At 36.2% G+C, this 72,089-nt stretch overlaps 5 protein-coding genes and 1 long non-coding RNA gene across 7 annotated transcripts; all 6 read left to right on the forward strand.

Moving 5' to 3' along the window:
* Positions 1 to 10,511: 10,511 nt before the first annotated feature.
* On the forward strand, positions 10,512 to 11,957 carry LOC147493859 (uncharacterized). The gene is made up of 4 exons (XM_086567962.1): positions 10,512 to 10,580; positions 11,266 to 11,618; positions 11,711 to 11,829; positions 11,941 to 11,957. Exons 1-4 carry the CDS (start codon positions 10,512 to 10,514, stop codon positions 11,955 to 11,957), a joined length of 558 nt encoding a protein of 185 aa, XP_086424088.1.
* A 4,664-nt stretch (positions 11,958 to 16,621) lies between these two features.
* LOC147493860 (uncharacterized) lies at positions 16,622 to 19,560 on the forward strand. The gene is made up of 4 exons (XM_086567964.1): positions 16,622 to 16,702; positions 16,814 to 16,969; positions 18,565 to 19,222; positions 19,436 to 19,560. The coding sequence occupies exons 1-4, from the start codon at positions 16,622 to 16,624 to the stop codon at positions 19,558 to 19,560; spliced, it is 1,020 nt and encodes a 339-aa protein (XP_086424090.1).
* Positions 19,561 to 30,760: 11,200 nt separating this feature from the next.
* Positions 30,761 to 31,105, forward strand: LOC147493861 (uncharacterized). Its single transcript, XR_015198142.1, has 3 exons — positions 30,761 to 30,778; positions 30,864 to 30,969; positions 31,067 to 31,105. It is a non-coding gene; the product is annotated as an uncharacterized LOC147493861 (long non-coding RNA).
* Positions 31,106 to 37,108: 6,003 nt separating this feature from the next.
* Positions 37,109 to 42,311, forward strand: LOC147493862 (uncharacterized). Its single transcript, XM_086565563.1, has 6 exons — positions 37,109 to 37,266; positions 37,348 to 37,484; positions 37,762 to 38,114; positions 39,479 to 39,575; positions 39,661 to 39,948; positions 41,179 to 42,311. The coding sequence occupies exons 1-6, from the start codon at positions 37,143 to 37,145 to the stop codon at positions 42,163 to 42,165; spliced, it is 1,986 nt and encodes a 661-aa protein (XP_086421689.1). The 5' UTR covers positions 37,109 to 37,142; the 3' UTR covers positions 42,166 to 42,311.
* Positions 42,312 to 42,327: 16 nt separating this feature from the next.
* PUX1 (plant UBX domain-containing protein 1) lies at positions 42,328 to 46,387 on the forward strand. The gene is made up of 7 exons (XM_086565564.1): positions 42,328 to 42,635; positions 43,435 to 43,531; positions 43,709 to 43,777; positions 44,564 to 44,631; positions 44,996 to 45,125; positions 45,425 to 45,529; positions 45,871 to 46,387. The coding sequence occupies exons 1-7, from the start codon at positions 42,567 to 42,569 to the stop codon at positions 46,065 to 46,067; spliced, it is 735 nt and encodes a 244-aa protein (XP_086421690.1). The 5' UTR covers positions 42,328 to 42,566; the 3' UTR covers positions 46,068 to 46,387.
* Positions 46,388 to 48,231: 1,844 nt separating this feature from the next.
* Positions 48,232 to 52,573, forward strand: LOC147493864 (F-box protein SKIP14-like). 2 transcript variants are annotated; one of them, XM_086566067.1, is made up of 4 exons: positions 48,232 to 48,447; positions 48,572 to 49,597; positions 50,206 to 50,695; positions 50,798 to 52,573. In XM_086566067.1, exons 2-4 carry the CDS (start codon positions 48,659 to 48,661, stop codon positions 50,857 to 50,859), a joined length of 1,491 nt encoding a protein of 496 aa, XP_086422193.1. In that variant the 5' UTR covers positions 48,232 to 48,447; positions 48,572 to 48,658; the 3' UTR covers positions 50,860 to 52,573. The 2 variants fall into 2 exon arrangements, with proteins under 2 accessions (XP_086422193.1, XP_086422192.1); XM_086566066.1 differs by having other exon boundaries at positions 48,234 to 48,447; positions 50,206 to 52,573.
* Positions 52,574 to 72,089: the final 19,516 nt, after the last annotated feature.

Genomic DNA, 72,089 nt, shown 5'->3' on the forward strand with positions numbered 1-72,089 from the left:
ATCCAAGCAACGCCACCAATGCGTACGTAATAGCAATGAAAATGCTAAAAAAATGTTAGTTTTTCTAACTGTGCCCCAACAACACTTTCGGAACCTGATAAAGTACAGTGGACAACACTTGATCCAAGGTAAAAAGCTTTTTTGGGGGTGGGAGATGAGAAGATAGTAATTAGGTTGGGTTGGTTTTTCATTTCTAATTTGTTGTTTTCTTGACTGAATATGAAATTAGAATTAAACTATCCGGAGTATTTGTTGAAGCGCTTAATTGAAGTATTTATATTCTTATCATTAATATATATGTTTGTTCTTAACTCAGGTCCAATGACAAATTTACAGTTGAGTCCAGTAATCAAAACTCGACTTCGACTTGGAAAGGGTATAAACAGCTAAATCATATAAACCAAGACGCGCTACTCTAATCATGTTTTCTCTGTTTTTCTAGAGCTTTGACAGGTTAGATTCATTCAATTTGTTTAAGGAGGTTTAAAGATTATACAAAACTCCACCATTTTTTCTCTTATTGCAAAATATCAAGGTCCGACTTTAATATATACGGATATGACCCTGGGGAATGTGGTGTGTGTGTTCCTTTTTTTTTTCTTTAATGTTTCTAACCATATAGTATGCACGGCTCCATAAACATTTGTGAAAATGCATCGAAAAAGAGTGTACAAGCGTTTAGTGCTAGAATGGTTAGGAGCATGTGGCGTGTTAGTTATGCATGTTACATTGTTACTTTAAGAATAATGTTTTGTTAGAATATGTTTGTGTTCTCTTGCATAACTTCCTGATTGCTATATATATGGGCTTCATTTTCAGCTCCTGATTGTGTTCAGTTTTTGTTATGACTTTGTGTCTTTTTAGCTCTTGGGCTAATAGTATTCATAAGTGCATTGGAGCATGATGATCTTAGATTGGGGTGTGGCATTTTGTTATGATATATAGGGGTTCAGGGTTTAGCCCTAAACTCTATATATATTTTCCTTAAATCAATGTTAAATTATATTTTCAACTGTTACCCCTTGAAAAAGATATAATGCAATTTAGTTTTAGGAAGAGTCTTGAGAATGTATCACTAGAACTCTGCGTCATGGTTCACTTTTATCCCATTAAAAACTATTTGTTGTTCATCTTTGTACCATGCAAGAGTGTGCCGAAAACATCATTTGCTTTGTTGTTCATTCTCATAATGAACTCAAAAGGAACTTGAAGGGCTATTTCATAACACTTGTGTAAAAGGCGCTTTGATTGAAATTTGTTTTTGGTTTTTATTTATGTATTACATTGAACAAGTACAAGAAATTTCTTTTTTGATCAAATGTATTATTTATATGTAACTAGGTGAAACACACAAACAAAGAACATTAGTAACCTTCTGTTTCCAGCGATCATTTTTCCTAAAAAGTATATGCATTTACCTTGGCCGTGTGTATGCTATCATTTTCCATTTAGGTCACATAAAATTAATATGTCAGGAAGAAATAAACGCATGTAAGAAACTTCTAGAATCAAGTTTGAGGGGTGAATCAAGTTCTTTATCAAAAAGGTTTTTATAATTTGACACTTTAACCTATTGTTCTTGAATGGTGAAAGCTTATTCAAGGATTGGTTTCTGTAGTACTGCTACAATTTGGACAAACAACGTCCATATCATCCTATAGATTGTAGATTTGCAAACCTTAACTTTCGGTTTACGACATCAGTAAAACGTTGATGCCCATTTGCTATTTTAGTTGTCTGTTTCACCGCTTATGTTACCCTGACTATGTGCACTCTATGTGCACAAGTAACTTTATTTTGTGATCATTAATAATTCTGTGCTAGGCATCCTATTATGTTATAGCTAATATTTATGAGCACTACATATGTTCTTGATCTCATTTAATTTTTCAGGTTGGTTTTTAGCAAGCATATAACAAGTAGACCAAAAGACCATCGAAAATTTTGTCAAGAGCAATGAAATTGACTAACGAGTGCCGATGGATCCATTGCGTGTGCTCGGGGTAGAAGTTTTGTATAAATGTATCCTCATGTTATTAAATATTTTGATTTAAGTTCTTTTCTTTCCCTCAAAATGTATTAGCTTGATCAACAAGGTTAAGGTGTTGTATTTCAGTAGTTTCTTTTACTGAGATTTTTTTTTATGTAATGGAACTTCAAATTGTTGCATTGGTTGGAGGTATAAAGTAAAGCCATAGTCAAATAGTACGTTTGCTGCCTATATACCATACCCAGACGATCTATCTTACTAGGTTTAATTAAAAAGAATGGACTGAGTTCTTCAATGTCTTCATTTGTTGGAAACTTTTTTCTTATTTTGTTTATTAAGAACCTCTTCATTTTGCACCAATATACATGCTTCTTGATTCCTACCATGACATTCAAGTTCTACTTTAAGCCAATTGACAAGGGACTCAACAAACATCATGCACATCAAGCATAAGGGAGAGAAGAAGAACATTGAAGAAATGATGAAGTCATGCAAAAAAAGAAAAAACTTTGTTGGAGAAAGATGCACTAGGTGAAACATCTAAAGTGTAGGTCACACAGTGCTCAGTTTTATATCTCATCAAAAACTACGATGTTAATGTAACTTTTATAATTGAGAAGTTGTTTCGTAGTTGATCGCCGGTGTTTCTAATCATCTTTTGTTTTTAACTTATGAGGTTGTATTCTACTGATTATTGATTGAAGGTGACAACACTTTTGATGAAACCAATCCTTGTGCGTTTGCTTCTCGTATACCGTTGCATGAGAAACATGTTTTCTCACTGCATAGGTCACCTGATATTTGTGAACCACAACATCTTTCAGGTGGTTGAATGGATTCAGCAGTTTCACTTGACAATTTGTGCGAATTAGTCGCAAAAGGTTGGTAAAGTATTAGTTGTCCGCCTGAAATCACTGCGTGGAGCAATATCATGAAATGGTTGTTGTGCTTTGATGAATTTGTCATCACGCAAAACGAATGAACCACAATCATTTATGGCCAAATAACAAAGAACTGTTTTATTATTTAAGTAAGTTTGACATACCACATGGTTTATTATGCAAGTGACTAACATGAAAACTGTTTTATTGGATCTAATGGTATTGCCTCCTTATAGTCAAGAAGATAAGAACAAACTTCACCAGGAACTCTTTTATCCATCTGTAAACCAGAAACCTAAACCAATTAAAAGTTTTTCATATAGATCATGCAAGTTTTACCCTCAAATTGACTAGTGGATAGAAATAACTGACCCCTTTCAGAAGAGGGTGCGAGCCTGGAAGTTCATAGCTACATCCAGCAAAAGATAGTGTAAGTTATTACTAGGAGTACAAGCTTCTCTCTACCAACTCTGATATTACTATTTTCTCAACTTCTCAATTGTAAATCGCGTGCATGTAGGAAGACGGTGCAACCAATAAACTACTTACACTTGAAGCTCAGTTCTAAGTTGGCTCACATTCTTCAGCTTCACTGTAAGGATAGAAGCAGCTTCTGGAGTTAAAGCTACTAAAGCCTTTGACACGTCACCATCTTGGAGTTCCATGTTCTTTTGCATATAATTCTGTAAGTTCGATGCAAAGTCTTCTATGTTGAGTTTGATGGTTGGAATTTCATCAGGATCCTCATAAAAGGCATATATAAGTAGCAGATACTAAATTTCTTCATATTAAAATGCTAACTTACAGAACAGAGACAAATATTTTAATAAGTAGCTATTACCATATATCAAATAAACATAATAAACAAGCTAGGATTCAGAGTTGATCCCCCAACTCTTCTGTTACAAAAGAAAAACAATAAAACAAAACACCTCCACTCCCCCAACTCTATTACAAACTAAAAAGATCAGTTACTCTTCTTTCTTATTCTTGTGAGCATAGTCATTAAGACGATGCATATCCAACTCCTTCTTAGTATGAAACAGAGATCCGCACGCCCGTTTTGTTCCGTCATCCCAATTCTTAAGTCTTGTGCAAGCATACATCATAGTATTATGCATTGATTTACTGTGGGCTTGTAGCCCTTTGTAGCTACCCACCGCCTTATTATTTTGGCACACATTGCAGATAATCCTATGATGTATGCTTGCACAAGACTTAATGTTTTTTTTTAATTTTTTTTACCCAATTTGCCATTTCTCTAAACTAAGCAAAGCGTCGAACTTCACTCTATCAAAAACCTGTGAGACACCATTCCATTTTATAGGGACCAAAACCGATATATATCGCTATCTTTCCGATATGTAATTTCTCTAAACTCAATCCGATTTTTCCAATATATATCGGTTTTGGGTATATTGCTATCTTTCCAATATCTAAACTCAACCCCAAAGAAAACGTACCCAAATCAACATTGCATGCTCATAAGTTGTAACTTGCAAAGTTGCAAGTAGTGATGCCTATATGCCTAAATGGCTTGAAGATACTAAGATCCCCTCGTGTTCTTAGATTGTTGATGTCAGAAAACATAACTTGACTATAATATTTAAGGATGCATAATATATACTTTTCAAGTAACTCATAAGAGATTACGGGGACCATATAGCTTGAATGCTTTCTTCCATTAAAAATAAATAATTAAATAATAATTAAAATTGGTGATCCCCATTTAGTTGTTATATACTCATAATCATGTCGAGATCAATAAAAGGCTAAAACCTCCCATGGCCCCGCCCATGAAGTTCACATTACCAATAAAAAGGCCTCTAACTTAAGTCTTAAACATACTCTACATAATGCTTCATCTTTAGTCCCAAACCTAAACTCCATCTGGTTGTGCACGCACTTGGACAAACAAATGGAAAAACCAGAAAAAAACTGGAAGAAAAAAAACTGTAAAATCATAGACCTAAGTAGCTGAAAGTCTGAAATTAATACTTTTCATTGTTAATTAGAAACTTAAAACTTTTACATATCATGGCACTTAGCAATTTAGAACTATTACATAATACATATCATGGCACATGTCCTTGCTACTAATTGAGACTAGGGTGCATAAGAGCGCTGAAGCTTCAGCAGTCAGCCTTCAAGGGCACTTAGGCCTATTTCCATGGGTAGTCATTTCAGTATAGCACTTCCCACACATCTCCTTGTTGCCAAATGTACCAGGTGGAACACATTTGCATCGCTGACAGCATGTAACACAAACTCTTGTGCAGTGCCTAATTCTGGAATGCAGTTTGCACCTTCCTCCACAAAGTGTTGGACACGCCGCAGCCAACCATGAAAAATATCATCAACATCCTACAAAGTTAATTGACACATTTCGATGATTTCTAGCCATCATTGGCATTGGCTTTGGCTTTTAAACAAAATTTTCAGTCACAATACAAAAGTAGCAAAGTGAAACCTGATCCATGATCACCTCTTTAAAATGGTCCAATTAAGAGCTGTGAAGTAATACTTAGGTCCAGCGTGGACTTGGGAATTCGGATCACATGATCTTAATTAAATGAGACGAATTAAGGCATTTTATTTCACCTGTTATGCTCACTGGAGGCAACAATTTTATGGATGGAGCAGGTGCCTTGACTAGAGCTGGGCTTGGAGCCTTAACAGGGGCCTTGGCAGGAGGCTTCACAGGGAGTGTAGGAGCCTTGACAGGAGCTTTCGCGTAAAATGTCTAATAAAGTACAAAGATCAAGCAGTAAACTCATTATAGTTAAATAAACACAACATTTCTTAGTTATGGAAACAATTCAGCGTACAAATCTGAAAAAGAGATTTGTTTTAATTTCAGAGTGGGATAGAGGACATCTACATTATGATTCCTCACCAGATATACCTACAAACAATGATTCCTCCCAGATACCTACAAACAAGAAGCAATCAGTACAAATCTGAAAAAGAGGGATAGAGAAATTTCTTACTTTCTCATGAATTTAAAACCCATTGTAAAAGAGAAGCTAAAAAAGGAACGAGGAGCTGTCAAGTGATATGATAATACAAGCAAGAGTGTACGTGGTATTTATAGAGGGAGTGAGAGGAAACAGTATTCATTGGAAGCCGAGGAACAGTGTACTGTATTGTCAGCTTCCCACATGGTTCCATAATGTATTGTTGTTTTCACTCTATTTGGTGCAGCTTTTTTCCTTGCTATCTCTTGGCTCAATGACATTGTCTAATTAAGTAAAATATATCTATGCCTTGATTGCCTTCGCAACTCACAAGATGCGGATTTCGTGTATCGGGACTGTTTTTTCATTTTTGTTAATGGTGACAAGTTGTTATTTCCCCTCAAAGTCACCTATATTGAGAATGCTATGACACCTTCCATCAGTTAAGTAGATTGTATTTCCAAAACTACCCTTACCATTTGTTTCTAGCAGTTTCATGCGTAGTATTCAATTCAATAGTCCAGCGTGGCTACTTACCCACATCAAAATAAAGTCCGTCGTCAATTTTAGGTAAATCATCAATATTATATATTAATTAAAACTTTATTCAATAAAGTTAGAATCGACACACTGCATTGATGATCTTGTGCAAAGAATCACCGAGTTCTCAAAACCAATTCCAAAATCATTAATGGATTTAGAATCAAATAACAAATTAAACGATATGATCATTGATGGAAAATTTTCCACAAAAATCTAACAACTAACATAAAAATTAACACAAAAATCAAAAACAATTTCACCCCTTTTTCTTGCTATAAGAAAATTCCATTATAGCTTCTATATCAAAACCCATTCACATGAACTCCATTGAAATTAGAAGTTCCCAATACCCCATTGAAATTAGCAGTTACGAACACTACCAACCCATTTTCATGAAAGCTTCATTCCCAATTCATAACATAGCAAAAATCATGCTCAATGGGGTAGTAAGCAGGTTTCATAGATAAAACAACAATGACTTTGATGTTTGAACCTGCATGGGCTTTAAGAAAGGGCAATTTTATATTTCCATGAGACTACAAAGAGCAATTGGGTTCTAATGGATCGAATGGGATGAAGACAGCCACATGTTCTTTTGATTAACGGTCATGATTGAATCAAGTTGTTAACACACATGGACAAGTAAATCCACGTAGAAAACTGCTCCAAGAAGGACTAAGGGTATTTGGGGAAGTTCAAATAACCTAACTGATCGAACTGACCGAAAGTGTTCGTTGGCAACATCATTTGTGTGCCAATTTTGCATTGGCTTGTACTAAAATCAGAATAAAGTCTTTGCAACTATAGTCTAGCGTTCCCACCTTTCAAGCTCTCAAAGAAATGGCAGGAGTTAATTTCACAACGACTAATTTCACATCCTCATAAAAATACCTATCCTCAACGACTAATTTCACAGATACTATAACTCCTCTCTCTCATTTGGCCTTCCCAAATAACCAATACTAACTGCTATTAAAACAGCAATGATTTTTCCCTTACGTTGCTCCTCTACTCTCAGTATAAAACCTGGATCGATCGCTCTCTCACAATTCGCTAAACTCTCGCTCCAGATTCGGCATTGTTCAAAGAGGTGCTTTTCTATTACTAATGTCTATTTCTTTACATCACCATCCATCTTTTCTAATTGTTCATTTAACAATTCATGTTCTCTGTTTGTTTCTTGCTCTAGATTTTCGGCCTCGGCTTACCGAACTCTTATTGCCAGGATTCCAACAGGTTCTTTACATGATTAAATTTGCTAAATCCCTTCAATTAGTTTTCGATTTCAGAACCTTACGTAATTTACTATTGCGTGCTATATTTCTTTACTGAAATTGGTATACGTTACTGTAGCCATAGTGATATGATGCATGTGACATTTACGGCATTTTATGTTGATTGCCCATATATGTTCTAAATTCCAATTGAGGTAACTAAATATGTAGCAAAACATTATGACAATTTAGTCGTTTATGCGTGGCTCAGTTTGGGTTAAGGTGTTTGTGAGATATGTTAAGCGCTGCTGCCGATATCTATAATGGTAACCAATACCATTTGTAAATGCTAACACACATTGAGGTTTTCATGGTAGTTTTCATATCTTGCGGTATGTTTAATGTTGCGATACGTTTAGGTTTTCATGGTACTTTAATATATTTTTGAGTTGTACCACAAGACGTCGAAATAAAACTGAAGAACCAAAATGCATCCATCAGAAAGGGAACACAAGACGTCAAAATAAAACTGAAGAACCAAAATGCATCCATCAGAAATGGAAAGAAGTAAAAGTAATACAAAAATCAGATGTTGGCGTCTTTATTATACAATTTGTAGAGGGTGTACAGTGTATAGTTCTCCAAAATAAAACTGTAGAACCAAAATGCAGCCATCAAAAAGGGAAAGAAGTAAAAGTAATACAAAAATAAGATGTTGGCGTCTTTATTATACAGTTTGTGGGTGTACAGTGTACAGTTTTGTTAACGACGACTTTGATTTCGCACTCGGGTTTACTTGCTTTATGCGGAAAATGGTTGCCTGTTTTTTAGAATGTTTAAACTTGCCTCAATTACTCTGTTTCGATCAGCTGGTCAGCTGGTCTTGTGTAATTCAGTTGGTTCAGTTAAAGAATTCACGGCTTGATTAGTTTAGCCCTGTTTTTTAAAATGTTTAAACTTGCCACAATTACTCTGTTTCGATCAATTTGGTCATTTTGGTCTTGGGTAATTCAGTTGGTTCAGTTAAAGAATTCAGGGCTCGATTAGTTTAGCCCTGTCTCGAGTCTTGAACAGCAGCTAGCACTAAATTTCACCATTGCTTTTTTTTTTTGTATTCTAAAATGTTTTCCTCTTCTAATCTTAGCGTCATAATATTAATATATTTCCAATCTTGGGTATTTGGGATTCGAGATTGGTCATTGGTTAAGGGAAAGAAGTAAAAGTAATACAAAAAATCAGATGTTGGCGTCTTTATTATACAGTTTGTAGAGGGTGTGCAGTGTATAGTTCTCCAAAATAAAACTGAAGAACCAAAATGCAGCCATTAGAAAGGGAAAGAAGTAAAGGTAATACAAAAAATCAAATGTTGGCGTCTTTATTATGCAGTTTGTAGAGGGTGTAATGCGATTAATGATTCGTGAGGATACATCATTTGAGGTTTTGAACGTTGGAAAAATCTTTTCGTTAATGGCGACTTCAATTTCGCACTCGGGTTTACTTGCTTTCTGCGGAAAATGGTTGCCTATTTTTTAGAATGTTTAAACTTGCCATAATTACTCTGTTTCGATCCGCTGTTCAGTTGGTCTTGGGTAATTCAGTTGGTTCAGTTAAAGAATTCACGGCTCGATTAGTTTAGCCCTGTCTCGAGTCTTGAACAGCAGCTAGCACTAAATTTCACCATTTTTTTTTATTCTAAAATGTTTTCCTCTTCTAATCTTAGCGTTACAGTATTAATATATTTCTAATCTTGGGTATTTGGGATTCGAGATTGGTCATTGGACATTTTTGCATGTGTTATTTGTTTTCTTCACTACGTTACCAAAAATATTCTGCACCTTAGTAAAAAGAGTCGTGGTTTTTTGTTTGAATGTGGCAACCTAAACTTTTTTAATGCGGGTAGTCGAATCTTGAAATGCTAGATTCTTAATTCCAAATGAGGTAATTAAATATGTAGCAAAACATTTTGACATTTTAGGAGTTTATGCGTGGCTCAATTTGGGTTAAGGTGTTTGTGAGATATCTTAAGCGCTGCTGCCGATAGCTATAATGGTAACCAATACCATTTGTAAATGCTAACACACAGTGAGGTTTTCATGGTAGTTTTCATATCTTGAGGTATGTTTAGTGCTGCGATATGTTGAGGTTTTCATGGTAGTTTCATATATTTTTGAGTTGTATCACCAGGCGTCAAAATAAAACTGAAGAACTGAAATGCAGCCATCAGACAGAGAAAGAAGTATAAGTAATGCAAAAATCAGCTGCTGGCTTCTTTATTATACAGTTTGTAAAGGGTGTATAGTGTATAGTTCAGAGGATATACACCATTTGAGGTTTTGAACGTTGGAAAAACCAGTTACTACTATCTAATATTAAATTGTTAAGTAAGTGTGTTTTGCACATGCTTCCCTGATCTAAAACGTATGCACACTTAGTGATATTGGAATATTGGTGTTGCACCTGCTGCCCTGGTCTTTCTATGTGTCTCAGCCATTACGGTCTTTTTAGTGTTTCTTTCAATTTGCACAAGAGTGAATTAGGAGATACTCCTGGAGCATGGTCTAAAAACTAAATTGATCCAACACGTACTGAGCATGTTGTAAGACATAGCTGCTTAATTAATGTTTGGTATTTACGTTGTGACTCTTGACCAGGTTTACGTCGTATGTATTTCATTTATGCTTGGTCAATTTGCCAAATAGTTACGAGTTTTTTATTGTACATTGTGCTAATCATTTATGAAGCCGAGACGGGTCTTTTTTTCCTATTGTCTTTAAGGCATTTTGACATGTTTACCATTTTCCTGGTTTAACATATTTAATTTTCCAAATGATAGCTTTTGGAGAAAATGTCGAATTAGCAATTCACCGATCTCGACAAACTTCACACTCGAACGGACCGATGGAAGATTAGGGTTCGAGTCACCCGGATGTGGAAACCTATTAATTCGAAGAAGAATTGCGCTATTAGCATTGAATTTGTAATGCTCGATTCTAAGGTAATGATTATCCGTTAGATTTGGGTGGAAAAAAAAAAGATTGTCAACCTACACGAGTCGTTGTACAAAACGTTTTATCAAATAAAATATATGTATAGTTTTGTCATATAGACTTAGTGGGATAGTGTAAGATATGATGTAATAGTCCAAAAACCACTATATCATATCCTCCATAATTGCCATAGTATGCTTTTTTCCAATGTTAAATGGTATGTCCTTTAATGAGCATGTTGTATATACATTTGCCTAAATTGCTTTTTTTTTTCTTCTCATTATAACTATTTGAATGATGCCTATTATTTCAACTGATTGTTCTTATTATGTACCGGCCTTTGGTGTTTATTTTTCCATATCAATCCTACCCTATTGGATCGCTATGATTTTTTAAATTTTATCCGTGTCCATTAGAATCATTTGTTCTATTTTTTTTGGATTTTTTTTTTTTTTTTTACTTTATCTTATTCCTTTCTATGCCGTCATCGATTGCACTAATTAACATGGGAGGCTGTCGCCGATTGGTTTAGGCGTGCTTGACACATATATGATTTGTGCGGGATTTGGGTTGTTGTCGAATAGAGTATTCAATGTGTTGTTAAATATATTAGTATATCCATTTTGTTATTCATGCTGGTTACATGTCGTAATGGGGAGATTGCACCTTGATTAATTTTCATCTTGCGGTCAGGATTATCAAATCCATGCCGTTTTGTTCGAAAAGGATTTTCAGTATTTCGATTGCGTTGTCAAGGAAGACTTCGTCCAGGAGGGCATCATCTACACCTTGGAGAAGTTTGACGTTGTGTCCGTCGAGAATGCTTACAAGATCCATTTCAAAGAGGGGACATTGGTCAAGATCGCAACTGAAGAAGCCAATGACATCTCAAAGCACATGTTCAAGTTCATCGAATTTGACAATATTCCCACTAAAGCAAGCCAGCTAACTTTTCTCACAGACGTGATTGGTGTATTGACAAAGGTTGGCAAAGCTAGAAAAGCTGCTGGGAAACTTTTAAAAGAAGTCATTATCATGAATAAAAGGTAATGATCCCATTTTTTTTACCCCGTCGGCTTTATTTGTTCCCTCTCCTTGTATCATGTTAGCCTCTGGTGATGATTTTTCTATTTTTCAGTGGGCTGGAGCTGCCAATTACTTTGTGGGAATGTATGACAACAATAATTCCTGAAGACACGATGAAACAACCCAACGTAGTGATCATTGCGACGTCCCTAAAGGCAGGCTACTACCGAGGTGATTTTGCTTTGGCATTTTCGTTATTTATTTCGTTTTGTTTTGTTTACCTACCTATGTTGTTATTTAAAATGAATGTCTGAATTTGAATTGAATAATTTTGTGTTATAGGCAAGCTTGGGCTGTGAACTCTTAGTGGCACCAAGATTTATATAAACATGGATATCTAGGATGTGAAGGGCTTTAAACAGAGGTAAAGAAATTGTGTATCTCATCCAAGTAATGTAACTTTCCTTTTGTTTGTACCTAGCATTTACCTTAGCCAACTTATATAGATAAGTAAAGAGAAGGACCAGTAAATTAGAAACTGAACAGAAATACATGTACAACTATATACCCCCACCAAACGTAAGTTACCACAAAGCAGTTGGTTCTTCCCCTCAATCTTTGGATCAGACCAATTTCCTATATCTCTTGCATTGTGTGAGTCACTACCATCTCAGCCACATCCAGCCCAAACTCCTCAGCTTTAAATACCTCCTTAAAAGTTCAATTGATATCTTCTCTGGAAAGCCTCCTTTGCTTTAATAGCTGCTTAAACCTTAAACTTCTCTGGAAAGCCCCTTGAGTTTTAATGCTCACAGAAAGTATAGAAGCCTTATAAGACATCGAGTTCTCAGATCGTTGTCCAGTAAATTAGAAACTGAACAGAAATACATGTACAACTATATACCCCCACCAAACGTAAGTTACCACAAAGCAGTTGGCTCTTCCCCTCAATCTTTGGATTAGACCAATTTCCTCTATCTCTTCCATTGTGTGAGTCACTACCATCTCAGCCACATTCAGCCCAAACTCCTCAGCTTTAAATACCCCCTTAAAAGTTCAATTGATATCTTCTCTAGAAAGCCTCCTTTGCTTTAATAGCTGCTTAAACCTTAAACTTCTCTGGAAAGCCCCCTGAGTTTTAATGCTCACAGTAAGTATAGAAGCCTTATAAGACATCGAGTTCTCAGATCGTTGTTCATTCCTCCAATTTTCTCTACAACTGAGTATACTTATGGTCTATGAAAAATCAAGTTTATATCATCGCATGAAGGAAAATTACTCTTACAGAATACTACAGACAAGAAGATAGTGTATGATAGCACAAAACTACATTATAAGGAGTCATGCAAGAACTTACAAGCATGTATGGTTACCATCTACACATCTTCTCTTTGTATCAAAGATGGAGCAGGCGGTGTTAAAATGTTGTTGTTACCTCTCACAGAAGACTCTTCCATCACTATGGGTAATTGCCTGTCAGGACTGTCATAGCCTTTTGAAAACCGGCTAGGACTGGGAGAGTTTATCATGCCTGGCTTCGATGGGATAGAACCTGAGCAAGCGAACACCAACAACAAAAAAGCCACTGTGCACAATCAGTCACGGCCAGGCTACCACAGCAAAGGTTATTCGGAGGTAAATTGTATCTCTTTCTCATCTAGATCCTCCAGAAGCCCCCATAGAGTAAACCAAAGACGCATAGCACTACTCCTATCAATCCGAGAGCCTCCCTGACAACCTCATTGTCGATATTGACAGCAGCCAAGTTGAAGATCCAGAAAGGAGCCAAACAAAACAGAAGAAAAGTCGCAATGTGAACGTACATATTCCCAAAACCAAGTCTTTCCATATTCCAACCAACAACACATAAACTACAAAAAAGCGATAGATATGACATACAAATATCATCCCATATATCAAACAACCCCCCCTTCCATCCGGGTCTCTCCTCAATGACTTTTTGATCATTTCGTAATGAAAATGAGAATCTCTTCTTTAGGGACATCAGCTCCCTCTCTCAGCCATGTTTGTGTGATAGTGAAACCATAACTGTTTGTTTGCTTTTCTTTTTCCTTGCCATTTAATTGATTCCTAGGGAATACTCTATTTTTTTTTTTGTCCTGCTAGTTGCGTCCCATCCTTAAGGGTGGAACAATCCTCAATGCAGTCCACTGCTCATTACAATAAGTTTAAAGCATGGTTCACAACGGCGAAGCCAGGAATCACTGTCATGTAAGGAGCCAAAGAAAAAATCAGATTGAAAGCACAAATAAAATTATAGTAATCAAGAAAACCTTGCAATATATGGTTCATTCAATGCAAAGAGAATTATGAGAGTTCAATCTCAAAAGCAACAGTCTTGTAGGAGTATCAATTTCAAAAGAAAACAGAACTTGACTAAAAGCTCCATGCTAGAAATAATGCATTACAACATTTGCATTTTTTTTTCTTATGTATTTCTAAAGTCCAATATAAAGTGAGATGCTCATAAGGACCATAGTAGGGTTCTAGCTACAACTGATCCCTGACTTTAAGGGAATTTGCCAATAAGAGGTGGAGTCAAGTAGTCGTTACCCCCTGAATGCTTCTCTAAGCTGAGGCCAGTCGATTGAATTCAAAACTACTTGCAAATCATCAGTTCCTATGATGGGGTAGGTCATAGGAACTCCAAAGAACTCCAAGTCATATGAATATCATCAAGCTGGGAACTGTTTTTAATTGTATGAATGCAGAGCATAAGTTAAGGCGTGACATATTACCTTTCCATTATAATCTCTAACCTATAAACCACACAAGGCATGACATGATGCTGTAACGGACATTATACTTATTACAATTAAGTGTTCTCTTGAAACTGAACTTCTTTGATTTTTGCCATAGTATAACTACACATTTACTATCCAGATTCGCCCATGCTTTCACCAGGTATGACCCCTTCAACTACTTAATCACTTTTTAGTTTTCCATTTTACCTCCATTTCAAAAGCTAACTTGAACCCTTCCTTTCATTGCATCAGGTGTTGGATGCTTATAATTACCTCCTTCTCTATTACGTTCTTGCGGAATCATACCTTAATGCAAGCTCAATAAAATCAAGGTTAGTTCATTTCTATCGTTAGAAGGGATTATAGTCTTTTTAAGCATTCGGTAATCCAATTCTATTTCCAACTAATATTGTACTTTAAACGGTTAGTTTGAGATGTTTTCTCATAATTTTGCTTTTCATGAAGCTTATCATCACATTGTATCTGCGCCAACATTAATATTTCTTAAAAAAAAAAGGGAGTAAGGCAGTAGAATAGATGTTGCAATTTAGGCTTTGGAGTTCTGGGAGGAACTCACAATGATACACCATATCACAGTTACACCAAATCATAGTGGAGGAGCTAATTGAAAATTATATCGCATATCGGCATCAAAAAGATTAAGGAAATCAAAGGGGTATCTATGGAGTATTGAAAGCAAATAATATGTTCTACTTATGAAAAGCAACTAAACAGAAATAGAAAAAGTCTTTCAGGACACAAAATGCACTCTAACAAATAAGTTAATAGTGAGTCCTAATATCTGAATCATAAGATATCAAGATCTATACAGTTAGGTAAGTACAGATCAATTTCATTTCAAACCACAGTGAAGACCATGATATGAAAAGTATCAACGTATCATCCCATATTACATAACTAGCAATACATATGAGAAGAGGTAAAGTACTCCTAAGGACCATGATTATCTTTGTTACTTAGCTGTTTCACCATATAGATAAAAGGAATGCTAGCAGGTAACTCAAGTTGGGAGTGGCATAGAAGGTGTGAAGTATATGTTAATATTGAAACATTAAAGACACAGAGTAAGACATAATCAAACCAAACTGATAAATAACTTGGATAAATAATTAACTAGACTGATATATATATGTCATTTATGGACTCCATTAAAGAAAGTCATAGCGGGATGAGGTTGGTCATAGGAACTCCAAAGAACTCCAAGTCATAGGAATATCATCACGCTAGGAACTGATTTTAATGATAACATATTTTGTCGTTATTGATTTCCCTAATGTACAATCTTTCTCAGAGGCACAAATTTTCATATTCTTACATCCAGCCCCCCCCCCCCTTTTCCTTTTTCTTTCTCCATAAATACAGTTCGTAAGTACGTTACGTATGGACAAGCCATTGAAATGGGCTAAACTGCTCAAGTTAAAGGGAAGAACATACCAGAATATCCAAGTGTGGAAGTGTTTTTTCTTTGTTAAATCTAAACGACATTATCTAAAGTTGGTATTCACCTTTTTGTTTAATTCTACTTCATCAACATACAAAATTCTATCAGATGAAGGTGAAGAATAAAGGAGGATGGGGTGATAGAACCTCATTGAGTGGAATTACAAGGAAACTGCATGCATCTCATAACATCTCATAAAGCGTGACATGTATAAAAGCGTTGAGTGAAACTTACCTGACTGTTATAATCTCTAACCTATAAATCACATAAGGCGTGACATGATGCTGTAACTGACATTATACTTATTACAATTAAGTGTGCTCTTGAAACTGAACTTCTTTGCTTTTTGCCATAGTATAATTACACAGCTGCTATCCAAATTCGCCCATGTTTTCACCAGGTACGACCCCTTCAACTACTTAATCACTTTTTAATTTCCCATTTTACCTCCATTTCCAAAACTTAATTGAACCCTTACTTTCATTGCATCAGGTGTTGGATGCTAATCATTACGTCCTTCTCTATTACGTTCCAGCGGAATCATACCTTAATGCAAGCTCAATAAAATCAAGGTTAGTTCATTGCTATTGTCAGAAGGGATTATAGTCTTTTTAAGCATTCGGTAATCCAATGTTGGTTCCCATTATTACTATACTTTAAACTATTAGTTTGAGATGTTGTCTCATAATTTGGCTTTTCGTGGAGCTTATCATCAAATTGTATATACGCTAACATTAGTATTTTGTGTACTTATTTACCTAATACCCCAATCTTATCAGACTGTTTTATAGAAACCATGGACACCCAAGCATCATCATACATACACAATGAAACTGTACAAGAGTTCATTCAGAACCAACGAGCAGCCCAACTTGAGGTTAGATGTCCTTTAAAACAATTTTTTCATGTACTAGCTTTCTTACTTATTCCCACGTTATTGGTTTTCTAATCTATACTCATACTTTTAACTTGAATGAATCTGTCTAAGGCCCTACGGATAGCTATTTTTGGCACTGCTTCACTACACCAACAACGTGAACTATCCCACACAATGGATTCTGATGTAACTATGGGAGACTCATCAACACAACACCGGTTATCTCATGAGGCTACAGTCTGCAGTGAATCAAATAGCCAGTCAACTGTCAGTCAAGCAGCGCACTCTATGTCCACACGGAACATACATTCGCTCCTTCAGTTAAGACCCTCTCGGCGTTCAATCGCTTAACGTGCACGTCGACAGCGGGAGGAAGCCCTAAGAGTTTTAGCCACCCAAAGGGATCGCATATATCCTCCTTCCCTAACTAACGACCTCACAGTGGAAACAACACTACATTCTATGGATGCAACAAGTTTCACTATAACCACCCAATGAACAGATAAAGGAAAGCATATTGTAATTGCTGACAATCTTTCACTTGGCCGTTACATCAACTCGAGAACATCTTTGGACCGTCATATCTTTGGATGTTCTTCTGGCGCAACTCAGCATGAGCACTTTCCACTACCAACACGTAACTTCAGCCCCGGTTTTCATCTTGGGTCATCTTCCTTGAGGAGCAACATGTAAGTACTATGTCCAAACTTAAATATTTCCATAATGAACAATTATAAATTACTAAACTAATTGAATACTAATTGTTTTTTCCCTAATGAAATTAGCCCCACAAACAATTTGCCTCCAAATAGTACTGAGCCGGATGTTCCCGCTCAGGTCGCTATTAGGCCCGAGGAAATTTCTGAAGAAGCATCCGAATATTCTGACGAAGAATACTATGACATTGATGAACTTGAAAATCCAACCGAAACAATGCCTTTTATCCCGGTCGAGCGTCATTACCTTGGGGAACTAGATGTTCAATGTCAGTCTTGCTTTGCTTTACATTGGAGTGCAAAGCAACTCTCCAGTTCAACTAAAAAAAAACCTTTATTCGGATCATGCTGTCTCCAAGGAAAAATAAAATTGCCATGACTTGATCCACTGCCCCCTCCACTTGAATCACTCTTCGAAAGTAACGATTGGCTTGCACTCGTGATTTTCGAAAGAACATTCGGGGATATAATGCTTGCAATGCATTCACCAGCCTTGGCGTTAAAGCAAATGACCGAATCTTGAAAGGACGTGGACCAAAGTCGTTCACTATACATGGAGAGCTCTGCCATAAGATTGGATCACTTTTACCTGATGAACATGTCGACCCAAAATACACCCAGTTATACATTTGTGATGCTGGTGCGGCTTTGGATTATCGATAACAACGCAATAAGCATTTACTCAGGGAGGTGCTAAGTATTGTACAAGGTGTTTTGGTACAGGCAAACGCATGGTCAAAGTTTTTCAAAAATGCAAATGAGGTCTTAAGTTCAAGTGCATCGGCGGACAACAATATACTAGCCTTCATACAATACACTCCAGGAACGGATCGCCGCCGATATAATCTCCCGACCACTTCTAAAATCGTTGTGGTATTACCCGGTGATGAGACAAAGTATGATATGTTACAAGACATCGTTATTCACTACAAAGAAGGTGGACTAGAGAGGATAAATGAATGCCATCCTGCTTATACACCTCTTCATTATGTACTTCTTTTCCCTAGAGGAGACCTTGGTTGGGCACCGGATTTGCGACAATGGGATGTCAAGATCAATTGCCCAAGTGATGCCAGACTAACGCAAGCATAGTATTATTCATACCGTTTATTTGACCATCCAACTGAATACTCTTCCATACTCAAGGGAGGCTCCCTCTACCAACAATGGATAGTTGATGCTTGGGCTGCAACTGAACAGAATCACCTGCACTATATTCACCTGAATCAAGACAACATTTGTGCGGAAGTGTACAACGGTTTGACGGACATTGTAGCAGACGGCCTGCCTCTTGATCAAGTTGGCCAGCGTTACATTCTCCCATCATCTCACACAGGTAGCCCGAGACATATGTATGAGATCTACCAAGACTCAATGGCCATTACGCGATACAACAAACACCTAGATATATTCCTAATAGCAACAGCAAATCCGAATTGGCCAGAAATCATAAAAGCTCTCAAGCCACACCAAACTGCGTTTGACAGACCTGAGGTGGTTGCCCGTGTATTCAAAATGAAAAGGAAAGCAATAATGAAAGAGATAAAAAATAATGGCGTGTTTGGCGAACAAGCTGCATCCGTCTACACTATCGAGTTCCAAAAACAAGGACTGCCACACATGCACGCATTCATCTTCCTCAAGCAACCCAATAAGATCCGTAACACCAATCAAGTCAATAAGATTGTTTCCGCGGAGTTCCCAAACCCTATCTCGGAACCTAATCTTTTCGAGACAGTGAAGAGGTGTATGGTACACGGGCCATGTGGACCTAAAAACCCAAAGGCCCCCTGCATGGAGAATGGTCGGTGTACAAAACATTACCCGCGTGCTTTTACAAATGAAACTACAATGGATCAAGTTGGATATCCAGTTTACCAATGACGCAATACTGGGAACGAGTATGAGGTGCGCGACTGCAAAGTTGATAACCGAGATGTCGTCCCCTACAACCCCCACTTATCAGAGATGTTCAACTGCCATATAAATGTTGAAGTTTGTGCATCGGTTCGTGCAGTTAAATACATTCACAAATACATTTACAAAGGGCATGATAGGGCAACTATGGTTATTGTTGGTACAAATGATGAGATCAAACAGTACATTAATGCACGGTATGTCGGGCCACCCGAAGCTGCATGACGTCTTCTCGAGTTCCCTCTGCACAAAGAGTTACCACACGTTGAAAGGTTGGCAATTCATTTGGAAGGGATGCATCGAGTTGTTTACAATGCAAAGCAGTCAAGGGCTACAGTTCTCGCAAGAGCAAGAAATCAGAGATCAACTCTAACGGCTTTCTTCAAATGTTGTGCCGAAGATCTGGGTGCCCGTAGATATACTTACCAGGAGTTCCCACAGTATTATGTCTGGAAACGAGATAAAAAGATTTGGAAACTAAGGGACCACGGTTATGTTATTGGGAGAATGTACTTTGCAAATCCAAATGCCGGAGAGCGCTTCTACCATAGCTTGCTTCTAGAGGACCAACATCATTTGAAGATCTTCATACGGTTGACGACTTTGAGCATGACACGTTCAAACAGCATGCGTTGCACGTGGCCTTCTCGAATCCGACGACGAGTGGAGAGAATGTCTATAAGAGGCGTCGGTGTTGAAGACCGGCTACCAATTGTGCAGATTGTTCAACGCAATCCTTTTGGAATGTTCCCCAACCAGCCCTGCAACACTGTGGAATGAATTTTCTACGCATATTTGTGACGATCTGGCTCACATGATACGTACCAAGTTTAACAACCAGAGTCCGACTACAGAGGAAATAGCTGATTATGGTTTGTTCCTAATTAACAAGTTGCTTTTCGAAGCAGGTAAGACTTTATCTAATTTCCCAGACATGCCAAAACCAAAAAAAGATTGGGACCAGCTAGGTGGGAACAGACTTATTTGGGAGCAAAGGGAATTGCAGTACGAAGGTCTTGAACAAGAGGCAAATGCAAATGTGGAACGCCTGAATGCTGAACAACTTCATGCCCACACCGAGATAACAGATTCAGTGCAAAACAATATGGGAAAGACTTTCTTCCTAAATTGTGCAGCGAGGGACAGGAAAAATGTTCGTTTATAACACAATTGCTGCTACTTGCCATAGCCAAGGCCATATTGTCATCAATGTTGCATCGTCGGGAATAGCATCGCTGCTGCTGTCTGGTGGCAGGACCGCACACTCTACTTTTTGCCTCCCATTGGATATTATGGACAACACCTTCTGTGGGTTTTCAAAAAACTCCATACATGCTGAACTTTTCAAGGAAGTTAGCTTAATTATTTGGGATGAAGTCCCCATGCAGCACAGACACTGCATCGAAGCCATTGAAAGAACACTAAGGGATATTTGAGAAAATTCAAGGCCTTTCGGAGGAATTACTATGGTTCTAGGCGGAGATTTCAGGCAAACGTTGCCTATTGTACCAAAAGGCAGCAGAGAGCAATTCGTCGGAGCATCAGTAAGAAGATCCCAGCTATGGACACACGTACAAGTCTTGCACTTGGAACATAACATGAGATTGGAGATGTCAGAGCCTAATAATGCCAACTTCGTAGATTACTTGATCAAGGTACTTTACAAATCAAAAACATCATAAAAATTAAAGATTAAAAAAGCATGTTACTGACTCAAATTTCTCTGAATTTTTTAGGTTGGCACGAATCCTTTAGATACTGTTGAGTTGCCAAGAGGGACACGAAATTGTGCTGACATAGGGGATCTTATTTCGTCAGTTTATCCAGATTTGAATGTGAGTGGGACGGCAACACCAATTTACTTGACTGAAAGAACCATCCTAGCTGCTCGAAATGACGATGTCAGCGTCGTTAACCGAGCTGCCCTGAATTTGTTCCCCAGGTAAGAGATTTCTTACTTAGCTGCAGAGAAAGTTGTCAATGAGTACAAGCCCTCAAAACAACGGATCCACATACCCTAGCGAGTTTTTAAATCCCCTAGATCCCTCAAGCTTGCCACCATTTAATCTCTAATTGAAAACAGGATGCCCTATAATGTTGCTTAGGAATATTGCCCCAAGAGATGGGCTTTGCAATGGAACCCATCTGATTGTAATGATAATAACTGGACACAAGGCTGGAAATACTGTATTTATTCCAAGGATATCCCCAACGCCATCAACAACTGAAATGCTGTTTCAAATGTCGAGACGACAATTTCCCGTTAGACTGGCCTTTGCAATGACAATCAACAAGTCTCAAGGACAGTCAGTCAAGTATGTCGGCATTAACTTAGAGACCCCAGCATTCAGTCATGGCCAGCTCTATGTCGCACTATCTAGGTGCACGTCTTCAAAAAGAATTAATGTCTTACTACCACCCGATTCATCCAATTGCACCACCAACATTGTATACCCTGAAGTGCTTTTGTAGCATCATTAAAGGTAAGCCGGCTTATGTCTATGCCTTTCTTACATTGCCTATTATTAGATATACATAACTATACCCTCCTCTTGATTGTACTGTACATCTTGGATTCTTAGTCGTTGTGATGTATTACGTGGGTTTATAAGAGCACTTAGGCATTATTAGCAACTTAATAATGGCACTACTACTTTATTAAAACAAATGTTTATAATCGATGACTGTATTGTGGCACATTAATCACTCATGGACGGGTGAGTCAGATCAACTTTTGAACATGATCTTAGTATTATGGGTATTAAGCGGCATGCATTTATTTGCCGTCCTTCTGTTTTTCGTCTTATTCGCTAAGCACTTGGATTAGGGTGTTAGTTCTATTAGGGAGGAAATGTTAAATGCAAATAAAATATGGCACGATTGGAGAATTGTTTTTATTTTGCCTTTTACGAGAGAGTGTTAGGTCATGATTTATAAAAAATCTGAAGAACACGACTTCCTCATGTTGAATGATTTCTTTAACTTCCACACCCAGAATATGTCGTACTTTTGTTGTTTTTTCCCCCCTTTTTCTCATTTGTACATTTCTTTTTTCCATTGCTTTCTAACAAGGAGCCTAATTCTCAAGTGGTGCAGGCCAGTATCGATAGGCTCAATATAGGTGGCAGCAGAAGCAACCAATTCTACTCCTATGCTACCATACCAGTTCAACCTAAGATTTGCTAAATACAATGTGCATGGCAAGCAGCAAAACATGACATTCAATTAGGTTGCATCATATTAATGTGAGTCACTTTGAAAGGAAGTCTATGCAGTTCACTGTTTTGCTTCTTCTATGTTATGCGCCTGATGCGTGGTTTAAAAAATACCGTTTCCACTCATAATTTTTTACCCCTCTCAAGAAGTAATCTGATTTGGTCAGCCTGGTCATATAATAAAAAATAAGGTAACAAAATCCAAATAGCATGTCTTCATTTGGTCATATAATTAAAGTAAGGTAACAGAATCCACTAATAGAGATATTAGGATCTGCTTCATGTACAAGTAGTCCATTCTATATTTGAGCATAATAACTTACCATATACATTTTATTTCTTTTCCCCATGGATGGTAGAATTACCAATGGAAAATATGGACATACAAAATTCACTCCCATAAAGAAATAATCTAAAGAAAAAATACTTACCCAACAAATATTTCAAATCTAGGTAACTTACTATATACATTAATTTTCTTTACATTGATAAACTTGGTAATTGATACAAATGGGGTCAGCAAATAATTTTATTATGAATATATAGAAACTATACATATACATAAGCTTGGTATTTTTAGCATTAAACGATCACATTACCAAGCACCTCCTTTATAAAGACTAAGTAATCGTTTGTACAATGTTATTCACAATCAACTCCTTCCACTCAAAGGTTTGTTATTTATTTACAACGAATATACTTAGTTAAATAATGCATTCTTTCCTCTAATTGACATATAACGCTGTGTTTTTAGAATGGATAATCTTTGCAAAGTACCTGGTGACTCCAGCAAAAAAGTTCTTGCTACGCGCGAAGCAACACCTCCCAGGGGCTCCTCGGGTGGCCATGCAGCCTTAACAATGTACGACTACAATAACAAAGCACATCTAAAGCTCACTATCAAAATTAGAAATAACAATGGAAATAATGTCTCGACAGAACCAGAATGTTTGTGTGGTTTTCCTAACAGTTCACAATGCATGGAGAGTATTGATTAACTGACCTTTGAAATTTAACAGCTTACAAAGAGCTTAATAAAGGTTTAAACGAAATATATTTATTCATTGTTACATGTGTTAATGTATGTTGATTGCCATTTTTATGTATTGACCATTATCAAAAAAAAAAAACAAAACAAAAATTCTCCTAATGGGCTTCGACGTGGGCTTAACGCGTTGCCCTTTCTCCCTCTCCCTTAAACACCCTTTCCGAACCGTTACTTAATAACAATCGCAATCAACATAATAGTACACTAAATTAATTCCATTATTTAAAAAATACTAATAATAACTCCATTTATCAGGCCTTCCTCTTTGTCCAAATATTCTGCCCAATAAATTCATAACCATAAAAGTAGTCGGTTACAAAGTTATGGATTAAGTAACGTTCCCGATTTGTTCTCTCAACTCTATCAGTATAAAACCCGCGAGTTTGCAACCTTTCTCCTCAACACTTTGAACAAAGCTACTTGGTGTAGACATCCACCAGATAACTGAGTGTTTGGCACCATTTTGGTTACTACCTCCTAAACTTCAAGACAACCTCAAGTTCTTTTAAGAGGTGAGTCATGGTTTATTCACTCTTCTCTCTCCTTACTAAACTTTGACTTTTTCCTTTATTTCCCTTCCCTTATTATTGTTGCTGTAAAATAAAACTTATGCTTCTGTAATAGAAAAACTAAATTGGTTTATTGTATATATTTTGGGAATTCATGTACCTGTTTCCAATTTAATTATTGGGTCCTATTACTGCCGGACCCCAATTTGTGTTGGGCGGACTCCCACAAAAAAAAACAATTATTACAAGTATGCCATTGGTTTCAAAAAATCCAAAAAAAAACAATTATTACAAGTATGCCATTGATTCCCAAAAAATTGAATTCGAAACTCCAAACTTAAACGACCCGGCTAGGTCATTTGGACTAAGTCCCAAACGACTTGGCCACACCGTTTGGGACTTAGTCCAAACGACCCCGCCAGTCGTTTGGACTAAGTCCAAAACGACTTGGCCACACCGTTTGGGACTTAGTCCAAACGACCCGGCCAGGTCGTTTGGACTAAGTCCAAAACGACTTGGCCACACCGTTTGGGACTTAGTCCAAAAGATCAAGAGCCCAAAAAACAGAACTTTGAATTTTTTTTTCAAAGTTCAAATCCCAAACGACATGGCCACATCGTTTTAAACTAAGTCCAAACGGTGTGACCATATCATTGGAGACTTAGTCCAAACGGTGTGGCCATTTTTTTATAAGTCCAAATCTCAAACGACATGGCCACATCATTTTGGACTCACCGTTTTAGACTTAGTCAGACGGTGTGGACTAAGTCCAAACGACCTGGCCGGGTCGTTTGGACTAAGTCCCAAACGGTGTGGCCAAGTCGTTTGGGACTTAGTCCAAACGACCTAGCCGGGTCGTTTAAGTTTGGGGTTTCGAATTCAATTTTTTGGGAATCAATGGCATACTTGTAATAATTGTTTTTTTTTTTGGATTTTTTGAAACCAATGGCACACTTGTAATAATCATTTTTTTTGAGTCCCCCAACACAAATTGGGTCCCAGCAAGAATAAAATACCTTTAAAAAAGAAACAACAACCTAACAACCGAGCTTTTTTGGCCCGGTGAAGTGCGTTTTAAAATTATTACTCTCTCCTTCTCTCTCAGTGGTGTGTCTTTAGATTGTATTCAACACTAAAAAATATATTCACAGAGCAGCAACCATGAATCCACAAGCTTTAAATTATGCTAAAATTTCTATACTAAAATTTTGTCTTCATTTCTATGCTAAAATACCTTCCCCATCCATTTTGATTGTTTTTTTTTTGGCATATTCAATTTTCCTGCTATTTCGTTTCTAAATCCCACAAAGGTTTAAACCAAATCTTTGATTTGGTACATCCCTATCATCTGCATACTGCTTTAGTGTCATTGACAAGAAATCGATTATGCTTGCGTTACTTGAACCTATCTATGCGCCTATAGATGATTACCTAACAACTTTAATTCATTCTCCTTATGGTTATGAACATACATATTGTTTATCTTGCGTGGTTGCCCATTGGTAGTATTTTTCAATTCCATAGCACAACTAACAATTTTGCCTAATATGTAGGTCATGGAATCGGGTATGTCAGTTTACACCATTTCTTTCAAAACCTTACTCCACCACATGCTCAAGCATTTCAACATGCGCAACAGTTCCTATGGATACACCCTAGACGAAAATTTATATGAGGCATGGGTAGAAGTTGAAATCTCCAAAATAAAAAAGCAGAAGATATTCTTAGGAATACGTTCACATGACAAAAAAACATCGGAATAGGATGCTGCAAAGAAAGCAATTGCTTTTTTACAAGAAGCCCACAGCTGCGAAATAGAAGACTTCAACTATAAAGACAAAAAAAAGTACTCTGTGCGCTACCGACGAATAGAATTCGCATTTGACAAACTACTTGAAGAACATCAAGCTATGCAGGCAAGTTATCAGCAGCTGATTGAAGAAAATAAAGTTCTGAAAGAGCGTCTCACAATTGAAAAGAACGAGCATGCTGAAAGTGAAGAGGAATATGATAGTCAATATGACCCATCTGAAGATGACGATGTCAACCACAGTTCTTGACATTTTTTAACCCCTTTGGAGAACAAATAGTACAATTTATCCATTTGTTATGCTTTCAATTACAAGTTTTTAATAAATATGAAGAAAATCATCAAGATACCGAAGAAAGCTAAGGTAACATATTATGAATTACGATTTACTCCAGTATTATATTATTGTTTGGGTTAAGGATTTTTAGCTTGCTTATTAGAGGACTGTTCAAACATTTTCAGAACCCCTGTGCCTACTACTTGCTCATCTATTTTAAGTGATTTATTTTTACTCTGTTTATATGTGTTTAGTGATCCAAACATCTGGATTATAATTGTGCCCACTGGATTCTAAATTGATTGGTTAGGTTAGTTAGTTTGTCTATGATTTTCAGTGCCGAACATTGGCTAATACTATACTATTTTGGATTTCAGGTTTAATGGGTAAAGAAAACTTATATTTTCCCAGTTATGTTTGATGGTGATTACAAAAGGAATAGAGGTGATACTCCAAATGGTGAGACAACTTTTCACAAACTCATATCCTAGATTTATTCAATATTCACTGATATTACTTGATTGACATGTATAAAGATAGAATAAAGCTTTTACGATAGTCATTGAACTTTTTTAGCAACCCCTGCTCAATAAGTAGAACCTTAGTAGAACCTCCACTTGGGTCTCTCTCAAAACCCAAAAAAGTTCATTTAAAAGTAGGATTGCCTAGACAAATTTGGTAAAAGGATTGCAAAAGCAGTATAACTATTGTGTCATGATCGCTATCAAAAGTGCCAAATTACGTGGATGGTATAGAAGGAGTCGGCCTATTCCTATGATGTCATGGTTTAAGCCTATTGACCATGGTCTTATTTTCTTTTCTTCGTGTGTTGGAATGCAAAATGATGCTAACTTACAGGCTATGTCATGTTGACTTTCATGATAAAGTGAGTAAGTTAGAAGACTATGGAGATATCTTTGAAAACACAAATGTAATGCCTGTGTTCAGGTTCCATCTAGAACACCTAAGCCGTGCTGTACTATTACTAATACGGCTTGAGGACTATGAAACGTGCTTTCGTTAGCTTTATTTGGTATCATGAGCACCCTTCCTAAACAACAATATCATATTATTGATAACGCTAGCTAGAATAAACTCGCCCAAAAGTAAACAAACACAAGTAGATTAAAACAACTTTTCTTGCAGAAGAGATTACCTCCCTTAATTACTTCGCCTTTGAGACATTATAAAGTACTCATTGTGATTGAAGTGTACGGTAGTGTTCATATTAAGTCCTTTAATATGGTAACACAGCCATAGGGGATAGACTGCAATGACTGTATCTTTTCTTTCGAATCCAATTGCAGCATGCAACATGTTTGAGTCCAATGGCCTCGGCATATTTTACACGATAAATTGAATTTTTTAGTATTCCGTATTTTTAGTTGTTGAAAGGTTAGCTGAACTAGCCAGCTCTGCTGAATGCATATTTTCGGCTCTCTTGGCGGGTATCACAACTATTACTTGGAAGGTACTCACTACGATTCAATAATTTGTAGCTAAAGTAAGAAAAATCCCTCGACACCTTTTTAAACTCCAATATAGTTAAAGTTTAGAATCATTGCAAATTTTTCCCTGCCAATAGTATCATTGCATCCCCTTACCACCTTTTTAAACTCCAATAGAGTACAAGTTTTGAATCATTGCAATTTGTTTCCTACCATTAGTGTCCAATATGTAGTTCATTGCATTAATACACTTTTTGCTATCTGAATTTGACTTTTGTTCAAGTCTATTGGATTAAAATTCATAACATATGCTGATTAGAGAATTAACTTATGTAGTTTGCTAAGCCTTGAAATTCTTACGATTTGGTGTTTGTTATCCTCTAATTATATATGTCAACCCATTTTAAGATGCTTAATAATATGTATGTGTCTTTGCTTTTAGGATTTCCTCCTTTGATTATTTACGTTGCCTATTACTACATGATTCAGTTTAAGAGATAAAACGAAAAATGCTTATTGGACATAAAATCGTTTGAATGTGACATTTTGGTCCATTTGTGGTTATTGTGTTTAATAGGCAAATCTATACCTGCATTTCCATGCAACAAACAGATTTCTATTAGTCTTTATCTATAAAAGTTTGTTGTTGCCTAAGGTTAGATGGTGAGCTTACTGCAAAGTATTTAGGCCACTTCTACTACATTCAATATCTAACAAACCAACATTTCAACTCTACATATCTTGAATCATCATGTCTGTGATATGCTTGGTTCTTATTGTTCACTGTTGTAGTTAAAAAAAAATCTTAACCAGCTGGAACTTATTGGGTCAATATATTTTATAGATTTTGCTGTTTATATATATATTGCTATTAGATTTTGTTGAATTTCAAATTAGAAAACTACATTTCATGAGCCCTAATATACTTAGCATGATGGCCATTATCAAATTCAAATTGATCATATTTAGCCATGCCATAGAATGTGATCGGTAGTGATAAACTATTGTTCCATTCACAACCTACTCTTTTATACAAAAAAAAAACGACATACTCATTTTTGTTTTCTCGTATTGGATCAATAATTTTGCTGATCATCATCTTGACGTGGCTACAAGCTATCCAATTGGCTTGACAAGAGCATTCTTTTATATATATCCCCCACCCAAATCACAAATACCACAGATACGAGCGTAATGGCGTCAAGGTTTTCATATGGTGGCCAGTTAAATTCTATATGGTGGAGTTTCCGTTTACGCCATGCCTATTAGCTCCCCATGCAAGGAATGTTAACAACTTTATTTTTTATGTATGTCTCGCGCTCTTGCTGATTTTGGTTTTCCTTTGTTCATGTGTTATTTGTTCTTTTTTTTAGGAACATTGTTTCTTTTCCTTTAATTTTTTTGTGCATAATGTTTGTGTGTTTGTGTAATCTTGGGTAGTGATGACTCAATTCACTTGCCGACCAGATGTTGCATTCATTTATACTTGAGCAACTCTTAATTGTGTCTTTACAAAAGAAATTCTATGAGCACAATTTTTATGTCTAACTTCTTATAAATTGTAATTTTGTATTGGCTTCCTCCAGCTATCCCTCTCAAGGCAAATTCGAGTGTATGGGGCTGTTATATTGTCGTCAGATTCAACATTGGCTCACATCACAGATTTACAGCTAAAAAAAAAGATAAAACTCTAGGATTACATACCAGCGACTCGACTGTGTACTGTTCTTCTTTTTTGTCCTTTTTGAGTTTTGATAGATTTTGTTGTGTTACTTTTGTACCAGCTCAATGTGTGTGTGTGTTTTTGTTACCAACATCGGGTGAACAAATCATATTTTATGCTTCGTGTTGAACTATCCTAAATACATTACACTGTTAAAAAGAAAATGAGAAATTTCGTGATATAATCCCTGTTTGTGTTTGTACTGTAAGTGACAAAACTTGCAGAATGTAGATGAGTCCAAAATGATGATTGGACTAAAGGTTAATACTGTTGACCTACTTGGTGGACTCTATAATTTTCAAAAAGTGCTTCCACCTCCACTATATCAACAAGCTCAATAGCAGTCTTTTCCAATGCTTAACATATAATGACCTCTTCATTCATATACAGTTTAGTCTACTATGTACCAGGAGCTAATATTTGATGTGTTTTTTCCAGGCCAAAGTGGGATGGTGGTCATTAGGAAGGTGACGAAACTTCACGACTGGATGCATTTTGTTTAGCAATACAGCTTGGATCAGATTATGTTGACATCGAGCTCATGGCATCTATCTGTTTAATTGCCACTGATAACACATATTGTGAATGGAGTTGATATAAGTGACACGTGTTTTATTTCTTTTAGTTCTTCGTTTTTCATAAATGTTTTCCAGTTCTACCAGGCAATGAGAAGGAACTTCCTGTTTTCATAGACTAATGTCTCAAATGTTTAAGAATTAACATACTGGACCCATCATAACTAAACTACATCGTGTTTTATAGGTAGTTAGATGGCCTTTGACATTAAAAAGCTTCTACAAGCTATTTATATCATGAAAAGTAGCATATGCGATTATATTACCGCTTCCTTCTCTCTTTTTCTGATTGTGGGTGACCTTTCTTTCCCTGAATTAGTTGCGCCCTTAGTCCCTTTTAAATTATTTTGTAGAGTACAACTCAGTAACAATGTTTCTTGCTTTACGAATCGTCTTTGCAAAAGAATGGCTAATGACCACAAATTTTTCGTCTAACTTTGTTTATATTATAATTTTGTATTGGCTTCCTCCACCAATCCCACTCACGGCAAATTCGGGTGTATGGGGATGTTATTTGGTAGTCAGATTCAACCTTGGCTCACATCTCAGTTTTAAAGCTCAAAAAATGGGAAAGATTGAAGCTGGAGAAAGGTTTATTGTCTATGTTGTGGTACCAATGTGGCGGAAGGGATACGGAGAGTGGATATGTTCAGGCAATCTTAGACTCGCAATAAGAGGACAATGGAGATGATGTACACTAACACTATTCAGGCTCTTGAGGCTAAGGGAATACAACCAAACCATACGGAATAATCAGCCATTAGCTCCGTTTTCGTCTCCTCAAATTTCGGCTAAGCACATAGGAACACAAGACTATTGAAGCAATTGTAAAAGCAAGGTAGATTTATGGTTTGTCTTGGTTATTATTATTACTATTATTAATTTTTTGGGAACTCATGTCCTTGATGCTTCTTTTTTTGCAGTGAATACCCATTGTCGATTATTTTAGTGGGAGTTGGGGATGGACCTTGGGATATGATGAAGGAATTTGATGACAATATTCCTGCTCGAGCTTTTGATAATTTCCAGGTAATCACTAGCGGGCGACAATCACACCCCTTACTCTGTTTGATTATACTGCACGTCACATATTTTATGATCACAACCTTATATCTCTCTCTTTCAGTTTGTGAATTTTACCGAAATTATGTCAAAGAATATGCCTATATCCATAAAAGAGATGGAGTTTGCTCTTGCAGCTTTGATGGAATTTCCTGCCTAGTATAAAGCGACAGTGAACTTTAATATATTGGGGTAACAAGAGATGTCTTTCCTTTAAAGGTTTCGCTTTTAACCGTCTGATTTTTTAAAGCATATTCCACATAAACATAACAACAATGCACTTACTCTAGAGGCATTTTTTAAAGCAGTTCTCGAAATGGGAAATTTGTAGAAAGGGTGCTTCTTTCACCACCGCTTTACAGTGCTGCTTCATTTAGCACAAAGAAACCCTCCTGGTCCAAATAGGTTTCAAAGACAAGTGTGCCACCATATAATCCCCAAGCAACCTCTAGAGGCACAACTCCACCTGAAAGTTCAACATTCGATAACAAGGTCAGACTTTCATGTTGCCATCTTATCTCTTATAACTTCTAGAGTGATTTAAGGGCCTGTCATTGTAGGTTCACTTATTAATTTCGTTTGATACATTTTAGATGCAACATATTTTCCCAAACTTTGTGCACCAAACTATTGTTTATATATATATAAACTATTGTTTATATATATATATATATATATATATATATATATATATATATATATATATATAAGAGCTTTGACCCTCTTTAGCTATAATTTATGGACTTTTAAATGATTAAGTCTTAAGAAAAAACAATGTAGGTCTTCTATTTAGCCTTTTGTTATTCTTGTGTAGGTTTTAATTATAAACATCAATGCATTTTCCTTTGATTTTTTTTTGCGTGCATAATGTTTGTGTGCTGGGTGGTGATGACTTAATTCACTTGCCAACCAGATGTTGCATTCATTTATACTTGAGGAACTCTTAATTGTGTCTTTACAAAAGAAATTCTATGAACACAATTTTTACCATAGATTGTGTTCATAGAATCTTTTTCGTGTACTGTTAATCTTTTTTGTTCTTTTTGAGTTTTGATAGATTTTGTTGTGTTACTTTTGTACCAGCTCAATGTGTGTGTGTTTTTGTTACCAACATTGGATGAACAAATCATATTTTAGGCTTCGTGTTGGACTCTCCTAAATACATTACACTGTTAAAAAGAAAATGAGAAATTTCGTGATATAAGCCCTGTTTGTGTTTGTACTATAAGTGACGAAACTTGCAGAATGTACATGATGCCAAAATGATAATTGGACTAAAGGTTAATACTCTGGACCTACTTGGTGGACTCTATAATTTTCAAGCAGTGCTTCCACCTCCACTATATTAAGAAGCTCAATAATAGTATTTTCCAATGCTTAACATATAATGACCTCTTCAGTCATATATAGTTTAGTCTACTATGTGCCCGGAGCTAATATTTGATGTGTTTTTTCCAGGCCCAAGTGGTATGGTGGTCATTATGAAGGTGACGAATTTCACGACTGGATGCACTTTGTTTAGCAACACAGCTTGGATGAGATTATGTTGACGTCGAGCTCAAGGTATCTATCTGTTTAATTACCACTCAAAACATATATTATGAATGGAGTTGATATAAGTGACACGTGTTTTGTTTCTTTTAGTTCTTCGTTTTTCATAGATGTTTTCCAGTTTTACCAGGCAATGCGAAGGAACTTACTGTTTTCATAAACTAATGTTTCAAATGTTTAAGAATTAACATACTTGACCCATCATAACTAAACTGCATCATGTTTTATAGGTAGTTAGATGGTCTTTGACATTAAAAAGCTTCTACAAGTTATTTATATCATGAAAAATAGCATATGTGATTATATTCCCGCTTTCTTCTCTCTTTTTCGGATTGTGGGTGACCTTTCTTTTCTTGAATTAGTTGCGCCTTTAGACCCTTTTAACTTCTTTTGTAGAGTACAACTCAGTAACAATGTTTCTTGCTTTATGAATTGTCTTTGCAAAAGAATTGCTGATGACCACAAAATTTTCGTCTAACTACGTGTATCCTATAATTTTGTATTGGCTTCCTCCACCAATCCAACTCGCGACAAATTTGGGTGTATGAGGTTGTTATTTGGTAGTCAGATTCAACCTTGGCTCACACCACAATTTTATAATTGAAGCTGGAGAAAGGTTTATTGTCTATGTTATGGTCCTAATGTGGCCAGAAGGGATACCAGGGAGTTAAAATTGTTCAGGGAATCTTAGACTGGCAGAAGAGGACAATGGAGATGATGTACACTGACATTATTTAGGTTCTTGAAGCTAAGGGAATACAAGCAAAGCCTAAGGAATATTTGACATTCTTCTGTCTGGGGAATCGGGATTTGAAGAAGAGTGGTGAGTATGTACCCACAGAGCAACCAAAACCTGATACAAATTACAGCAGAGATCAAGCAGCTCGGCGTTTCATGATATATGTTCATGCAAAGATGATGATAGGTAAGTGAAGGTTTATTGATTACCCAGAAATTCATTTTTAACTCTTGCTAACTTTTATAATCGAAATTAATCATGAAAACTCTCCAAATCAGTTAACTTGAAGCTCATTTGTAAAGAGAGTTCTTTTGTCAAGTCTTTGTACAACACTATTAAGTTTTAATGCTTTCATTTATGATAACAAGTGGTGTTGATTTCTTTATTGGTAATATCTTCTTGCAGTTGATGATGAATACATAATCATTGGATCTGCCAAAATAAATTGAGGCTTACGTACCAGCGACATATACTGTGTATTGTTCTTCTTTTTTGTTCATTTTGAATTTTGAAAGATTATGTTGTGCTACTTTTGTACCAGCTCAATGTGTGTGGGTGTGTTTCTGTGTGTTTTTGTATTAGCCTGCTATCAATAGTGAGTTAAATGTTAGTGATTCAAATTACCAGATCCGAACCTTTTATCCACTTTGTCGCTTCTTATTCCGTTCTTGCCTGCGAAAGTACTATCAAACATGAAATTTGATTTTTTCGGTATATGTTCTCACTAATTACTCAAGTGATTTCCTTGAATAAATTGAGTGCCAAGTTTTAGTCAGTCAATTCTGGCTTTCAATTAATACATACTAAGCAAATGCAATCACTATAATTAACGCCGAATAACAAACTGTGTCGTACGGCACGGGTTATACCTAGTTAACATAACAAGGGAGGGAAGTTTTATGACCCGCGGCTGGGATTCCATCCTACGGTGGGCTGAGTGGTGGTTGGGATTACATATAATGCCTCGATTACTGTGTTGGAGTTTGATGGTAATTTAGACTTCCCATTAATTTAGCAAATCTATTAATAGTAATTAAGACTTTTATTTATTAAATCAATAAATAATGATGGTTAAAATTTTCTATTAATTAAACAAATCAATAAATAATGGTTTAATTGGTAATTAAAACTTTTCATTAATTTATTAAATCAATAAATAATGATAGTTAAAATTTTCTATTAATTTCGCAAATCAATAAATAATGGTCTAATTAGGCAATTAAAAAATAACTTTCCAATAATATCAAATTGATTAATGCTTTTAGCAATATTTCTAAATTTAAAATAAAGAACTCTGTTCAATCAAAATTTTCAATTTTTTTTTATTATTATCAAAGTTGCTATTTAAAGAATCAAAAATCCTACGTGTCAATTGTTCCCACATAGTCACCACAGTGTGAGGTGTTTTGACATTGACAACAAGTTTTTAAGAGACCACTCGTCCTATGACTACTGCTGCATGAACAAGCTTCACTACATAGTTCCCACAAATTCATAAATCATGAAAAAATCTCTATGTTGGGATTTGGCGGATGAATTATTTATGTCTTAGATCTCAAACAACTTCATAGATGCTATAATATATTCATACATGAGGCGACCCTTGCCCCACGAGCTAGGCACCTTTCCAAGTACATGTTTCAATCTCGCTTCACGGGCTAGGCACTACAGTATATTCTCACGGGCCGGGGTATTACACTATATGCCAAAAATTTAGACTATCTAAAATAAAAGTTGCAAATTATTTAAGGTTTCTACCATTTTTTCCAAAAGCAATTTACTAAAAGACAAATCTACAAAAAAATCAAAAGAAAAAAGAAAAAATAACAAGTTTATTGACAATTTCTTATAGAGATGATCGATCAACGGTTCAATGAGGTTTTTTTTATGGGTATTTTAATTTCTTAATTGATAGCTTACAATAATTTAAAAATGGATCGGAAAATTATGATAAGTACGAATTGGATATTACTACAGAGTTAACTGGTTAAAGTATGGGATGAGACATATTCTAAAACAGTAGGATTTCAATCTTAGTCAATAACATGCGAGACTTTAAAATATGAGGATGACGACAAAACCATTATGTAACACTTTAAAATGGATAGTTGGTTTACATCGTCTCGATGAACAATTGGAATTATAGAAAAACTATGAGTTAATGAAAATGAAATAAACAAAAAAGCAATTCAAACCCATATAATGAAATCAAATTATGAAATTTAGGAAAAGTACGTACCTCCAATGCATGTAGTCATTGTATTTGTTTTTGTTTTTTTTCGATTGATATATATATATACAGTAATTCTCTAAAAAGTAGCTACTTAAGTTAACTTAAAATAAATACGTACGTAAAACTTCACCTACAAAATGAATTCAAACCTAATTTTTTGTGGTTATGAAACATTCACCATAATTATTATCTTCCCAAAATTTCAGCTCATTTGGAAATCTCTAACACATATAAAAATTGTTATCATCTTTAAAAAGAAATCTAACGGTTCAGAAATGTTGAATTTTTGTATTTGTTTTTTGCCAATGTTAGAGGTTTTCAAATGAGCTGAAATTTTGTATAGATAATCTTAATAGTTAGTATATCATATCTACAAAAAAATAGGTTTAAATTCATTTTATAGGTGAAGTTTTACTTATGTACTTATTTTAAAGTTAATTTAAGTAGTTACTTTTAAGAGAAGGACTGTATATATATATACAGTTAATTTAAGTAAAACTTCACCTATAAAATTTAAACCTATTTTTTTGTATATATATACAGTTAATTTAAGTAAAACTTCACCTATAAAATTTAAACCTATTTTTTTGTAGATATGATATACTCAATATATGAATTAAGTTTCTTTTAAACTACAAATTTTCATGTTCAGTCTGTTGAAGTATGTTCAAAACAATTTTTGTAGAGTGAATTTGACACAAATCTTTTTATATTTTTTATTTCATGTCTTATACTTCGCCGATTACGTTGAAGTAAGAGATGAGTCAGGTGTGCCATCACGAGTCGAACAATAGCAAATTAACATTTGTTGATATATCCTTACAATGTGCAAATGATTGCTCAAAGTGTAGTTAACCGTTGTAGTGAATATTCTCAATTGTATAACATAGTTCAATTACTTGGCTGGTAACTTTGGTATATTTGCAATTTGCATAGGTTTTTTGTTTACATTTTCAGTGTCAACAGTGGCTGTGTTGCTTCATTCCAAAGTAACAAACACAAGGGAGGTTTTGCCAAAATTATTTGAGACATGGCGTTCATGGGCGTGTAGATATAGCACCAAAAATAAAAGACGACAACATAATTTGTGCTTTCATAGCTAGCTGCATTTTTTTTTTTTAATATCAGAAACTAAATCATTAGGAGGGTGTATATATATGCTAAGGATACATATTGCCAAAACATGTGTGATGTATAAAGTTTGTGGACAAGCACGTTTAATGTATCATATTAGTTTAAATTTTTTCAGTGGGAAGAATTTTTCACAAGTACTTTTTGTTTTATTTCTTGAAATTGTGAAAAATACATGAATTAAAATATATATGTCCAAGACAAAAAATTGTACTAAAATTATAAAATAATGTATCAATAATTATAATTTAAATAAGAGACGAACATAGAAATAATGTTTGTTAAAAGTTAAAACTGTGGTTAGGAGAAAAAATCAGTGAATCTAAATAAAAAAAAACAAAAAACAAAAAAATCAATAAAAAGAAAAATCAATGCAAATCAAGAAATTCAAAAACAATCCGTCTCAAAGGCATGGGCATTGCCTAGTATATATATATAAAGAGTCTGGGTACAACAAACAAGATTACTTACGGTCCGCACTCGAAAATGGCACCCAAAACCAAAGAGAAGCCCACCCCTTCAATGCCTTCACCCGAAGATCTCTTCTCTACCCTCAATCGACATATCCAGAGATCTGATTTCGAACAAGCCGTTAAAGTTTCAGATCAAGGTATTATTATATTAATTAATCTTTTTACAATTTTGATTTTTATCTTCAGACTATTATTATTATTATTTTTTATTTTTACAGTTCTTGGTATTATTCCTGGTGACGTTGACGCTTTGCGTTGTAAAATTGTGGGGTTGATTAAGGTGGATGATTATGATAAGGCTCTTTCCACCATTCAAAATCTGCCCTCTACTCTCAACGACTTCAATTTCTATAAGGTAATAACAATAATCTATTTATTATTTTCAATAATCTATAAGGATTAACTGTATGGATTTTTTGGTCTATAGTTACATGAGTTTCAGATTTAACTGTATTTTTGTGAATATGAATCATCCATGGAGAAAACTGGATTGTTTGGTGTTTTTAATTGTGAAATGTGTCCTTGTTAATGACTTGGGCTATATATATATATATATATATATATATACATCTATTAGAGCTGAACAATTTTTATTATTTTTATTTTATTTATTTATTTTTTTATCTAAGTAGGCATACTGCCTGTACCGACAAAACAAGTTGGATGAAGCTCTGGAGTGTATGCAAAGTCAGGAGCAAACATCTGCTACTATGTTGTTAGAGACTCAGGTTCTATATCGTTTAGGAAGAATGGATGCGTGTATGGATGTCTATCAAAGACTTCGAAGTTTTAAGATCGTGTCTTTAGAAGTCAACATTGTTGCATGTTTGGTATCCGCTGGAAGAGCATCTGAAGTTCAAGGAATGATGGATTCACTTAAGGTCAAAGCAGATAGAAGCTTTGAGCTGGGATACAATACTGCTTGCTCTTTGGTTCAACAGATGAAATACACGGAGGCAAAAACATTGTTGCTTACTTCTCAAAGGTAACAACTGGATAACATTGATGGACCAATGAAGGTTCTCTTATGTGTGCATGCGTGTTTTGTGTGTGTGTGGGTGTGGGTATAGTATTATCTATTTAGTTTCATTTTGGTGGAATTTTAATTTGCTAGTTCTTGACCTATTAGCAAAATGTCCATTAGAGTTACCCCCTCCCCCTAACTGAGAAAAATAGAATGAAATCTATTATAACTAAAGTGCGCTCTGCACTGTTTTCCTGGTTCTTTTGGCATGTGTAACATTGTTATTATAACTAAAGGCACTCTTACTAAAATGATATTGTGCAGACTCCCATAGTACGTCTTGATCCTTCAGTGTGTATGTTCTTTTGCTTATTCACATCTTGTACCTTGTGTTCCACCTATAGTCCTTTAACATCTTTATTACCAAGTACAATACGGTTTTAAAACGGGAAGCTTGAAAAAAAAAACTTATTTTGGATTGAAAACGAAACATTTCGGTAAAAAGACAGAAAAAAGTTTAAAAAAATGTCGAGGAAAACAAAATGGGTGTAAAGCGGAAAACGGGTTTAAAACATAATAAAAACGGGAAAATAGTGAAAGACAAGGAAATTGCATTCATCTAAGATTGAAAGAAACAGAAGCACGGAAAATATGGTATAATCAAAAGAAACTTAAGTCATAAAAGGTTAGAAAAATTGCCGTTCCATCAAAAATATTTAAGAAACACTAGCTTTAATAATACAAGTCAACATGACAAATATTATTAGAGATTAATTTACACCCTGTTACATCAAATACCAGATATAATCCTAAAAACAACTTGTGTTTAGAGAAGCTAATAGGTGTGCTAATTATTTAGCATCTTTATCCTCTTGTAATGAGTCTTGTCAGTTCTTTATACCTCCTCTAGGCAGTTGACTGAATTCTTTTGTTAAGGAGGATAAAGCAGGATATACTGTTTTGAGGTTTTAATACAGGTTAGGAATAAAATAAAAATAAAGCAGGACATATTGTCCAACCCATCAACTTTTTCAAAAAAATAAAAGTAAAAATAAAAATAACAGTCGTAGTCTTGTAGAAAGGAATTGTGTCTAAATTTACATTGTCTTTGTTAGAACTCTTTCTTTGTCTTGCACTTATGATTAATTTCATACGTTTTAACGGCAAGAGACATTCTTACCAATGTTATGATCCAGATTATAGTTATAAGTACAATCTTCACGTTTTGGGCTTTTTATTGAACAGGAAGGATATGATGCTCATAAGCAATAGCTTTCTTTCTAAATGTTTGAAATAAAGGATGTTCACTATCTTCCATAGTTTTGTCATATGGACCTATCCTTTTAATGAGGAAAAGATTAACTCATTGAAGACCTGTTTTGCAGAAATGGCAAGGAAGCACTAATGGAGGATGACTGGGAGGAGAAAGACATAGAGATTGAACTGATTCCAGTATCTGTCCAGCTGGCATATGTTGAACAGGTGTTATCATAAATTTCCTTTCAGAAGTTCCCAATCAAGAAAATACTTTTAGTAGTCACTAATATAGAATAATTGATTTCTTCAGCTACTTGGACACCCGAAAGAAGCCATGGACGCTTACTTAGACATCATAAATAAAAATCTGGCAGATGATGCATCACTTGCCGTGGCCATTAACAATTTTATTGCAGTGAGGGGATCAAAGGATGCTTCTGATGGCCTGAGAAAAATTGACAGACTGCTAGAGAAAGCCGACTTAGCAGATGGTTTACATTTTGCTCGTGGATTGGACTTTAAGCTTTTCTCAAAACAAAAGGAGGCTATATACTCTAACCGAGTGCTTCTACTCCTCCTTGCAAATAAGATAGATCAGGTGAGTAGTTTCTTATTAAATGGCATATCTTTCTGTGACATGTGTAAGAAAAGATATGTTGAACCGTACTCAATTTATCCATTTTTATAGGTTGACGTTGCGAGTCACATGATTAGGTAGTTGTGCTAGTGTGAAATGTAAAATTGTCGTTCGTCCATAAGTTATTTTCGTTCGGTAAATGGAGTTAGGACTTAGGAAACTTGTGCTTTAAAACAAACTTATTCACTTTGTAGCAGATCTGTTTTTAGATCAATTCTGTATTATTTTCTTGACTAATGACCATTGGGGTAGCATTGGTTGTCCTTCCTGAAATAAATGGATCCTTTCACCTTCATTATCACTGCTTCTATTCACTGATTTCTGGTGATTGTCCGTCATGTTCTGTAGTCGCTTTGCACACCATCTGCCTGCTTCTATCGAACACTATCATAGCAACATAGACCTAAGTGTTAATATTGGATCCTTCTTAACTATCACAACTCACAAGTATGGTTGACCTATATTTGCGTTGATCATCGTCGTTCTTAGCAGAGACTAAGGTTAATCTCTCTTCCAAATAGGGATGAGAACGTGGCAGGTTGGGGACATGTTTCTTCATTCCTAAACCTGTCCCATTTAAAACTGTGCTGTTATTGATACCTCTCCGGTTCCCAATTACGCAGCCCAACCCGTTGAACATAACTTATTCTCAGACCCGCCTCATTTAAAGTGGGGTTGTGTCAGGTCGAGTCGTGTCGGGGATAGAGCCACTCCCGAGCCACTCCCAAAACGTACAAAGCCATATCTCATCCTATCAGTTGAATTAAGGGCTGATATTGTGTGTATATATATAGGCTTACAAAGTAAATTATTCCAGAGTCCAGCTCAAAGTACCAACCTTGTTAGTTCAGAAGTTGCATTTGGAATCCGCATCACAATTTTTTGAATTCAAAGACTGATGTTGGCGTTTAACAACAGTTTAGGCAAATAATCATGGATCAGACTGGATTTATATATTTACAAAAACTTGAGCTCTTTTTAATTTTATATTTTGTACAACTTGAGGTCTTTCTATTCCTACGGATTATGAAGCATTTAACTTTAGATGTATTGTGCATATGTTGTTACAGTTCTTGATACGTAGGAGTTCTTCAACTAAGCCAGGTTGACTCGCTATTCATACAAAATTAGTTCTCTTGGCTATATGAATTAGTCTCTCATCGTTTTTTTTTTCTTGTGAGAATGTTACAGGCTCGTGAACTTGTAGCTGCTCTTTTAAACATGTTCCCTGGGAGTGTTATCACAGTCGTGCTTCAGGCTGCAGTTTTAGTGAGGGAGAACAAGGCAGGGAGAGCTGAAGAGATCCTTGGATTGTTTGCTGATAAGTATCCAGAGAAATCCAAGGTGATCCTCCTTGCTCGGGCAACGATTGCTGCTGCTGCTGGGCACCTTCAGATTGCTGCAGATTCGCTGCTCAGGATACCTGAAATACAACATATGCCAGCCACAGTTGCGACAATTGTTACTCTGAGAGAGCGTGTTGGGGACATTGATGGTGCTGCTGCTGTGTTTGACACTGCAATTCAGTGGTGGTCTAATGCCATGGCTGAAGATAGCAAGCTCCATGCTATCATGCACAAAGCTGCATCTTTCAAGCTAAAGCACGGGAAGGAAGAAGAGGCAGTAAAGCTTTATGAGGCTCTGGTTAGGAGTGAAGGAAGTGTAGAGGCTTTGGTTGGTCTTGTGACCACTGCTGCATCTGTGGATGTGGAAAAGGCAGAGACTTATGAAATGCAGCTGAAGCCACTGCCAGGTTTGAAGGGTGTAGATGTGGACAACTTGGAGAAAACATCTGGCGCGAAGTATACTGAGGATGGTGGTCATGTGCGGAATGTAGAAGTGTATGAGGGACAAGTGAAAACAAAAACAAAGAAGAAGAGGAAGAGGAAACCAAAGTATCCAAAAGGTTTCGACCCTGCACACCCAGGCCCCCCACCAGATCCAGAGCGCTGGCTGCCCAAGAGAGAAAGATCCAGTTACAGGCCTAAGAGGAAGGATAAACGAGCAGCTCAGGTAAGGGGTTCTCAAGGTGCAGTCGGTAGAGAGAAACAGGATGTGAACGCTGCCAGTAGTACTGCCTCAAATGTTTCAAGCTCCAAGCCTAACCAAGCGTCAACTTCTAAACCAGAGCAGTCCAAGCCTTCATCCAAGTCATCTCGAAAGAAGTCGAGAAACTAACTAGGAATTGGAGAGTATTTAGTCAACTTTAAACTAGGAAGTGGACCAAACTAGTTTTTGATTGTTTCAGAATTTTGGAAGGAAATTGTTTTATTTTGCATTAAATTATTGGCGAGTTATTGATTGATGTAGTTAATTGGGGAAAATTGGTCTTGCATGAAAGTGCCTATCTGATCAGGCATGCTTTAGACTTCCGAGTAATTTCCAGTTTGACAATTGTTAAAATTATTTAATAACATGCCCAAATGGTCCGTGTTTGCGGACCCATCTTTGAAATAATGAAATTCCATTGAGGGGCTGTTTCTAAATAGAAACTTAATAAAGGACCGTTGCGTAAGAAGAAACAAAGAAGGGAAAGGAAAGAGTTTTGGGTGGGGGAATTGATTGTGTGTTTTTGGGTGATGAGAATTGAAGTTTGTCGTGAGAAGAAAAGAAGGGTCATGAGCTCTATGGAAGCACACATTGCTAAGGTCGGTCATTTTTTTCTATTCTGGCAAATTCATTATTACTCTCCTTTGTTTCAAGAAAAGGGGTTACTTTTAATAATTTGGAACATAATCTCATCAATCTCAAGTATTTGAGGGGTTTATTACTCAACGTTCAACTTTCTTAGAGGAGTAGAGAGTTTATCTGGTTGGCCGTCGTATGATTATTTTGTGTTGGAAGTTATTTTGTGGGAGATTGAATGCTCGTCTCCAGTACAATAATTTTATGGCTGATGAGATGCACAGCTGCTAGGTGGCTAGGTTGTTCTGTTATAATTTTGAAAATAGTTGTTTACATGATTTAGACTTTTGTTTTGGAGACATTAGCCTTCGCGAATGACCAGTTATTGTCGGATTTTTATGCCCATAGATAATCACTCTATCTCTCTCTATTTAACTGGTGATGAGTATGTATGTTCTTGCACTACTTTTGTGTATGTATAAATAGTTAGACGAAAAAGAAGAAATAGTTGATTGTGAAGGTTACTTTATAAGAGTTTTCATATTTTCCTTCCCTGTACATTACAGATTTCCTCCTATGTTCCTAAAGCTTCCACGGCTTACATGACCTTTTTGTTAAATGAAAGATGAAATTTCTCTTGGGAATTTGAAAAACTAATTTGCAGGTGCCGACTAGCAAAGTCGGTAAAACCTTTGGGTGATGATACCAGAGGTCTGGGGGTCGAACCCCGCCAGCATCAAAGAGTTACTGATCTCATTTAAAACAGGCTTGCCAATCAAAAAAAAAAAAAAAAAACTAATTTACTTCTCTTGGTACTTTCAGGCCAAGCTAACTGCTATATCTGAAGAACTTGGAAGAGAAATCCGTGTGTTTGAGACATCAACAAGTTCTCAAACATCGGGGGTAGTTTCTAATGAAGGTGTGCACCAATTCTAACTCTCAATGTGTTTCATAAACTTTTTGAGCAGATTATGTATTGTTTGTCATGTTGTTCCCTGATGTAAAATCATTTTTAGTTATAACAATTGCTGTAATTGTGTAAAATACTTTGTATGTTAGCATCATGTTTACTCTTGCTGTTTTATTGCCTTGACAGACTTGCCGGATGATTTTTATGAGTTCACTCCCGAGGACTATTATCGAATTTATCCTACCAAAAAGCAAGGTACTTGTTTTTGATTGAAGGATTTCCACTGAGGGTATTTCTTTATATGAAATTAATTAGCTTGAATGGATTTTGACCTGATACCATGTCTCTCTATGGGCCAATTCAGCCTTTGTATCACCAAAGGGTCCATCCGAATGATGGGTGCATTTAGCAACCTTTTGGACACTGCCAACGAATTAGAAACTGCTAACTTTCTTGTTGCTATATATCTTTCAATTTAGATTTTAAAAAACGTATGCTAGTACAGTACAGAACAAGGTGAGAAAAAGCATCCAAAAGAAAGAAGTTAAGAAATAAATAAGTAAATACAAACAAATAACAAAGTCAGTCTACCATAGTATAGATACCTAAGAGAAGGCACACATACCAAATACAATTCCTGGGTATGTTGCATTGTTATACAGACAAAAAGAACAAAATCCCTTTGGCTGAGAGCTTCTAAAATAGTCTATCTGATGCCTAGGGCCTGTGACTTGTAGTTTTGACTTTTGAACTTACTGCCAAGTTCTGTAAAATATGGTGAATTAGATGATGTCCCTGCAACCCTCATGAAATAATAATGAGTAGGATTTAACAAAGAGAAGAACTCGTAAACAATTGGTACCCAAATAAATAATTGGTGAGACCAGGCAATAACTCCATTATCTAATAGGAGAAAACAGAAATTTGAACAGTTCACTGTTGTTGAACTTGTGTAGAAAAATTTATGGTCAGTTTCATACTTCATTTATGTATGCATTTTCAGCTTTTTTTTTTCAATAATATATTTGGTTATTTGAGCAGATAAGGTTCTGAAGACCCGTAAAATTCGAGAGGCAGAGGAGGTTGGACGGAGATCAAGAATAACCAAGGCATGACAGACAGCTCTATTTTTTAAATATAGTTTTTAGGGATGCTCAGTTTAATTTTATTACCTACACTAGACTTCTGCATATATCAAGGAATATTATCTCTTTTAAATATACTATCTATGCTCTTTAATTTCCCCTCTTCTAAGTGTTCCATGTTTCAAAAGTATAAGAGGCCTGTTAATTCATCACTGGGGGGAGGGGAGTGGGGAACCCAAAAGACCTGGCTCCCATCCATAGAATATTTTGATGCTGTCCTTTTTAGGGGAAAAGTAAAAGTAAAAGAAAAATGGAAATTCTATCCCAGACTAATATTCATATATTGGATGTAATCTGTCTGATTCAATTTTTCTCCTTGTTTCTCCAGGCAATAATTAGGGTTCGCTTTCCCGATAACTATACGCTACAAGTGAAGTTCCATCCTTCGGAGACACTTCAAAGCTTAATTGATGTTCTCGCAAAAGTGATTGCTCGACCAGATCTTCCTTTCTATATTTGTAAGTGTGATCTAACTATTATTTTGGCAACTAATAATCTTTTATTGGTATATATCCATGTATCGTTTTCTCATGCAACACTATTTTAGTACCTTAAATACTAAATAATTTGTCTTCAATGGAACTTGAGGGTACTCTGCGCTTAACAAAGACAAAGATGTCACCATAGCTGATAGTGACTTTTATTTGATTGTTAGTCACCATCTAGTGTTTAAGTATATTCAGGTTTTACATGTGTCGTCGGTGTCTTATAGTTCCCATCAGTGAAGCTAGAGATTTATAATTTGATTCTTTTTCAGATACTACACCTCCAAAGAAGCAAATAAAAGATATGTCTCAAGATTTCTTCTCTGCTGGCTTTATTCCTGGTGCAATTGTGTATTTCTCATACGATCTACCCAAAGGTAACCATCAATTGTATATTATGCTGTATATTCAGCTATTTTCTTGTTCATATAATCATATCATTTCTTCAGCGCTAAATTCCTTTGAGACGGGGTGAAGGGTGGCTCCTTTTCCCTACTTTTTTTGGCTGGGTTAAATAATTCCAAAAGTCCCATCCTCATTCATGCCAAAAATTATTCTCTGTTATGTACTACGGTCAATCCAAATAATTCTGTTTTGTATGGAGTTGTTTCTCGGAACGAATGTCAAAGTTTCTTGCTTTGTGTGACTTTTATGGTTTGCGTGACCTTTTCTAATTGTTGTTTTCTTACACGTTAACTATTCTTTTTTTCATGCCCAGGAGATGACAATGCTGTTGCAAATTCAGGACCATTTCTTCGCGATGAAATCCAATCTTTGAATGGCCTTGATCTTGTTTCAGAGCCTGAGCCCTTGCCTTCTCTACCAGAACCTGCTGTACTAGGACCCTCACTTACTGTTAAAGAGCCTAAATCGGCCGAGAAGAAACCTGCTATGCCAAAATGGTTTAAAAGGTGATAATACCTGTTCTAAACGTGATCTTGAATAGACATATATGAAATTAAACTTAGATGAGTGTGAACAAATTGATGACAATTCTGTAAATTTGTTCATTTTGACTCAAAAGTAGGCTCAGCACCCGGTAGTTATGTCTTAGAAGAAAGCTTAGTTCTTTTATCACTTGTTGGCTCAGTGCTGGTTGCTGTTTATGTATTTTTGTTGATTCTTGCTTGCCCACATTCTTAGCCACCCTGGGGTTCTTCTGATCGAATCCAAACGTGTGTAATTCATCCTTGAAGACTGTAATTTTTTTATCAAATGGAATCATGTTTACTTAATTTGAAGTTGCAATAGTGGTAGAACTTTATATTTGATGCGTAAGTTGAGAAAGATGCACCTAGATAAGAGGAATTCATCTTGTAATCTAGTTGGGGAGTGTATCAAATGTTTATGTTTTGATACGCATGCCCATTTCTTAGATCAAGTTTATACGCTGTTTAATAGTCATTGCGGTGAAACTGGTGGAGGGCAGTCCGTTGGTTTTTGGGTAATAAGCCGTAGTATAGAGAACGAGTTTTGGACCTTTTCGTACTAAGGTTGTTTGGATAACTTAGCTCTACGTGGAAACTGAAATTAGCGTTTCGGTCCGGCTATTGCCAATGTTTTTTAACTTGTTTTACCCGTATGCCCATATTTCAAATTTCAAGTCCCCTTAGTATTGAACACTGTCCTGTCGATAATCAGTCGTAAAATTACAAAGGCATAGCCCAAGTGTTAAGGTCCAGTGTCCACATAAAAATTGGATTAATCAGTGTCCATCTTGACTAATGAAAATGAAAGTTGTCGGTTGTGAATTTGTCAGTCTTCAGATATCACCTGCACAAAGGAAATGAGTGCTTACCCGTTAGTGAGTACTGAGTAGTAGTGACCTTCATTTTCTTTACAAGTAAGTCCACGTAGTATTAACTGACCTTGACAAAAAGTAGCACAATGAGATTCTTTATCCATCATCGCTGTCAATGTTAGGAACAGTTGATGAGTAAAGGAAGCAATATGCCAATCCTCCTCCTCAGTGGAGCCAGGAATTTGAGTGAGGGTGAGCCACCCAAACAACCAAACATACAAAAAAATAATTAATAATAACTAATTTCTTTTAACTAATAATTCAAACTTAACCCAACCACAAAATAACTATATTTCGAACATCAAATATCTTATAAAATAATACAATAAGAACATTGGATCAAGAGTCTCTAAAATGTAATGTAGTGTAAAAAAATGAGAGACAACTAGACTGGATAAATGCCAATAATTATACAAACTTGGACTAGCAAGCAGTGAGTATTGTTGGCGAGTAAAAGATCTCAATAGAGCATTTTAACATTTTAAAACCCACCACCTAACAAATATATAATGAAAACGCTTAGTAGAACAAGATCACGGTGCAAATTCTTCTTGAACACCTATAGAAGCAGCCTACCAAACGCCCCATTAACCAAGATCACAAGTTTCTTCACTAAGTCAAGAACGAGTCCATTTCCACAATCTTTGACCAAAAGTCATCATATCCACATACCACATAAGGACCTATTTTTGTCATTATTTTCCAACACCCTAAGCATGGGTTGGAACATCTTCAATCTTCATAAGGAATACCAATATCTTTGGGATCTTGCATCTGGCATAAAAACTCGTCCCTAAGTCCCTAACACAACCTCTAATAAAAAAAGTAAACTCCACCATTTAAATAGTCACAATAATGACAACCATAATTAACACTAGAACACAATGACTCCCCTAAAAACTCCTAAATACAACCAGAAATAGACTTAAAATAGACAACATTTTACATTAGCAAACCTAAGTATTTAGTAAATTCACGACAAGAAATAAATAAGAGTTGAATATGGTATAGGAATCAAGATAAAAAAGATAAAAAAAGAAGACAAGAAACTAAATAATGAGTCTTACCTAGTTACTCCACACAAGAAATCAAGAAGAGTAGAAAAAGAGAATAATATATAGGGGTTTATTTTGTTTGGGTTTATGGTGTTTTTTTCCCCTTTTATTTTGTTTGTTTGTTTTTTTTTTTTTTTTGGTTCGACTGATAATATATTTTTTTTTCCGGAAAATTGAGGGTGAGCCAGGGCGTACCCTGGGCCCCCCCTGGCTCCGCCACTCCTCCTTATCTTCTGCTCTTGTTAGTGCATGCTGAATTATAATTTTAACTTGCGGAATTACTTCAACTCTAAACAATCTAGAACCAGTCAATGAAGTCAACATTTTATCAGTGGGCCTGGATCGAAGTCCAAACCCAAATCCACTAAATATAAACTTCTACTCGCCGTATTTTCATTAGCATTGGAATATTGGATTATTGGATTGAAATAAAATAAAGGTATATATATATTCTTTCTCTCCTTTTAAAAATTTATAATAAGCTTGAATCTTTAATAATAAGCTAGTTTGTAATATTTAGGGGACAGCTAGAAATTATATTGGTGTTATTGTTATTATTTCAGGGATTGTGGGAGTGGGGCGTGTTTTTAAGAATAAAAGGAAGGATCCCGAAGTGAGATTGTAATTGCAGTAGAGATAAAGAAAAAAAAATGACTTTGAATTTATTTCCCGTGAATTCTTCATCGGAAGACAGTTTTGTTAAGGACTTTCCAGAGAAGAATGCTGTTTCTGGGTTTAGTGGGTATGGAAAACTTAATTCCTTGGATTGTTGGAAGGATGCTGCGCCAGTTGAGTCGGTCAGTACTGATATTATTGAACGTCTTCCCCCGGATCCCTTTGGAATGGGGATAGGTGCTACTTTTACGGCAATCACGGGTTGGGTTGAGGATTTTGATCCGGATGAGTTTAATATGTTCTTGAATAAAACTTTAAAGTTTCAAACAGAGACAGGTAGTATGGAGTTCTGTAGGAGGTCAAATCTCTCTGATACACTTGATGGCAATGTGGATAAGCTCAGTATTGGATTACGACAAGATGGTTGTGCACTAATACCTGATGCAGACAAGTCACTCAGCTTCAACTGTGAAGATATGCATGTTATTAGTCATCAATGTTTACAATCTAGGGAGCGTATTGGTTCTTCCCGTGGTGTTGATGAAGGAGCTTCAAGAGATGGTTTTGCACTAATAACTGATGCAAACAAGTTACTCAGCTTCAACTGTGAAGATATGAGTGCCAGTAGTCATCAATCTGAACAATCTGGGGAGGGTACTGGTACTTGCCATGGTGTTGATGAAGGAGCTCCAAATGACGGTTTGCTGTTTGCTCTTGGATACTTGTGTGTGTGGGATCTTCTTTCTACTGAAAGGGTCTGCAATTCATTGCGCTCTGCCATTCAGACTGATGTACTTCTGTGGAGAAATATTCACATTGATCAGTCATTGAGTATGAAAATTACTGATGATGCTCTCCTCAGATTAAGTAACAGAGCTCAAGGTAGTTTGCTATGCTTGAGTCTGTCAGGCTGTTCAAGGATCACTGACAACGGTTTGAAACGCGTGCTTGAATGCAATCCGAAGCTTAAAAAGGTTAGTACGCAAACTTGATTTCTGTGTTTGATTTACAGTAAAACAAATTCATAGAAGGTGCCCAATCTGCTCTCATAATAATGAGTGAATAATAGGAAACTGGAATAGGATTTCCATTTTCTGATCCTTTTTACTATGAAAACAATATAAACTGAATTCTGCAAAGTATAAAAGGAAGTTGCTCCTATTTGAGATTGGGATAGAGAGATATCCGTATAGATGATGGGGTAGTACTATAGTTTAGTTGGATGTAGATGGTACATTATATTGTAGACATTAAATCTAATAGAGGTTGAGGTCTAATTCAATTTCATAAGATCCTAAAATTTTAAACTAAATCTCAAATCAATGAATTATTTCTTATCAGATTGTCTTTTGTTTGAATTTATGTTTGTCTGAATGTGCTTCCAGTTATATAAAACAGATTGTATGAGTTGTTACTGGGACTGGTATTTTAATTTTTGGAGGAGTTATTTTACAGTCAAGTTGGAAATTTTCGGTAAAACTACATAGAAATTGGATACTGTTAATTGTTGACTACCTGTATTCTAGATATATCTGTACTTTTTTTGATGCTATAGCCTGACAAGCTATCTATTCCTACGCAGCTAAACGTGGCAGGGTGTATAGGACTCAGTATTGATGGTATAGTGAATAACTTGAAGGATTTTAAGTCCTCAGGTACGTTGGGGATAAAACACCTGAGAATTGGTGGTCGTTATGGTGTAAATCACAAGCACTTTGAAGAGTTGAAGTCCTTAATTAGTGCTGACAACTGCATGCAGTCGAAAGCTACCAAGCCACGTTTCTATCCATATGGGCACTCCTCCCCATCTTGTGAAGACGATCATGCGATTGACATCGAGATATGCCCAAGATGCCAGAACATGAGGCTTGTCTACGACTGCCCTGCAGAGAGCTGCCAAGAGAAAGAGCCTGGTGCTCAGATATGCCGAGCATGCATAATCTGCATCTCGAGGTGTGTGGAGTGTGGACGTTGTCTTAATGACAGCGAATATGAAGAAACCTTCTGCTTAGACGTGCTTTGTTTGGATTGTTGGCAGCAACTACTTTCTTGCCAAAAGGGACAAGAGAAGGGTACGTATTTAGAGCACACCATTTTCCACCATGAGACTAGATATTGTTTTCAACTATGTGGCTAGAAAATGTTTAGCAACTTGATTTGGGTTTGGGTTGTAGGTGAAGATGAGTACAGTAGCACAGTCAAAATATTGATGAGAAAGCTGAAAAATGGTACATGAGTACGGCGGTTTCTAGCCAATCTTATTCCATTGTTTGAGTTAGCAGGTCCAGAATGGTAAGGATCATATATATTGGCCACCTTGAGTCCAGTAACCAAGTTTTAGAAACCACAAAAAAGGGGAAAACCAAAAAGAAAAAGAAAAAGAGAGGAGCGGGAGACGGAGACGGAGAGACAGAAGAAAAAGAAAAAAGAATAGAAAAGCAGCGAATGGAGTAGATAGAGAAACAATAAATGGAAAATTTGTTGATAAAAGAAGCCCAGAGATGTATGATTGAGAAAAATAAAAAGATAAAGGGATATACAATAAGTAGTGGGTGGGTGATGTGCTTTGAATGGTCGTGCTGGTCTGCTGATACAAGATGTGTTCGTTTGTTGAACAGGTCTTGCCGGTTTCTGGATCTGTGTTTCTGATTCTGGGTTTGTGTATTAATACATTCTGCGGAACAAGTAATTTTCCTTGGAGGGTATCTGGTTGGTCATTGTCATTGTTACTGCTGTGGGGCTGTCTTTTATTAAAGATGCAGAAGCTTAGGAAGGTAGAAATGATTTGAACTTCTAACGAGCTTGCTGGTTCCATCCAAGAAATTGTAAACAATAAGAAAGATCTTGTGGCCCAATGTTTCCTCTGTGGGTTTTGTACAGAACAAACTCTGCAGAATCAGGATTAATGGCTTAAGACTGAGTTACTTTTTAATGGCCTTTGCCAGCCCCATCCAGGAAGTGATCACTTGTAGGTGAGGCCCTATGTTTCCTGTATGGGGTTGTATATTGTTAAAATTTGCTTGGAGAGTGACCCTTAATGACTTGCTAGTCCAAGTACAAAGTGGCTATTGCTAGGAGAATGCTGGCCTAATGCCATTTCCTGATTGTGTATCCAATAATTAATGAGGCAAGAAAGTGAATAGTTGGTTTTGAGAGATGGAATGTTTTCTATGTCTTGCCAGAAAAGTGTAGTCACGATGATCAGCTGGATTTTTATTGATGTAACTCTGACCTGTGGTGACTTCATTCTAGCTATGCCGTGCATTCTATAGTGGCGGAATATGCTGTCATTAATGCTAGTGGTGGATTTTTATGGAATATGCTAGTATGGAAGGTACGACTATATGGGAAGGTGACGTCACTTGCTGTAAGACATGGAATGATGGTTTTCTGTCATCATTTATTCAATGGCTGTACTGGAAATTGGTCTGAAGCTCAGTGATACTGCAGGCTGCTGAGAGTTGTCAAACCAGGACCGATGATGATTCTCCTTTCGAGTAGTGAAGACTCTTTGCTTTATATATGCTTCTGCATTGATGTAGCTATTTGTTGTCACTTGTGGGTTTCAGTGGAGGATCACTTTCCGACACATTGTTTATGGTTGGGTGCAGAGTGTAGACTAGATAATGGCATTGTACATAAATTTGGTCAAAATTGGTTGCGATGCACAATATGCACGACCGAGTTTTTACTCTTCCAGAATGTCAGTGCATAGGGTAGGCACATCCTTTCCATATGTTTTAGTTTTGGACTTATAGTGGTGTGGCCCATTGTTTTATATGTAATTCACGATTGAGATTGTAATACCTGAGTTCTACAGATACACTTCTGCCTACCTCAACTGAACCATCACTGTTGAGTTTTAGTACTCTAGCTGGTGCTTCTCCCACATGCAACTCTAATCATTCATATTCAGTCTCTGTAATAAGACTCCAACTTGGTCGTGGGTCTCCTCTGATGGTGAATTTCATCTACAAGTATTCTGGAATTATTCTATAATTTTATCGTGAGTACTTTCAAATCAGTGTAATTACTTGAGAATCTTCTTTGATTTCTTTCTTTCGATATATATTGACGTTTAATGACTCCATGAGCAGATTTAGCGGTGAAATTAGCAGAGTGTGCAATGTTGTTCCATCTACAATTGGTAATTAGAGAGCTAATTTTTTTGCATGAAGAGGGAGGTTAAGTTGGTTCCTGGCCATCGATCTGTGGAAGGCTATATTAACAAAAGCCTACACAAGAACATCTCATTTGAGTCGCACTTTTCATTATGGTTTCAGTTGGTATTTCCAGTCATCAGACTTGTAAGAAAAGCCATTATAGATGGTATTACTTGGAACTTGGAAGTGTTCATTTTTGTTTTTGTTTTTAGTTGAACAGCGAGTTCCTCTGATCCCCACCAGTTTATAATAAATGAAGATAAAGAGTCCATGAAACAGGAAAAGTAGGAAGAATTCCCGCATACAAACTTACTTAAAAACTTGAATTACATAGGCTATTCAGGTCATGACTAATGAATCTCTCTCAACGAAGTTCGGTGCCAAAGGCCACCAGGAAAAAACCAACTTAGAGCGAAGTCCATTGTTCGCCAGTACGTCTGCAATTCTAATTCTTTATCGATAAACTTAGGAGTAACTAAATTCCATTCTTGAGATGTTATCATTCTTAAGGAATTGTGTTAGTAGTTGCTAAACTGACCATATGACGTGGTACCTCTGCATCTTTTTTGTACCAACTCTCCACACATTAGTTGCAGAAAGGCTCCTTGTTTTGATAAGAACTGTGGGAGGTTATGCACTTATGCATCATCGGCTATGTTGATCATAATGGTAAGACCTTATGATAGTACATTAAAGTAGTCCTCATTTGCAGTAATGCTCCTTATAAGGTCTCATTTCGCCCAAAACAGAGTATCTGCGACTGGTCAGCGAACTATTATTAGATTTAATTATTAGAAATGTAGCTAAATGAGTGAGGGTGTTTTCACCCATTATCAAACGAGTCAAACAACCTACAACCAGTTACTATCTGCTAACAGATTGTCCGACATAACATTTTCTGATGTATGGTCTACTTGTATAGAATTGTCCTAGGCCCATCATGTGTCTGTTTCGAATGCTACAAGCATTTTTATGATTCCAGATTCATTCATCTATAATGAATAAATTCAACTCTCATGTAGTAGTTGGTTAGTAGTTTCAATACAACACAAAAAACACCACGTTTAATTAGTCCTAAACAAGTGACTGCGCGCACATACTGGCCTTCTCAAGTGTTTGAAGACTGAGACTGAGGTATGGTACCCTCATGGCCTCATCTCATGGCTCCAAATATGCATCTGCATGCCTTCATGTTCATTCATTTTCGTAGAATGCACACTTAATTAGCCTTGTAGGCTGTTTGAATCAAGGCCAAAAATATCGGACGAAATATTGATATATCACCGATACATTTCAGTTTTTGAGCTACCCAATATTGAAATAATATGAGATATCGGTTAGATATATTGATCTATTTTCAGACCGATATATATCGTATTGACTTGGTTAAACTTTTTGACCTATTTTGTTGACTGTTGACCGATATTTTCTATATATATCAGTAATATTTCTGATATATAACAATATATATCGATATTTTGATTGTTTCACCAAAAAATTGATATAACTGATATATCTCAATATATCGATATATACTGATATATTTCAGTTTTTGGGAGGTCCAATATATCAGTTGATATGGAAAAATTGGGCCTTCGTTTGAATACATGTATCTTCCATTACCAGGAAAACAAATCCACGTAATACTTTTCCTGAAAAAAATCTTTTAGCCAAAATTAGTAGAAGACTTATGTCTAATAATAATAATCAAGAAATGAGGCTCAGCCCCTTGGTTCTAACTCGGTTGAGTATAAACTCCCTCCCATTGACTCATATCACATAACATTCCTATTATTTAAGTCTTGTTAAATAACCTCTCTGTTTTCCAAAAAAGAGATAAAATCCGGTCTGTTTTTATTTCCCATTTTATATATATATATATATATTTTACCCTTTTGGGATTGAAAATTTCCGGACTATATGTAAATGTAATTTTATATAGTCATATATATATGTAAAACTATATTTGCATAGTCATTGGAGCTATAAAAACTTAAATTTACATAATAACTTTTGGGATTGAAAATTTCCCGACATCTGACAGAATATATGTAAATGTATTTTTACATAGTTATATATATGTAAAACTATATTTATATAGTCATTGGAGCTATGAAAACTTAAATTTACATAGTAACTTTTGGGATTGAAAATTTTCCGACGACACCAGACAGAATATAAATTTAAATTTTCTTATGAAAAAAAATTTCATATGAAAATTTAAATTTAAATTGGTTAAGAAGACTGTGTAATTTTATATTGTCATATGTAAATACAAATTTACATAGGATGACGTCAGCTCGATTTGTCCTTAAGCTGAAATTATAAGTAAAGATTGATGACATCAACCTGGTTTTCACAGAGGTATTTTGGTCTGTTTTGGCTTTGATGTTATGTTTTAAATAATAGGAAGGGTTTATGCATTTGTTCGCTAACAGGGGGTTTTGTGCAACCATTTAAGTACCAGGGAGATTAAACCCATTGTTTGGAAAAAAAAAAGTATCCTTACGAGTTACTTTCTTTCCCAATCTGTCCTGGAGAGTTTCTCCCTGTAAAAATATTAACGTGATAGTGATTAGCGAAAAAAATATAATAAAATAAACTTGTCCGTATATTTCTTTTTTCTTTTAAATTGAAACACCAATTAAAATGATGTTTGTGCTCTCTAATAATTTTTTGTATCTTGAGAAATTTTTGTCTTGTTACAGGTTGCTAACTATTGCATATAGGTTTCACACTCCATTAGGAGAAGGTTTTGCATGTTGGAGTTGCAAAATTGACGTTTTATAAGGTTTACACCACCCTTGATAGATCTCGATACCCAATAGTTTACCAATCTGAGAAAGTTACATAAAAAAAAAAAAAACGATGCCCTCTTTATATTTGAAATATAAATAAGTCGATAAGAGGGTACGAGGGACGAAATGCTAAAACAATTGACTATCCAGAGGGAGCAAAAGCAATACAAGCTAATAAAAGAATGGCTGATGTAGCTCCATCCTCCTTGCCGTTAAAGCAACTTTTCTTGAATTTGGACACACTGCCCATGTTGCATTGAATCTGTTTCTGTTGATGGTGATTGCCTTTGCTCTTCTCTTTTTCTTCTTGTTGCTGTTTATGTTGCCTCTGCTTCTTCTTTAATTCTTCCACCAATGCTACCTTCGATACCATTTGTACTTCCCTCTTTGATAGAGCTAGAGCACAGTAGTAGATTATGTTGCCTCTGCTAACTATACTAGATTTAGATTTTTTTTCACTGTGAGTTATGTAGAGCAGTGTGGATTATGACATGTGAAAGCTCTCTCATTTATAGGCCTTAGTATGTGAAAATGCCCCTGATTTCATCCAGTATTACTCCCAGCAATTTTTTTGTATCTTATAACAGTTGCAAGCTTTGCATGTTCAGGTTAGCAGGTTACGTAGGGACACTTTTGGCCTTTTCTTCTTCTTTGCTGGAAATAGGTACTACAGCATGTTCCCATTCTCAACTTCCCAATCATTATAGTTTCATGTGATGTCTGATTTTCTCATATCTATGGGCTAGATATGTGTCAATTGATACTAAATTACCCTAGCTTAGGTAGCTAGACAACTAATCAAGATGCAAAATCAAATTTAAATAGCATTACAACAACAATCAGTTTGATGATCAGGGTTGTTTCATAACGTCATTAAGAGTAACTAGTGGAGAATAATATATAAAAATTAAAAATGCAGCTACGTCCATAGTTTAAATATATTTTCATATTTAATTTAGTATAGATTTATGAAAATGTATATATACATTTTTTAAAAAGTAGCTACTTAAGTTAACTTAAAATAAGTACGTAAGTAAAACTTCATCTAGAAAATAAATTCAATCCTAATTTTTTGTGGATATGATATACATAACATTAAGATCATCTCCACAAAATTTCAGTTCATTTGGAAGCCTAACATTGGCAAAAAATGATTGCAAAAACTTGACATTTCTGGACCATTAGATTTCTTTTTAAAAATAATAATAATTTTTATCTATGTTAGAGATTTCCAAATGCGTTGAAATTTTGTAGAGATAATCTTTATGATGAATATTTCATAACCACAAAATATTAGGATTGAATTCATTTTCTAGGTAAAATTTTACTTACGTATTTATTTTTAAATTAACGTATTAGAAAATGACTATATATAATATATATAGTTTGGCTATAATGACACTCTTATTCTACCACTCTAATCTCACACCCCTCTGGTCCCTCAGATTTTTCAATATCGACAATGATAACTAACTAGCAACTAGTTTTTGATAAACCTAACTCTCTGTCTATGTTTCTAAGGGTAGAATTCAAATCCCATCAACTTATTTAACTTTGGAGCACCTTTGGCTTTGGGATGGAGAGACAAAAGTTTTTTTTGGCTCAAGTGAGAGCTTATCATGTGCAATGCCAAGTTTTTTTTGGCTCAAGTGAGAGCTTATCATGTGCAATGCCATGTGAGAATGTTTGTTCCCCTTCTCTGTTGACCACTTTGACCCATATTTTTAGGACCCTAAAATTTCAAATGCTTCCGAAGTAACTGATGTCATATCCAGGTTCATTGTATATTCATCAACCGTTCGATCAAGCCCATACCCTAAGGATCAGCTCTGTGGTACTCAGTTTTGTATTCACTGCATTATCAGCCTAGTTACCCATTCAGCATTTCAGCCATTCCTTGATGAACGAAAACAAATATATCTCAATCAGCCTTGTTGATTGACAATTGCATGAGTTTTCGCATTTTCTTAGCTCTATTATTAGCTTAGCGTCTATTCTTACTTTATAGTTTAGACCTCACCAATTAAAATAGTTGAAAAGAATCCACTTAACGGGAAAAAGAGTAGGAACCTACAGGACACTAAATTATAAGAATAATTAAACCTTATAGCAATTAAAGAAAAGAATAATGAAATCTAGAGATTAACAATAGTTTACATTATTATTATTATAGACAATGGATTTAATTTCTCTGGTATTTAAATGGTTGCACAAAAAACTCCTGTTAGCGAACAAATGCATAAAACCTTCCTATTATTTAAAACATAACATCAAAGCCAAAATAGACCAAAATACCCCTGTGAAAACTGGACTGACGTTATCAATCTTTATTTATAATTTCGGCTTAAGGACAAACCGGGCTGATGTCATCCTATGTAAATTTGTATTTACATTTGACAATATAAAATTACACAGTCTTCTTAATCTATTTAAATTTAAATTTTCATATGAAATTTTTTTTCATAGAAAAATTTAAATTTATATTCTATCTGGTGTCGTCGAAAAATTTTCAATCCCAAAAATTACTATATAAATTTAAGTTTTCATAGCTCCAATGACTATATAAATATAGTTTTACATATATATGATTATGTAAAAATACATTTACATATATTCTGTCAGGTGTCGGAAAATTTTCAATTCCAAAAGTTATTATGTAAATTTAAGTTTTTATAGCTCCAATGACTACAAATATAGTTTCACATATATATATGACTATGTAAAAATACATTTACATATAGTCGGGAAATTTTCAATCCCAAAAGGGTATAAAAGGAAATAAGATAAAATGGGAAATAAAAACAGACCAGATTTTATCTATTTTTTGGAAAACAGAGAGGTTATTTAACAAGACCTAAATAAAGGGAGGTTATGTGATATGGGTCGATGTGAGGGAGTTTATACTTAACCGAGTTAGAACCAAGGGGTTGAGTCTCATTTCTTGCTTTTTTTTTTAATCACTTATAAGGACTAGGTAGATAAAAGTTCAAGTATACCCTTGACGCGAAATTAAAAACGGCTCGGGTAGATGAAATGCCAAGTATACCCCTAATGCGAAATAATAAGCGACCCGACCCAACCGAAATGACCCTGTGTATATAGTATGAATAATCATTGTTCATACCTCATCATTAACTATGAACAATCACTATTCATATGAACAATCATTATTCATACCTATTTGGGGTTTGAACAATCACTGTTCATACCTCAATATAATGTATGATCAGTAAGAACACCTATTGGAGTATGAACAATCATTGTTTATATCTATTTGGGGTATGAACAATCAAAATTCATATCACAATATAATGTATGATCAGTAAGCTAGAACACCTATATATTGGAGTATGAACAATCATTGTTCATATCTATTTGGGGTATGAACAATCATTGTTTTTACAGATCATACATTATGTGATGTATGAACAATATAAACACTTATTAGAGTATGATTTGAGGTATGAACAATCAACATGAGCTATGAACAATCACTGTTCATACCTCAACATGAGCTATGGACAATCACTGTTCATACCTATTTGGGGTATGAATAATCAATATTTATACCTCAATATACTGTATGATCAGTAAGAAATTGGAGTATGAACAATCATTGTTCATACCTATTTGGGGTACCCCGAGTTCATACCTATTTGGTGAGGTGTGAAGGCCTTTCTTACTTGTGTTCGTTGAAGTCATATGAGAATCCAGGATAGTATGGAGTATGGACCAAGTTCCTATTGATTATTTTTGTCATTATTTTGATTTTTTTTTACTGATCAATCGTATGAACACGAATTGTAATGCATCATTTCTATTCGATCCAAATGCACAAAGTCATTCAAATCCATATAACACACAAAAGAGAACTAGCAACAGCCAAAATCAAATCAGTTTTCAAATCCAATCCAACATTGTTTGCAAACTCATTCCACATTTCACAACAATTAGTCAACACAACACCAAAACCAAACATCCCCAAATTTGAAAATGGAATTCCTCAAACTCTTTAAACTTATCATTACAAATCACACTTACCCATTTCAGCTATTCATTAGAAGATTGATTACTATTACTATTACCACCTTATGTATAATGTAGATTGATCAATATAAATAGACTTTCACCTCTACCATTTAACAAGGATAAAAAGCTTGCAGGTGTTCGAGTTATTAAAAAACGAGTAACGAGTACAAACATAAGCAGCATAACAAGGGTCATCTAGCATAGCCAGTAATCAACACCAAGAAATGCAAATAAGTTCTAAATTAATTTATGGTATGGTGGTGGGATCGGTGGATTGAAAGGCATCATGATCATGCGAAATAGGTTTGGTGAGCATTAGAGGACGGTCTTTGGCTTTTTCTTCGTCATCGTCTTGGTGTCGTGGTGTTGATGCTTGAGGAACACCTTACTAATCATGGCGAAGAAGATGCTTCACTTGTATATCAAATAATGAAGGGTAGATTCAGAATTAAAAAAAAGGAAAATGTCTCGGGTAAAACAATTTTGTCCTTGTGGGCTATTATAACTTCAGATTTGGTTGTGTGGGTGATTTTCAAAAAAGCTTGTTCTCCAGAGTTGTTTTAATGCGAAATTGAGTCATGGGACCAATTTCTTTATATTTTTAAACTTGAATGAGATTACAATCTAGAGATGCAATATACTTTGGAAAGGTCTCATGTCTTGATACCTAAGAGCCCATTGCACCTAGCAAATTCATGGGCCTTCCCATCAAATAACCTACTAATCCAATGCATATGGACTATACTACGCCACATAACCTTATTAAGAGCATGTCTTGAAGCTGTTATAATGGGCTCTAATTGCCATGCTAGGTTTTCAAATGTAGTAAAAGGGGCCGGATTTGCCAGAGTTAGAATCACTATTTGGTTATCTTATTTAATGAGAAAGCAACTTGCAGATAGAGTTCCAACAAGGTGGATAACAGTTTCAGCTGCCACAAACTCAACTTCTTTAGAACTTTGAACTTTGAAGGTTATGAAAAACTACAACAACTGGCTTTCCTTCCATATTCCAAGCTATCACTCCAGTTACACCTGCTTCTCTCCCCCCTTCCCTATCAAAAGAGGCATCAAATCTTGTATTAATGTAGTGTTCATTAACAACTGGAAGCGAGTCAATTATATTCAAAAGAGTAGAGTTAAGATTAGAGGTACTAGGGGAATCCGTCCTCAATCTTCTTCTTTTTCTACTTTGTATACTTCCAAGCATTTCTGCTATGTAGCCATTGCTCCTATGATAATACCCTCTTTGTTGAAGTTTGTATATTCAAACTTATACAAGTTCAGAATCGAGTGAAGCTGGAAACTCGACCATTCTTCTTCTCTGGTCTCAGCTTCGCTGGTATCCGTTTCCTTCTTAGTGTTATTGGGCTTGTGCTTGGGCTTTTCTGGTAAAACCCTCCACTGCGCACAGTGACGAGTTTAGAAAAGCTCCGAACAAGTTTTTACTGTACATCCTCTCTAGGTTCATCTCCTGGTCTCCGACTCCATCTTGCTGTTGTGGGGTTTGTGGCTTTGGTCTTTTCTAGAACTTTCCTTTCCGGGTAATCCACCATTGTTGAACAGCGGGAGCTCTAAAAAGTTTGGTTCTTTCCTTTTCGGGTATCCACCATTGTTGAACAACGGGAGCTCTGAAAAGTTTGGTTCTTTCCTTTTCGGGTATCCACCATTGTTGAACAGCGGGAGCTATGAAAAGTTTGGTTCTTTCTTCATGTCTCTTTTCCTTTCAGGTAAAATCTTTCTTTGAATTACAGAGAGAGTTCTGAAAGGAAAAAGATGGACCTTTATGAGTTCGAAAATCCCAGAAGCACTGATAATGAAGCACAATCTTTTTCCTCTCACTTGAATAATTCGGTGAGCAATGTTGCAGCTTCAATGCGCTCTGAGATGACACTCCCTCTTGGTCTTGGAGTGGGTAGACATCAGACCTCATTTCCAACTTGGAGTGTAGGGGAGTCTTCGAGACAAGGAGAGCGCAGAAATAGAGGTTCCAATCAAACAGAATCGTATGCAGATAAGGCGAGTGGAAGAATGAAGCAAACAGTGGATATCTCTTCTCTGTCGATCCCAACTCGTAAAGGAGACAAACCAGTCATCAAAATTCCAGTTGCTGTGGTAGATAAAGGTATTAAAGCGTGCAAGTATGCTTTAATCTCCAGATTGGATGCTAAAATCTTGAACTTGGACACCATCAGATTGGTCATCAGCACTGAGTGGGGTCTTACTGCTTCGTTCAAGCTTTCTCCAATGGGGAAAGGTTATGTGATGTTTCGATTCTCAAATGAGGAAGATTATAACAGGATATACTTTGGTGGACCGTGGTACTTGCAAGGCCAACTTGTAAGATTCACTAAGTGGATTCCTAACTTTAATATTAAAACTCACAGACAAACCTCTGCTTTTGTTTGGGTTAAATTTCCAGGATTGCCATTAGAATATTGGGAAGTTGAAATACTGATGAGTCTGGGTAGAGGTCTTGGATGTCCAATCCGAGTTGACATGAACTCGTTGGAAAAAACGAATGGATACTATGCAAGTGTGCTGGTAGATATAGATTTGGCTCAAGATATTCTGGATCAAATACATGTTGAAGTGCCCAAAAGAGGAATTGAATTTTGGCAAAAATTCAAGTTTGGCCCAATTCCGAAGTTTTGCAATCATTGCAAGTATGTTGGACACTTAGTGTCTGAGTGCAGGAATGCGACAAAGGAAAAGGAACCGATGGCACAATCAAATGAAGACAGTGCTCCTCAGGCAAATGATAAAGGAAAAGAGCCAGTAGTACAAGAGACACAGATGGAAGGAGTTAGACTATCTAAGAGTAAAAAGTGAAGGTTGAAGAGAAGAAATAGAGAGCAGGAATGGCAACCAAAGACAATGCAAGCGACAGTAATAACTGAGGCATGCAATGGACTGACTCAGGATGCTGGGAACTCACAAGTAGAATCAGCTGACCATTTCACTGTCCATGAGGCTCCTGATCCTTACGCTGCTGGCCATGAGGCTCCTGACCCTTGCACTGTCCATGAGGCTCCCGATACTTGCACTGATGGCCATGAGGCTCCTGACTCTTGTGCTGTCCATGAAGCATTCGATCTTTGCACTAATGTATATGAGAATATCCATACTCCAAATTAGGCCCAGCTAGTGAGCCCTGTGCAACAGGATCTCAGAAGGGTAATGCGCAAGCTATAGTCTTATATGAGGTAGATCAGTCAGAACCTCTTAACTCGATTTGGGAAGCAGAAGAGCAAAATTTGTTAAGCAGAAGAGCAAAATTTGTTTAATATAGTAGCAGGAAGATACTTCTTGTTGGATGTGGATAATGAGTTAGAGGAGTCTGTTATTTCTGAAGAAAAGACAGTACACTTCCATGATCGTGTCCAAATACCTGATGTTGGTATAAATAAACTTTCTACACCAATAGTGAGGACCCAAACCAGTGTCACTGTAGGAACCGTTATGGTTGCAGTTTACAAACCTTGAAAACCATGCGCAGTGGAATAAAGGTTCTCACAATTTTGGATAGAAATTCATACCTTTAGATCAGCTATGATATCTCTAAGAATCTAAGATCTACGAAATCAGCAACCTCTTGGTCTTCTATTGTATTCCTATCCTTAGAATGGATGTTGTGTGGGCAATGATTTTCCAGCCTCTTCTTTCTCTCTTGGCCTCTCTCAATCTCAAAGTTGGAACCGAATTTGGATCTCACTTTTCTTGAGCAAAACCTTGGTAAAAAAATGGACAGAGAAAGAGGGTTTCTATTTATAGGCTACAACAAGGACCATGAGGAGAAATCAGGGTTAGGTCTCCTAACGGGTTTAGGCTTCCCATGTTCGCCTAGAACACACGGCCCAAGTCCGTCAACAAATGGCTTATTCCACTAAAGGCCATTGTTGTACTACCGCCCTAATCCCAAACCGTGTATTACATTTATGGGCTCCATATTATATGCTTGTTGATCTCCCCGTGTTTAAGATATCGAATGCCCGTTGATTAAGTCAAGTTACTGACAACTACATTAATCAACTTCTTATGTCCTTGAGTAGTACCACTCAACCTTATTGTCATGTCAGATTAAATTCACCTGTAGGGTTTACATGATAATCTTTATGAGCTCTTCAAGGGGACATCGTTAACCCGACTTCCTGCGGGTCATGGATTCCTTCTATAATCAACAACACACCTTATATACAATGTCATTACTAATTGATGATTTAAAGCAATGTACAATGCACGTAAGTGCCCGTTATTATATCCGGATTAAGAGGACAAGCATCCATAATAACAGAGGTGTTTGTTCTCTTATATAGTCAGTATAAAGAGAAATAACCTCACTTGGTCCTGTTCAATACGTACAAAGTGTACTAGTGTAATCCTGTAGTCAAGATAGACTAATACCAGATTATACTACAACCGTACCAATAGTTTATCCAAATCCATCTAGGTTGTGAACGTTTACTTATACTTTATAAGGTACTGATGATATTATCTTCTGTGTGTCACCACACACCATATCATCTACAACATAAAGTATTAGACGCATACATATAACTAATAACATATATAATATGCATAACATTTGCCCATATGATTCTCATTCAAAATATAAAGAATTAGAGTTAATACAAAAGTAATGCTTTTAGTATATAACCCTATCAGTCACGACGCGGTCAGGTAAACAGTGTGGAGGGAGGTCTAATAATAACAAACATAAAGATTCCGCATCAAAGAATAATAGTAGGAAGAAGAGTAGGGGTAGACCTAAAGGCTCCAAAACTAAGAATCATAGATGAATACATCCATGTGCTTTTGGAATGTGAGAGGAGCGAATGAAGTTGAGAAAGCGCGAGAAATAAACAAGGTTAGAATAGAGAAGAAGCTCAGTTTATTTTGTCTTCTTGAAACCAAAGTCTGACAACATAAGTATGATTTCATCTGAAATACTTGCTGTCCAGTATGGGAGCATACTAACAACTACAACAAAGACCCTTCTGGGTGCATTTGGGTTTGTTGGAATCCTTTCATTCTGGAAATCTATAAATTGGCAGAATCTGATCAATATATCCATTGCAAAGGGAGATTCAAACCCTCTGACGAAGAGTTTCTGTTAATAGTAGTGTATGCTCGAAATAATAAGAATCTTCGACTGAACTTATGGAGAGATTTGCTTACCATTCAAAGTACAGTGAACCTGCCATGGTGTACAGCTGGGGATTTTAACAATATAACCAAAGCTGAAGAGAGAATGGGAGGGAGTCCCATGCACCCAAGAGAAGTAGAGGAATTTGTGGATTGTCTGCAGAAATTTGGATTAACAGACTTGAGATTCAACGACTTCTTCTATACCTGGAACAATAAAGTGGAAGGGAAAGGCAGGATCATGACCAAGATAGATAGATGTCATGGTAAATAGCCTATGGGAGGCACAATATGTTAACTCGAAGGCGGAATTTCTTCCTCATGGTGTCTCCAATCATTCACCTATCTTACTTTTCTGGAAGGATTTCGAGTGTAAGGCAGCACCTTTTAGATTCAAGAACTTCTGGCTAGACCAGCCTCAGTTTCATATCATTCTTCAAGATGTTTGGAAAGTGGAGATTTTCTCTAATTCGATGTATGTTCTTATGCAAAAGTTAAAGCTTTTGAAGGAGAGAATAAAGCCGTGGGCTAGGAACAACTTTTCAAACATACATGGGAGAGTGCAACAAGCTAGAAAGGAGCTATATGATATACAAAGGCAGCTGCAAGCTAATCCTATAGACCCTTTCCTGGGACAAAGGGAGCATGAAGCATTACAGAGATATAGTGAACTAGCAATAATTGAAATGTTTGAAATCAAAAGTAAGCAAGATGGGGAGTGGATGCTAAAAGGTGACAAGTGTACGACATTCTTTTTCAAAACCCTGGAGGAAAAGAAGGCAAGAACAGGAATATGGACTCTCCAGAATAGCCAAGGGAACACTATCACAGGACAAGCGGAAGTAAACAGAGCTATCATTGACTACTACTTGGATATGCTGGGAACTAAGGCGGGTGAATTATGCGGAGAGGAGTTTTTTGCTAACCTTCAAGTAAGAAACACTATCTCGGAACATATGAAGCCTTTGCTTGAAGCGGACGTTTCTGCTGAGGAAGTCAAAACTGCTCTATTTGAGATGAAAGAGAACGCAGCTCCAGGGCCAGATGGTTTCACTCCAATTTTCTTCAAGAAATGCTGGGATCTAGTTAGTCATGATTTCACTTCTGCTATACTTAATGCTTTTAAATTTTGCAAATTCCCTAGAGGTGTTAATGCTACATTTTTATGTCTTATTCCGAAAATCAACAATCCCACAAAGGTGGAGGAATTTAGGCCTATAACATTATATAACACCATCTACAAATGTATATCTAAGATTATTGCAAATAGGATTAAGTTAGTGATTGATGATTTAGTGCAGACTAATCAATCGGCTTTCATTCCTGGCAGATCTATTCAAGATAACATCATGCTATCTCATTAGCTTCTTCGTGGATACGACAGGAAGCATGGAACTCCTAGATGTACTATTAAGTTGGACATAAAGAAGGCATATGACATGGTCAGTTGGGACAATGATTAGGACCTATGGTTTTCCGGATAAAATGGCCCAGTGGATTGATATGTGCATATCCTCTCCTTCGTATTCTGTTATGATCAATGGAACCCCAGAAGGATATTTCTATGGAGGTCGTGGTGTCAGACAAGGTGATCCCTTGTCTCCATATCTCTGTGTTTGTAATGGAGATACTCAGTTGTGTGCTCAAGCAAAAACTATATGATAGATCTATCCTTTACCACTCCAAATGCAAGAAGGTGAAGTTATCTTATCTCACTTTTGCCGACAATGTTCTTATATTTTGCAAAGGGGAAGTGACATCTATACAAGCGATTAAAGAAGGTCTCAATATATTTGGGAATGCAACTGGATTGCAGATTAATAACCACAAGACATCTCTCCTAGTTGGGGGACTCAATGATCAAGATGCTTTTGCTCTGGCCAACATTTTAAATGTAGAGTTAGTTAAACCTCCAGTGAAATATCTTGGACTTCCTCTCATCTCTGCTCGGTTGGGAATTAAGGAATATCAACCTTTGGTAGAAAAGATAACTCACAAGATCACGAACTGGAAAGCACGAGTGCTCTCTCATGCAAGTCGACTTCAAGTAATTAACTCAATGCTTCTTTCTTTCCACATATACTGGGCAAGAACATTCATTCTGCCAAAACGGTGCTCGAACAAGTAGAAAGCATGTGTGCTCAATTCATATGGAATGGTACAACTACGAGGAAGGGGCTACACCAAGCAAGTTGGAATACTGTATGCCAACAAAAGGAGGAAGGAGGCTTGGGAATCATGAATGTTTCATAGATGGAACCTTGGCGTATATTGTGGGTTGATTTATAAGCTGGTGACTCGAGAAGATACCATTTGGGTTGACTGGACGTGGAAGCAGCATATCAAGTCTAATTATTTCTAGAGTATGAAGGTACCGAATGACTGTTCCTGGACGTGGAGAAGTATCCTGAACACTAGAAGCACGGCCAAAAAATTTATCAAATACTCCATTGCTAATAGAGAAGAGACACTACTGTGGCATGACATCTGGTGCTCACGATCTCCACTGATTGAGGATGTAGAAGCAAGAGCAGCATAAGACTTTCCACTGAATTCAAAAGTTAACACCATCATTTCGAATGGTGAATGGAATGATGATATACTCCTAATGCTACCACAATCATTGAGAGAGGTTATTAGAGTAGTGGAGATTAACCGACACCTCTCCAGAGACCAAATTGTTTGGACTCCGCACTAGAGTGGACAATTTACGTCCCACAGTGCGTATGAGGCTCTGACACAGGCAAAGGAAAGGAAGAAATGGCATCACTTGGTTTGGGGAAAGTGGGTCTTACCAAGACATTCCTTCACGACATGGCAATTGTTCTCACAGAGCATACCGACACAAGATAGGTTATTGCAAATAAAAATTCTCCTCTCTTCTGCGTGCTGCTTATGCAACAACAGTCAATAATTTTTTGGAAACCTGTTTTTCAAGTGCCAATTCTCTAAGGAAATCATCACAAGACTCAAGCACATGCTTGGCATTGTCATTGATAATCGCTCAGCGAATAGAGAATGGTCATCGATTCTTCGGATTTGCAAAGAGTCAGACGTAGGAGATATATATAGAGTATTCTTCTGTGCATTAGTCGATTATATTTGGAAGGAGAGAAATGCTCAGAGGTTTCAGAATACTAGCAAGATCGCAAAAAGTGTTTTTGAGAAGATGGTTAGGGATACTAAAAATTACCTGCAAGTTCTCAGACCTGAGGTCAAGGATATGGTCAAGGCCATAAATCTATTTCATAGACTTCACATTGACACAAGGTATAAAATTCCAAAGCAAACTGGCATTGTTTGGAATCCACCAATAGGAGAAAGAGTAAAAGCTAATGCTGATGGTGCTGTGAGCAGTAATGGTGCTGGCCATGGTGGGGTAATACAAGACAAAGATGGACAAGGATAGACAAAGTGGAAAAACCTCCATGGTACTGCCGGGATATACTCAAAGCTATTGATATGAAGCGGAGCAACTTCAATTTCATATCCTTCTCTCACGCGTTTAGAGAAGTGAATCAAGCTGCAGACTACCTAGCATCCCTTCATGATGCAACTAATTTTGTATTGCAATTTGTTCCCCCATTAGATCAGAGATTACAATGTATTGTAAATGATGATGCGAGTGGACAAATTTATGTACGGAATGGTTAATGAGTAATATAATATAGGTGGGGGTCCGCCTAACCCCAACTTATTTAAAAAAAAAAAAAAAACTTATACAAGTTCCTTGCTTCCCAAATATGTTGCATGCATGACTATACAAACAAGAATCCCACTGCTCCTTTGTATATATATATATATATATATATATATATATATATATGCTACGTTGACATATTTAATTGACATATGGAAATGACATACACAATCCTACCTACCTACACAATGAACTAAAAATTGATTTTCTAGGGGATGTGATCTTCACAAAAAATCAGCTCCTTTGAACATGTCTAACCCTACCAAAAGTTGAATTCAAGTTAGAAATTTATCTCATAGTCCAGAATTTAAACACATTTTTGACAAGACTAGAGACATCCAATTGAACTGATTTTTTGTGGAGATACTATATATCCATGGTAGGTAAGTCATCTCTACTAAAAATTAGCCCTTAGTTCAATGTGCAAGTCTGCTTTTGGAATGCGTATGTCATTTCCGTATGTCAATTCTGTATGTTGACGTAGCCCCTCATTCTTGTTGTGACACCAATTGACAACCTTGTCAAGCCATTGTTTGATGCTCCATTTCGTATACACTTCAACTCTCTCAAGTTGATAGGGTTAGCAAACCACACACTCTTTGCCCAATCACAAGTTAGGAAGATATGGGCTGGTGTTTTAATACAAGATTCACAGAAGGGACAACTCATATCCTATTCCATCTTTCGTTCTAGCAACAAATCACCTATACGTAGAGTTTACATATACAATTATTTCCTGGTAAAGTGTTGTCATTTGCCAGACAATTTCAACTTTGAAATCTTAGCTACAATTTTCATCTGATAAGAAGAGGAATGTGTACTCCAATCTTCACCGGAGAAAATGCTAAGTGCAGATCTCACAAAAAAAAGACCATTTGAAGAATGATTCCATAAGAGTTTGTCACTCTCTACATCAGTCGTAATAGTCATGGTTAAATGAAAGGTATTAATTGGGGTGGGAAAATATCATTCATCTTATGTATATCCCATTGAGAGCCTCCATCCAACATCAATTCAGCAACCATAATGTTTTCCAGACCATTTGGTAGGTATATGGTATACCCATGGTCTTTGAGTACAATGGTTTTACCATTTATCTATACGCAGGGATCTTTGAAGATTGAGATCTCATTACCATGTCCAATCCTCCAAATCAGACCTTTTTTGAACTCATTGTAATGTTTGTGTACTCCCTTCCAAAAGTAGGAAGCATTAGAGACAGGTTCAGGACTTTGACCTAGCCACTTGTTAAAAGATCTAGTCCCAAGAGATGTAGTATCAGTTGTAGCTCTCCAACAATGCTTAGGCAAGCAAAGCTTTAATTTTGTCACAAATATTAACAGGCAGAGCCTATATGTGTGTGTGTGTGTGTGTGTGTACATCTTTTAGCATATAGATATGTGACATGAGGCAACGTCTTCTTAATGCTCAGATATGGTCTTGGTATGGGTAGGAAGTACCAAAACACACTTCAAGTCCAAATCCTAATTAGCTTACTTCCTAAGTTCGGAAGTGAAATAAGAAGAGGAGGTTCGGAACTAGTTAGAGTAGTAGGTTTAGGGAACAAGATTCAAAATTGGTTGGAGTAGTAGGTTCGGAGATCCGAACCACTTCCTAACTAGGAACTCCAACTCTGGAGTTCAAATACTTAAGTTCGGAACTCCATCTCCTATTCTGAACCTAAGCATGTTTCCTTGTTGTTTAAGTTAATATAAGAGACCTATTGGCTTGAGAAACAATAATTAGCTTCTAGAAGAGTCTAGATAAGACTTAATAAGAGATTGTTTCCTAGTTAAACTATAATTACTTAACTCACAAGTAATTATGGAAACCTAATCTATTATTATAAATATAATAGTTGAACTACGTTTTGAGTTTGATTTCTCTTCATAGGATATGTAGGCAGCTGATAAGCACCCAAAAGTGTAGTTTAAACCCCTTAATAGTTACATTTAGGCCAATTATATTTATAATAAATAAGACTTAGTATAGTTTACGTGTTTTTGTGTATTTCAGGTCTTGAAGCTGTTTATGTGCTTCAAGATGTCATTTTGCATGGAAAACGAGTTAAGCTGATTTCTAGAAGAGTTCTATGTTTAAATTCCAAGAATCAAGAAGAAAAAACCTTTTCAAGCCCAGTCAAAGCTGGGAAGTCAAAGCCAATTTGGGTAGAAAAAGAACAGAAAAGTCAACAGAATTTCAAATAGGCGTATCTTTAGACTATGGCCTCGGAATTGGGACTACTTTATGTCAAAACAACTGACTCGGAATAAGCTTTCCAATGGGTCTGGCCTTGCCCCAATCAGAGTTGTAAAAGTGAATGAAAATGCAACTAAAGTAATTTCCAACAGTTATAGCATCTTTAGACTTAACCTAATGGACTTGAGCTCACATTAGAGCCCCAAAGTCCCACTTTTTGGCCGATGCATGAAAATGTAACCCTAAGCGTCTCCTATATAAAGAGGGTTAAGGCTAAACTTATTCTTTACTCAACCCCTTAGTTAATAATTAGTTTAGTTTTAATTAGGGTTTACTTTTCTTTAGTTTAGAATAGTTCTAGTATTGTAGCCACCATTATTTCCCATCAATAAAAAACTTTAGTTAAATTCAATTCAATTGAATTTTCAATTATGTCTTCTTCTTATTGTTTTAGTGTAATGATTCCAATAACACAAGGCTATACCTCCATTAGAGGAGGTTTATGAAGCCATGTGAGGATGAGTAGCTATTAGTATTATTGTTTTGCATTAAGAACGTCAAGTTCTTCGTTGTGAGTGTCTAGAGATAGAGCTCATAACAGAGAACTAGAGTTTAGAGCCACCATCAAAGAGATTTATGGTGGAGCTAAACTCTCAAGTTAGTGAAACTTTGATATGAGACGACTTGGTGTTCACTAGGGATCAAGAAAGGCGAATCGATGACTAAACTAATAGCCAATCGAGTCACATGGTGGATTAACTCCTCTCTCATCCTTTCTCTCATTCATCAATTTATGGTTTTAGCATTTTAATATACTATTTTCATATTTCATATTACTCTCTCATTAGTTAAAAGTTGTTTAGTCTAAATTCTTGTTAAATACGTACAATCAAGAGTGGAGAACACGATTACTCCCCTCTTACCAACATGGTTAGAGAGTATATTATTAATTGATTAGAATGATTTAAGTACTGTAGAAACACTGTTTTTACACTTATCAAAACATTACTTATCAAATGGCGCCACTTGCCATCTTGCTTTGTTACGTATAACGTGTTTAGAATAACAAAACTATTTTCACTATTCACAAAGCAACTAGCCTATTTTCATGTTCACGATTTTTCGATAATTTTCTGTTACTGCCTGAGTGCATACGAGTTGATAAACTAGCTCCTTGCACTCCCGTGACCTGACTCTAAAAAGTTCACCATACTGTTTCTACTTGAGAGCACGCCCGCGCCCTCATTTTGCCCTTACACAGTGCGCCCCGCGCATTACACCCTAGGCGCGACTCGTGCCCAATGTGACCTATTATGAAGCATTCCCCGTGCTCCTTTAAATTTATGAAAAAAAAAGAGTAGCAAAGTGCGACCCGCGCCCAATTTAGCTTATTTTTTAGCGTTCCCGCGCCCTATTTGAAGTAGAATAGATTT

Source organism: Coptis chinensis, chromosome 6 (assembly GCF_015680905.1).
Source record: "Coptis chinensis isolate HL-2020 chromosome 6, ASM1568090v1, whole genome shotgun sequence".
Lineage (NCBI taxonomy): Eukaryota > Viridiplantae > Streptophyta > Magnoliopsida > Ranunculales > Ranunculaceae > Coptis > Coptis chinensis.

What these genes read in the sequence shown, in the direction of transcription:
- LOC147493860 (XM_086567964.1), top strand. Translation starts at nt 16,622, where the DNA reads ATGGACACCCAAGCATCATCATACATACACAATGAAACTGTACAAGAG. An exon ending in AATCAAATAGCCAGTCAACT is followed by an intron (nt 16,970 to 18,564) that starts GTCAGTCAAGCA and finishes TCCATACTCAAG; the next exon opens with GGAGGCTCCCTCTACCAACA. An exon ending in GGCCCCCTGCATGGAGAATG is followed by an intron (nt 19,223 to 19,435) that starts GTCGGTGTACAA and finishes CGGTTCGTGCAG; the next exon opens with TTAAATACATTCACAAATAC.
- LOC147493859 (XM_086567962.1), top strand. Translation starts at nt 10,512, where the DNA reads ATGTGGAAACCTATTAATTCGAAGAAGAATTGCGCTATTAGCATTGAA. An exon ending in TTGTAATGCTCGATTCTAAG is followed by an intron (nt 10,581 to 11,265) that starts GTAATGATTATC and finishes TCTTGCGGTCAG; the next exon opens with GATTATCAAATCCATGCCGT. An exon ending in GTCATTATCATGAATAAAAG is followed by an intron (nt 11,619 to 11,710) that starts GTAATGATCCCA and finishes TCTATTTTTCAG; the next exon opens with TGGGCTGGAGCTGCCAATTA.
- LOC147493864 (XM_086566066.1), top strand. Translation starts at nt 48,659, where the DNA reads ATGACTTTGAATTTATTTCCCGTGAATTCTTCATCGGAAGACAGTTTT. An exon ending in GCAATCCGAAGCTTAAAAAG is followed by an intron (nt 49,598 to 50,205) that starts GTTAGTACGCAA and finishes ATTCCTACGCAG; the next exon opens with CTAAACGTGGCAGGGTGTAT.
- LOC147493862 (XM_086565563.1), top strand. Translation starts at nt 37,143, where the DNA reads ATGGCACCCAAAACCAAAGAGAAGCCCACCCCTTCAATGCCTTCACCC. An exon ending in ACGACTTCAATTTCTATAAG is followed by an intron (nt 37,485 to 37,761) that starts GTAATAACAATA and finishes TTATCTAAGTAG; the next exon opens with GCATACTGCCTGTACCGACA. An exon ending in TTGCAAATAAGATAGATCAG is followed by an intron (nt 39,949 to 41,178) that starts GTGAGTAGTTTC and finishes AGAATGTTACAG; the next exon opens with GCTCGTGAACTTGTAGCTGC.
- PUX1 (XM_086565564.1), top strand. Translation starts at nt 42,567, where the DNA reads ATGAGAATTGAAGTTTGTCGTGAGAAGAAAAGAAGGGTCATGAGCTCT. An exon ending in GGAGATCAAGAATAACCAAG is followed by an intron (nt 44,632 to 44,995) that starts GCATGACAGACA and finishes TTGTTTCTCCAG; the next exon opens with GCAATAATTAGGGTTCGCTT. An exon ending in AGATCTTCCTTTCTATATTT is followed by an intron (nt 45,126 to 45,424) that starts GTAAGTGTGATC and finishes ATTCTTTTTCAG; the next exon opens with ATACTACACCTCCAAAGAAG.